Source organism: Scyliorhinus torazame, chromosome 7 (genome assembly GCF_047496885.1).
Source record: "Scyliorhinus torazame isolate Kashiwa2021f chromosome 7, sScyTor2.1, whole genome shotgun sequence".
In the NCBI taxonomy this organism is placed as follows: domain Eukaryota; kingdom Metazoa; phylum Chordata; class Chondrichthyes; order Carcharhiniformes; family Scyliorhinidae; genus Scyliorhinus; species Scyliorhinus torazame.
Genome location: NC_092713.1, coordinates 298,316,345 through 298,388,433, shown reverse-complemented (window position 1 = coordinate 298,388,433; position 72,089 = coordinate 298,316,345).

The following is a 72,089-nucleotide window of genomic DNA, read 5'->3' as shown; positions in this document are numbered from 1 at the left end:
TAAATAACAAGATCATTTATTACAAGTTTTGTTTAAAGGGTCAATGTTGGCCAGAAAATTGAGGAACCTCCTCTGCTCTTCAAATACTACCATGGGATATTTTGGGCAGGATTCTCCATTAGCCGACACCAAAGTCAGGGTGTGCAATTGGGCTGAGAATGTTTCCTGACACTGAAATCTCAGCAGGCACTGGTTTGACGCCGAATCGCGATGCTCCACCTCCTCAATGTGACGCACACCATGCGTACTTTAATCACCATTTACATATCATTCGCAGGCCCATCCGCGATTCTCCGCCGCTGATGGGCCTAGTTCCTAGTGGCATGGTTTATGTGTGCTCTCACAAATCGTGAGCTTGGCGTGGTGGCCGCTGAGAGAGGGCATACGGACAGTTTCCAGTACCGCCATACTTCACCGACAGTCATGCTGCTGACCAGGGGGGCTTCTGCCAGAGCCGGGGGAGTAGTGGGGGGGCCAGGAGGTGGGCTGTGGGGTCGGGCTGGATGGGTATGCAACACCGTTACTGCAGGTGGCAAGGCAGCCATGCGACTGGGCATGCCGCTTTAAACCTTGTGCCCTGGGTCTGTAGGTGACCCCCCCTGGGGCAACCCCCTGGATGCCTTCTGGCCCCAGCCGACCCATCAGCTGTATGGGCACCCTCCAGCACAACCTGTCCTATCTTTTCGGCCCCGATGTGTGTGTGTGTGGGTGGGGGGGGGGGTGTATTGTTTAACCGTGGCTGCAGCTTGTCAGCCCTGCAGGTGTCCATCATGGACATGGAGATTCCTGCATCGTTTTTCGTGGGTTTCTGTGGTGTTCCACGCGGCACCAGTGCTAGACCCTCACTGGTAGCAGAATCGGTGAGGGTTTGGCAGCGTGTTTTCTGACGTGAAAGTCCACAGAATCTCCACTGGCATCAACACTTAGGGCTGGATTTTCCGATTTCGAGGCTATGTCCGGAGGAAGTGTCTAATTCTACGATGAAAAAATCGGTGAGGCCCCAGCACCAACCCTCCGACTGGTGAGGGGCTAGCAACCGCGCCACGTAAGATACACAGTCTCACAAAACAAATGGCTGGAGAATTGCCAGGTCTGTGGCCGCGTGTGCGCACGGCGATGACCTGCCCCTCTGGACCTGCCCTCGCCACCCTTGGGCACCCCTCCACCAGTCTCCCCAGCCCTTGCCGAAGTACCCCCGACCAGCGACACGGCTCCCCCCCCGGCTGTGGCGGCACTGGACACAGTCCGCAGCCACCACGCCGGGTTCCCGAAGGTTGAGAGCACACGTTACCACGCCGTCGTGAACTCGGCCCATCGGGGGCGGAGCATCGGGGAAGGGCCTTCAGGTAACTTCCTGAGACCGTTCCAATGGCGTGCGGTGTACTCCCCGATGATGCCGTTTTATGAAATCGGCAAGCGGAGAATCCCGCCCCTGGACTCAGAAATAGAGAATCCGTCCCTTTATGTCCTAACGAAAGGGAGTATAAAGTCTTTCATTAGAAAGAAGTTAAATCAAATCGAGCATCCACTTTCAGTGCTGCATCAAAGTATTTATAAATGACAAGTTCCCCAATTAAATTGCTGCAATAGGAATTGAACCCTCAACCATTCAACCCATAGGCAAAAGTGGGACCTTTGAACCAAAGCACATGTCCTGAACAAAGAACAAAGAAATGTACAGCACAGGAACAGGCCCTTCGGCCCTCCAAGCCCGTGCCGACCATACTGCCCGACTAAACTACAATCTTCTACACTTCCTGGGTCCGTATCCTTCTATTCCCATCCTATTCATGTATTTGTCAAGATGCCCCTTAAATGTCCCTATCGTCCCTGCTTCCACTACCTCCTCCGGTAGTGAGTTCCAGGCACCCACTACCCTCTGCGTAAAAAACTTGCCTCGTACATCTACTCTAAACTTTGCCCCTCTCACCTTAAACCTATGCCCCCTAGTAATTGACCCCTCTACCCTGGGGAAAAGCCTCTGACTATCCACTCTGTCTATGCCCCTCATAATTTTGTATACCTCTATCAGGTCGCCCCTCAACCTCCTTCGTTCCAGTGAGGTTGAAGGAGGAGTTAACCTCACAGTTCATCACCAGTGCCCTTCGCATGAGGACCTGGATCAAATATTTGGGGTGAATAATCCTGGTGCTAGTCGATATCTAGAGCTACCCTCTGTAGATTATTAAACCCATGAAATCTAAATCCATTTGTTTAATTCTCAAATTTTAACTTCTCATTGTTTCTGATCCCTTCCTACACTTGCCCCTCCATGTGGTGTTCTTTGTGTTGCTAAATTCAGGATGGTTGGCGTAGTGTCCACAAAGACCACAAAATAGCTTGAACTTAAACAAAGCTCTAAATTTATCAACACTACTAATTTGGATTCAACACGTAATCCTAAAAAATACACAGTTGATTAATAACATTTATCTACACTTATCTACAGCTAATCATAATACTGATATAAACTATGATCTGCTCTCACTTACACTATTTGTACTTCTGACTCTTTCGAGCTAACTCCTGCACACACTCTCCCCACAAGGCTTAGCAACACTACCTTATATAGTTATAACTATAGCTCCCTCTAGTGGCTACTCTAGACGCTTCCTTAACCCTTGCAGTTCTTACAGTTATGATAATGCCACACTCCCTTTATCTCTGGACCCTCCTCCAGCCCTCTGAGATCTCTGCATTCCTCCAAATCTGGCCTCCCATGCATCCCTGATTTTCATTACTTAACTACAGCATTACAAACACCGGGCCTGACTAATGGATGCATGTGCGAAAAGGAAAATGATGCAGGTTATGAGAAAAACAGTGGGCGTGTTGGTTGACTGAAATAGGACAGGGATGCTTCCATTCCAGAATACCTTTCGTGAGTTCAGGGTATTCCAGAGCACTTTAAAACCAAAGAAGTATTTTATCTGAAGTGCCGTTACGGTTGTAATTAAGAAAGGTGAGAACCAATTTGTGCATATCAAGCTTCCACAAACAACATTATAACTTTCCGAACTTTAAATATTAATTGAAAATTATAAATTAATTACTTGCATTATTAGACTCATTTGATTATTGAGCTACTGTTTAATTTTTAAAAATATTTTGCATTTGTTTCTTGCCGAAGATCCAATCTACTTTTTGGATAGGACTGGCGATTTCATATTAAATGGGTCAGATAATCCTGGAAATGGCCCTGTCATCTGGGAATGGAAACCACATTCTGGGCAACACACCACAAAGCAGTTGGGTACTTTCCACAAAGAAGATTCAGGGTGGAAGGCACAATGGAGCAAGGAGCACGATGAGACACAAAGCATTTACAGCAAGATCGATCAGGTCAATGATACCCTTCACCTGAGGATTACAAGACCTGGATTTGATTTAGCAGGATTGTATAGCTTCCGGCAAACACAGCCCAGTACCACAATTCTGAAACAGTATGAAATGTTTGGCATTAAAGGTAAGAATAACAAGCATACAGGTAAATTATAATAGGTGTTTAAAAGATGAAATATTCAACAGCTGTATCATCCAAAGCGCTGCTTTCATTAAAATCAGCCAATGGCGTAGCCCTGTGTGCACAGCAACTTATTGTCTGTAAAATAGAATTGGATTCTGTTGGTTCATCAATAATTCCAATATTTTTCTTGAACAATATCTATCTGTATATTAATGTTTCTGAAGTAACAGTGTGATCTTATTCTGGATATAGACAGAAAGAAACACTTCTCATGACCTTGGGATGTCTCAAACATTTTGCTGACAATGGAGTACTTTTGAAGTGTAGTCACTATTGTAATTTTGGTAACCAGGTAACAAATGTGTGCACAGAATGGCTTCACAAACAGCAATTTGAGAAAGATCAGATACTTTGTGTTTGTATTGTTGATTAATGGATAAGTATGACCTAGGGCTCTTCTTGAAAATAGTTCACTCAAGCAGGCAAATGGGGCTCAGCTTAATGTCTCCTGAAAGATAATGCCTCCAACATTGCAACACTCCCTCAGCACTACACTGGAGAGTCAGTTTTAACTTTTGTGCTCAAACGTTGCAGCGGGACTTTTGTTTTATTCATTCATGGGATGTGGGTCCACTGGCTACGCCAGCATTTATTGCCCATCTCTAACTGCCCTTGAGAAAGTGGTGGTGAGCTGCCTTCTTGAACTGCTGTAGTCTATGTGGTAAGGGTACACCCACTGTGTTGTTAGGATTGGAGTTTAAGGATTTTGACCCAATGACAGTGAAGGAATGGTGATATGTTTCCAAGTCTGGTGTGTATGTGCCTTCGAGTAGAAGTTCCAGATGGACGTGTTCCCTTGTGTCTGCTGCCATTGTCCTTCTAGATGGTAATGGTTGTGAGTTTGGAAGATGCTGTCTAAGGCCTAGAACCATGTGACTCAGAGGTGGGGTGCTAACAACTGAGCCAGGCTGACACACATGCCCATTGTTGTCCATTCCTCGTGACACTTGATTTCTTTATGAGGACCTTTTCCATAATTTACTCCCACATATTCTAAACTATGGGGTATTCTTTCTACTGTTGACCATCTATCGGACATTTCAGTCGACACGGAGGCTTCCTTTAACATGTCCACTTGCATCAATCCCAATGCACTTCCCTGTCTATGGTTACAGAGACAAATAGGGAAATAGCTATGTCGTGGAAATCATAATAAAGACAAATTCCTCGAGGTTCGATTGAATGAAATTTATTTTCACAAATATATTTGCGGAGAGAGAGTGTTTCAGCTGCAAAGCCAAGGCACTGCACTCTGAGATTCGATTGAAGAATGCATATTTTATAGTCTGAAAAAATGCTTGAAGTAAACAGGCATGTTTATATTAAATAGACCTTGGAAAGTACGTAAGATGAAATACGTAGTATGTATGTTCTTGCCCTTGGATAAACAATTCGAGTACACATTTTTTAATCTTTCGGAGGACAATTGTTTTCATAATAAGACCGACAGCAGAATATTAAGCAGTATTTTGACCTATTTATTTTAGTCCAAAAGCATGCTTGAATTATAGTCAAGCATTTCCCAGTATGCTTCTAAATTGGCAACTCATTAATTTCCCTTCCACAATTCCCTCCTTGTTGATCTTTTGATCAATACCTTTTAGTAAATTATCATGTCCTCCGTAGAGAAGGGTGGTTTATAATGTAAGGGGAACGGACGTATGACAGTTCCCTGTGTGTTATGAGCCTCGTAGCAAGGAGGCAAGGCGGCTAGGGCTGTTCTCCCGTGTTAGTACAATAAAAATATCTTGCGCAACCTTAAAACAATAACCATACGACAATCAAGATTACAATGGCGATTATAATCCAGAACACAATCCTCTGTCCTAACGATCCTAACATCCAAAGCTAAAGTCCCATTCCTCATTTTCATGTAATCTCTACGAGTGTGATCCACCAGATTATCAATTTTCTCTGAGGGATGTATGTGCAACAGTCACTTCCAATCAGGGCACAAGTGCCTCCCTTTTCAGCTAACAAGAAATCAAGAGCCATTGTTTCTGCAGGGCAACCGTTCTCATAGCAACCATCTCAGTTTCCATCTGAAATGAAATGAAAATCGCTTATTGTCACAAGTAGGCTTCAAATGAAGTAACTGTGAAAAGCCCCTAGTCGCCACATTCCAGCGCCTGTTCGGGGAGGCTGGTACAGGAATTGAACCGCGCTGCTGGCCTGCCTTGGTCTGCTTTCAAAGCCAGCGATTTAACCCTGTGCTAAACAGCCCACTGGTTAACAGCTTCTGCAGTGTCATTAGTTACCTGCTCAAGGATGTCTCGTAGTTCGCGTAGTTCGTATGCATTAGTGGCTATTCCTAACGGTGGCATCATTATTCCCAGCATTTGTGCCCATGTCATAATACTTTGTGACGTCCTGATGGGGATGGTCCTGCAATTGCTGAATGTAATGCACATAAGGGACTACGTATCCCAAATAGCAGGAGACTTCCCAATTTTCTGGTGTTGCCACAGATAAAATGCGTGCTGTTATATGCGCTCAGGTTTCTTTTACTATCAGTCATCATTAGTCTAATCGATCCCCTTCCCAGGAGCCTCCCCTAGTTTGATTTTCAACTCCTGACCAATCAAAGATGAATAGTCCTTTAGCTGTAAGGTGGAACATAGGGTGTTGCCAATTCAAGGTCTGATCACACTGACTCGTGCCTACTGAGTGGGTCCCATATGTTTTATGATTCTTAAAGCATATACTTCCTTTTGGGACTCCAATATAATTGGGAAGGATCAACCAGGGCGGTTGACATGTTACATTAAACCTAGGCCACCACCATTCCTCAAACCTATTCATATCGTATCCAGCTAATCTCCAATCGAACATATTCTGTGTATCTTCACCACGTCCTGTACTATTTTGTCTTGGAGCCCATTCTGCTATCTCTTTACTGGGAAATGGGATAGGTTGCACAGGGAAGTCCTCCCTCAAGCATCTGGGAATTTGTGTACAAACCCAGCAACTGGATTCATTTACCCTCTCTGTGTATATGTAGGACATGTACATCAAGATGTTGGTGTTCAGTTTACCCTCTACATGATGTTGGATTAATATGATAATATAAAAACATCAACGCCGTCATTCTCTTCAGGTCAGCGTTTCGCTAGTACTCTCAAAGTTCCGTATGATGTAGTTTACACAAGTTACGCGGATCCCATCTGGCTTTTCTTTTACTTTAACGGCTGTTCGGGTTGTTAGCAGCACTTGGTAGGGTCCACCTAGGAGAAAAAGAACCTTTGTTTAGTGCTGTAGCCATCTGGGATGGCCATGTCCCGATTACAAAATGGACACTTGCAAAGAATGCAGGGAAAATTGGACAATACTAAGAAACGAGCAGGTGCAAGGTCTGTCTGTTGATTAGAACCTTAAGCTCTCAGACAGGACAGAAACTGCTAAGCAATCTACATACTAATGAGCCATCTCTGGGGACAAAAGGGAAACATTTAGATACACAATGTTAAGGCAGACACCCCGGCACCTGAAGAGACTAAAACAAAGCAGACCAACAGTCACCTAGGACACGCCCAGCAATCAGGGAACCACCCCTCTATTGGAGGAAGATTGATACGAATGATTGGGAAAGACCCAATTAATTGAGGCCAAGTTCAAGGCCCGCCCAAAAGCGCGCGAAGCCCCTTTTAGTATAAAAGGTATTCCCCAAGGGAGAATCTTTCTTCTTTAGCTTTGGCTCTCAGCGAAGAGAGAGACCAGCCTAGCAGCTACATCAGACCAAGTAAGTTCCAAGTCAACGCACGCTACGAGATAGACGCTCCTAGTTGCTACCCTGTAAACAGCTCAATCCAGCAGCCTCAGAACCGAGCAACGGCCATTGTTCCTCTGACTGAGTGGGCACCCAAAGCTAAGTATAGGCTTTAGTAATAGTGGTAGTTTAGTTTGTAGAGTTTATGCATGAGTAGATTTGACTGTGTGTAAATAAATGAGCATTGCTTTTGAACTTACTAACTGGTGTATCGAGTCATTGATCAGTATTCGGTTCTAAACCTTGTGGCAGTGTCGAAAAATACCTGCCGACCCTTGAGCAAACGTAATTAAACAGAGCTAAATTAAGAAACACAGCCAAAGTTAGCAACAGTGCTTTCACATACACGTGATCTCCAGGTTTAAAGGGTTTGTATTCCCTCTTTTGGAGGCATCTGAGCCTGTCGCACCTTTTCATGTTTTTTTTTCAGCGGGTTCACACATGGCCTGGGCATGTTTTAGTAATGCCTCATCTACCCATATTAAGGCTACTGCCACTGGAATCATTGGGGTTTAGTTCCAGTTGCATTGAAAATGAAATGAAAATTGCTTATTGTCACAAGTAGGCTTCAAATGAAGTTACTGTGAAAAGCCACATTCTGGCGCCTGTTCGGGGAGGCTGGTACGGGAACAGGCATACCTCTCAACCTGTTGCACCTTTTCATGTTTTATTTTTATTTATTTATTTTTCAGCGGTTTCACACATGTAATCTAAAAACCTGGACAAATTTCTTGAGGTTCGATTTAATGAAATTTATTGACACAAATATATTTGCAGAGAGAGAGTGTTTCAGCTGCAAAGCCAAGGCACTGCACTCTGAGATTCGATTGAAGAATGCATATTTTATAGTCTGAAAAAATGCTTGAAGTAAACAGGCATGTTTATATTCAATAGACCTTGGAAAGTACGTCAGATGAAATACGTAGTATGTATGTTCTTGCCCTTGGATAAACAATTCGAGTACACATTTTGTTATCTTTTGGAGGACAATTGTTTTCATAATAAGGCCGAGAGCAGAATATTAAGCAGTGTTTTGTTTATGTTACCTGACCAAAATTATAGTCAAGATTTCCCAGCATGCTTCTAAATTGGCAACTCATTAATTTCCCTTCCACAAGGTAAGATTGCAAAAGTGAAAAGAGAAGAGACAAAACGGAAAGTTAAAGAAAGACACAGAGTAATGGATGGAGAGACGTAAATGAAAATTTGGTAACAAAGAAAAGAAGAAAAAGTGAAGAATGTGTATACAAAAGAGTAGAACAAGAGAAATAAATAAAGAAATCCTGTGTGGTTCTTCGGAAGGACTCTGCAATGAATGTGCAGTGCACAGCTATGTGGCCGGCTTGCTCAGTCTGTAAAATATAAGGCTCTTGATCTCAGGAATGTGGATTCAATCCCCACGTTGGGCATTGTTATTTTGGGCGCGGGTTAGCTCAGTGGTTTCGACAATTAGTTCATGATGCAGGGCAAGGCCAGCAGGCCAGCAGCGTGTGTTCAATTCCTGTATCAGTCTGAGGTTATTCCTGAAGTCCCGCCGTCTCAACCTTGTCCCTCGCCTGAGGTGTGGTGATTTTCAGATTAAACCACCAACACTCAGCTCTCCCCCTCAAAGAGGAAAGTAGCTTATGGTCATCTGGGACCATGGTGGCTTGACTACATTTTTTACAGTACTCAGTTATTCAACAAGCTGTTGTGGGGTACATGTGGGAGAGTTGAAGTAGGAGGATGTTTCGGTATGAGACTGTAAAAGCAAAGGAATTCTTTTGGGTTGTGCGTGTAAGTACAGTAAGTACAGCTGTGAGAGGGGCATAGTGCAGGATAACAGAATAAAGTGTGAATGTTTAATTGTGTAACTGTGACTAAGCAAGTGAAGTGTGTGCCAGAGTCTAAAGTGAGCAAGGAAGTGGCAAAGACGATAGCCTTACCAGTGCTTTTCCGAGGGGTGAGGGAGTTGGCGCTCACTATAAGCACATTTGAGTGTTTCAGATGTAACAACACCGAGGAATCTGTGCTTCCAGCTTTGATTTCAATCTTTGGAATTCTCTACCCAAAGGGTATTTGATGCTCAGTCATTGAATCTATTCAAGACTGAGATTGATACATTTCTGGGCACGAACAATTACTGGAAAAGAGGATTAGGCTAGAAGGTGGAGAAGATTCTTTGCTGTAATTATTTTACGGGATGTGGGTGTCACTGGTTAGACCAGCATTTATTGTCCATTCCTAGTTGCCCTTTAGAAGATGGCGGTGAGCTGCCTTCTTGAACTACTGTAGTCCATGTAGGTACACCAACAGTGCTGTTAGGGAGAGAGTTCCAGGATTTTGACCCAACAACAGTGAAGGAACAGCGATATATTTGTAGGTTGGGTGGTGAGTGACTTGGAGGTGAACCTCCAGGTGGTGGGCTTCCCAGGTATTGTCCTTCTAAATGGTAGTGGTCGTGGGTTTAGACGGTGCTGCCTAAGGAACCTTGGTGAGTTACTGCAGTGCATCTTGTAGATAGTACACATGGCTTCCATTATTTGTCAGTGGTGGAGTGAGTGAATGTTTGCGGAAAGGGTAGCAATCAAGCGGGCTGCTTTCTCCTGGATGGTGTTGAGGTTCTTGAGTGTTGTTGGAGCTGCACTCATCCAGGCAAGTGGAGAGTATTCCATTACATTCCTCATTTGTGCCTTGTTGATGATTGACATGCTTTGGTGTTCAGGAGGTGAGTTACTCGCTGTAGGATTTCTAGCCTTTGACCCGCCATGGTGGCCACAGTATTAATATGGCTAGTCCAGTTCAGTTTCTGATCAATGGTAACCCACAGGATGTTGGTTGTGGGGGTTTCAGCGATGGTAATGCCATTGAATGTCAAGGGGCAATGGTTAGATCTTCTCTTGGACGAGATGGTCATTGCCTGGCACTTGTGTGGCGTGAATGTAACTTGCCACTTGTTAACCCAAGTCTGGATATAGCCCAGGTCTTGCTGCACATGGGCATGGAATGCTTCATTATCTGAGGAATCGGGAATGGTGCTGAACATTGTGCAGCCATCTGTGAATAACCCACTTCTGACCTGATGATGGAAGGAAGGTAATTGATGAAGCAGCTGAAGATGGTTAGGCCTAGGACACTACCCTGAGTGAGGTGTTCTTTGTGATTCTTGTTCTCAGGATGTAGTCTTCACAAAGACCACAGAAACTAAGTTTATTAACAAAGTTAACATTTATTTACACTACTTATTAAAGCTCGACCACTTACTCCTGCAGTGAACAATAATCGAGTAATCTACAATCTACACTCAACTAACACTATTCTCTACACCCTATCTATAACTGTACTCTGATCTCTCTCACTGCTCCTATGCTCTCCTCTCCACCCTTCTCCCAGACATCTGTGAGTCACTGCTTTATACAGTTCTGCATTTAGCTCCATCTAGTGGTTAATTATGATATGACATTAACCCTTTGTGTTCTGAACATTTACCATAATGTCACACTGAGGAACTCCTGCAGTGATGTCCTGGAGTTGAGATAGTTGACCTCTGACCACCACAACCATCTTCCTTTGTGTCAGGATGTTTCCAACCAGTGGAGAGTTTTCCCCTGATTCCCATTGACTCCAGTTTTGCTAGGGTGCCTTGATGTCATATTCAGTCAAATGCTGCTTTGATGCCAAGGGTAATCACTCTCACCTCACCTCTGATATTCACCTCTTTTGTCCATGCTCGAGCCAAGACTATAATAAGGTCAGGAGCTGAGTGACCCTGGCGGAACCCAAACTGAGTGTCCGTGAGAAGGTTACTGCTGAGTAAGTGCCGTTCGATACCATTGTTGATGACTCCTTCCATAACTTTGCTGATGATGGAGAGTAGATGAATAGAGCAGTAATTGGCTGGGTTGGATTTTCTGTTTCCTCTGCACAGGACACACCTAGGCAATTTTCCATATTGCTTGGTATATGCCAGCGTTGTAGCTGTTCTGAAACAGCTGGTGTGGCAAGTTCTGGAGCACAAGTCTTCAGTATTATTGCCGGAATATTGTCAGGTCCCATAGTCTTTGCAGTATCGAGTGCCTTCAGCTGTTTCTTGACATCACGTGGAATGAATTGTATTGGCTGAAGACTGACATCTGTGATCTGTGACGAGACCAAGATGGATCATCCACTCAGCACTTCTGGCTGAAGATTGATGCGAGTGCTTCAGACTTGTCTTTTACGGATGTACTGGACTCCTGCATTATTGGAGGATGGGATATTTGTTGAGCCTCTTCCTCCACGGAGTTGTCTAATAGTCCACCACCATTCACGGCTGGATGTGGCAGGACTGCAGAGCTTAGATCTGAGGCATTTGTTGTGGCTTAGTTCTGTCTATTACTTGCTGCTTAAGCTGTCCGGCACACAAGTAGCCCTGTGTTGTAGCTTCACCAGGTCAACACCTAATTTTTCAGTATGCCTGGTGTTGCTCCTGGCACGCTCTCCTGAACTCTTCATTGAACCAGGATTGATCCCTGGGCTTGGTGGTAATGGTAGAGTGGGGGATATGCCAGGCCTCGAGGTTGTAGATTGTGTTTGATTACAATGCTGATGGCCCACAGCATCTCATGGATGCCCAGTGTTGTGTTGCCAGATCCGTTCAAAGTCGATCCCATTTGTTGGTTGTGGCACGCAACATGATAGAGGGTATCCTCAATGTGAAGATGGGACTTTGTTTCCACAAGGACAGTGAGGTTGTCACTTTTACCGATATTGTCATGGACTGATGCATCTGCAACAGGCAGGTTGGTGAGGATGAGGTCAAGTATGTTTTTCCCTCTTGTTGGTTCCCTCACCACCTGCTGCAGTCCCAGTCGAGCAGCTATGTCCTTTAGGACCCGGCCAGCTCAATCTGTGGTGGTACTACCAATCCACTCTTGTTGATGGACATTGACTTCCCCCCACCCAGAGTATATTCTGCGCCCTTGCCACAGTCAGTGTTTCCTCCAAGTGGTGTTCAACATGGAGGAGTACTGATTCATCAGCTGATGCTGGATGGTACATGGTAATCAGCAGAAGGGTTCCTTGCCCATGTTTAACCTGAAGCCATAAGACTTCATGGGGTCCAGAGTCAATGCTGAGTACCCCCAGGGCAACTCCCTCTCGACTGTATACCACTGTACCACAAACCATATTTACAATGACAACAGTGGGTCCACAATCTATCATGAATTCTCTATAGCTTCTGAAGGGCACCAGCTATTTCTGATAGGTAAAAGGGTCATTGATTTAGCCATCTTGATGTAAATACTAAAGCCCAGTTTGAAATCCATTTTAAAATGGATTTCAGCATAAGGCTTCAAGCATAACCTTAGATTACAAAAACACACAGCTTGCAGTAACAAAAGCACAGAATTTGAAACACCCACAGGCTAGCCATAAACAAATGCAACATTCCTACTGAAAAGTTATATTGACATTATAAACTGTCCATTGTTCTAATGAATAGAATTGCAGAAGTTCAAATTAGTTTCATTAAACGTATTAAACAGTACCACAATCTGATCAAGGTCAAAATAAGTACCATGACAACATGAATCCACCATTGTTCAGAATATGAATAGTATAGCAGTTAGCAGAAAAACCAGTAGGAACCAGAGCTGATTAAAAGTGTAGATCATATTCCAACACACACAAACATCTAAAAATGCAACATATTCATAGCAGTGTTGCATATTAATGATTTACAACTAACCATCCAACCAAATGCATTTGAGACTCATCCAAGCCAATCAGCACATTATAGGGGTAGGGACAGATGGAGCCAGACTGATAACATTTTCCTTAAACATAGAGGTCCGTGCAGCCAATATTGCAAGGTTGACAGAACTAGGTTTACTGGCCCAATGCCGGGTGGTTTGCTGGACCAATGTCGTTTTCGTAGCAGTTGAATACAACTGAGTGGCTTGCTGGGCCATTGCAGAGGGCATTTAAGAATCAACCACATTGCTGTGGGTTTGGAGTCACATGTAGGTCACACCAGTTAAGGATGGCAGAATTCCTTCCCGAAAGGGCATTAGTGAACCAGATGGGTTTCTATGACATTTGACAATGGTTTCATGGTCATCATTAGACTTTTAATTCCAGATATTTTATTGAGTTTAAATTCAAACCCAGGTCTCCAGATCATTACCCTGGGTCTCTGGATTATTCGTTCAGTGACAATATCACTATCTCTCCATGACATCATTCAGCCACGATCGTGTTGAGTGGTGAATTTGGTTCGAGAGTTTCTATGGCCTACTCCTGTTCTGATTTTACTCAATTGTTTCCCTCATAATTTCCTCGCACTGAACAATCTACACTGTATTAAAAAATTCAAAATATTTCCAAAAATGCTCTATTTTCTGAACTCTGCTAAATCTTCATTTCTCTGTTTTTACAGTTGGGACTGATTCCCAGAGGCCTGTAGTGGGCAGTGACGTCACCCTCAGTTGTACCATCTCCAGACTCTCAGATACAGTCAGTCTTCACTGGAAACAGAGAGACTCATCTCAGCTCAACAGGAGGAAGAACACTGATGAGATCCATCTGAATAACACAGTCTATCTGATTGTCAGTGCAGTAGGGTATACAGATAGGGAAGTGCAGGAAAATGGCATCACTGTCATTACTGCGGACAGAAACATGCATGTGCATAAGTCTAAATCTATACTGGAGCGGGTATTAAAATAAAGAACTGGCCTGTTATAGTTACCAGGACATCAGGATGAACCAATGGAGCTACAGAGAATTAATTAAAGATTGTGGACCCACTGTTCTCATTGTAAATATGGTTTGTGAAGTGAACTATAGATTTCAATAAATCCTGAAAGATACGGAACATGAATGAAATAAAACACGCTTGTGAATAGGGTGGCACAATGGTGCAGTGGTTAGCACAGCTGCCTCATTGCAGAATGAGGGTGATCTGTCTGTGATCGGGGAGAGTGAGGGTAATCTGTCTGTGATCAGGGGGAGTGAGGGTGATCTGTCTGTGATTGGGGAGAGTGAGGGTGATCAGGGGTAGTGAAGATGACCAGGGAGAGTGAGAGTGATCTGTCTGTGATTGGGGGGGGGGGGGAGTGAGGGTGATCTGTCTGTGATCAGGGGGAGTGAGGGTGATTTGTCTGTGATCGGGGGTGGGGTGGGGTGGGAGGGTGGAGTGAGGGTGATCTGTCTGTGATCGGGGGAGTGAGGGTGATCTGTCTGTGATCAGGGGGAGCGAGGGTTGTGGTGTTGGGTGCTCTGAGGTACAGACGAACCAACACGGTTGCGATTGGTACAACGCAGTTTTATTCCAACTAGTTATTTACACATGTCTTGGTACTCAGCATGTGGTGACGGTGTGAGTGTCTTGTTAATGAGGTCCTGGCCTTGTCCTGTCTCCAGATCGACTGCCCAGGAGGTGTCGTGTTTCTTGTCTTATACTGTGTCTGCTCTTGTCTGTGATTGGCTGTCGTGTTATGTGTGCTAATTGGTCTGTTGGTCTGTATATCATGATGTGTGTGTTGTGATGTGTGGTTGAATATCATGACATCCCCCCTTTTTTACAAGATTATGTGCCTACGTGGTTATAAATATAAATGTGTCCTGAGTGCAGCTAAAGGTGTGTGTGCGTGATATTTAAAGAATGTACATGTGGCGTAACTATATACAAGGGGCGATGTCAGGTGTGACATGCTAACGAGGTTGTACCATAACAAAAGAAGAAGAATGTTGAAATTTGGACCGATCAAACGAGGCCTGGAACGATAAAACAGTGACATGTTACAATACAGTAGTTGCTAAAATTTGACGTGTGAACAGTCTCATAAGTCCAGTCTAGTAGGTGGGCGACTAATTTGGGTTGACCGCCTCAAGGGTGGGTCAAGAACCACCGGCTGAGGTGCGAGCCTGGCCACGGGCGGCGACAGAAGGGGCATGGTATATGGCAGCTCCACGAAGTCGCTATCAGGAACCAGTGGAGGACACGGCGTCTGTGTATGGTTCCGTTGCGAGCGTGGAAGTAGGTGAAGGGCTCGGCGATTGCGCCTACGCACGGATCCATCCGGCATGCGTACCAGGAACGAACGGGGAGCCACGCGTCGGAGAACTTTGGCAGGTGCTGACCAGCCACCGTCTGGTAGGTGAATGCGGACGTTGTCTCCAGGGGCCAGGGAGGGAAGATCAGTTGCCCTTGTGTCGTACGATCTCTTCTGACGATCGCGCTGCAGTTGCATCCTATGCAGTACCGGAGCATGGTCTATTGTTGGTGCCAGGATGGAAGGCACAGTGGTCTGAGGGCGCGACCCATCAGCAGCTGTGCTGGCGAGAGACCCGTGGCTAGTGAGGCCGAGCGATAGGCCAGCAGGGCGAGGTAGAAGTCCGATCCGGCAGCAGCAGCCTTGCAGAGGAGCCGCTTGGCAATGTGAACGCCCTTCTCCGCCTTTCCATTGGACTAGGGATGCAGAGGGCTGGACGTCACGTGTGTGAAGCTATACGAGGCGGCAAAGGACGACCATTCATGGCTGGCAAAACAGGGCCCATTGTCCGACATGACAGTCATCGGAATGCCGTGGCGAGCAAAGGTGTCTTTGCAGGCCCTGATGACAGCAGACGACGTCAAATCGTGCAGGCGTATGACTTCTGGGTAATTGGAGAAGTAGTCCACTATGATAACATAGTCCATGCCAAGCGCGTGAAATAGGTCGACACCCACCTTCGCCCAGGGGGACGTCACCAGCTCATGGGGCAGAAGCGTCTCAGGAGGTTGCGCCGGCTGAAACCTTTGGCAGGTTGTACAGTTGATCACCATGTTGGCAATATCGTCACTGATGCCCGGCCAGTATACCACCTCTCGGGCCCTCCGTCTGCACTTCTCGACCCCCAAGTGGCCTTTGTGTATTTGATCGAGAACCAGCTGGCACATACTGTGCGGAATCACAATCCGGTCCAGCTTCAGAAGGATCCCATCAATGATGGCTAGGTCGTCTCGTACATTATAGAACTGCGGGCACTGCCCTTTGAGCCATCCTCCCGTCATGTGGCGCATCACTCGCTGTAAAAGGGGGTCGGCCGCTGTCTCTCGGCGGATGCAGGCCAGACTGGAGTCGTCAGCCGGCAGATTTGCCGCTGTCAAGGCCACCTGTGCCTCGACCTGACATACGAACCCCTCCGCATCTGGCGGCGTGCTCACTGCTCTGGATAGGGCATCCGCCACGATGAGGTCCTTCCCTGGAGTGTAGACCAGTTGGAAGTCGTACCTCCTGAGTTTAAGTAGGATGCGCTGGAGGCGAGGTGTCATCTCGTTCAGGTCCTTGTTTATTATGCTGACCAGGGGGCAGTGGTCAGTTTCGACCGTGAACCGTGGAAGACCATAGACGTAATCGTGGAACTTGTCTAAACCGGTTAGCAAGCCCAGGCATTCTTTTTCGATTTGCGTGTAGCGCTGCTCTGTGGGGGTCATGGCCCGCAATGCATAGGCAACCGGGGCCCATGACGACGTGTCATCCCTCTGCAGGAGCACTGCTCCAATGCCGGATTGGCTGGCATCAGTTGAGATTTTGGTGGGACGAGACGTGTCGAAGAACGCCAACACTGGTGCCGTGGTGAGTTTGCGTTTGAGCTCCTCCCATTCCAGCTGGTGTGTGTGTTGCCACTGGAACTCTGTAGATTTTTTGACGAGGTGGCGCAGAGTCGTTGTGTGTGAGGCAAGGTTGGGAATGAATTTCCCTAGGAAGTTGACCATGCCAAGGAAGCGTAGGACAGCCTTCTTGTCGGCCGGCTGCGGCGTGGCTGTGATGGCGCTCACCTTGTCTGCATCCGGATGGACCCCTGACCGGGAGATATGGTCCCCCAGGAACTTCAATTCGGTCTGGCCAAAGGCGCACTTGGCTCGGTTGAGGCGCAGGCCGTTTTCCCGTATGCGGGCAAAAACGCGTTGGAGACGATGTATGTGCTCCTGCGGTGTGGTGGACCAGATGATGACATTGTCCACTTATACGCGCACCCCTTCGATGCATTCCATCATCTGCTCCATGATTCTGTGGAAGACCTCGGATGCCGAGATGATGCCAAATGGCATCCGGTTGTAGCAGAATCTGCCGAAAGGGGTGTTGAAGGTACATAGCTTTCGGCTGGACGGGTCCAGTTGGATCTGCCAAAATCCTTTAGAAGCATCCAGTTTTGTGAATATCTTCGCTTGGGCCATTTCACTGGTGATCTCCTCCCGTTTGGGTATGGGATAATGTTCCCGCATAATGTTATTATTGAGGTCTTTGGGGTCTATACAGATGCGGAGCTCGCCAGAGGGCTTCTTGACCCACACCATGGAGCTGACCCATGGCGTGGGCTCCATGACCCTGGATAGGACCCCTTGGTCCTGGAGATCCTGCAGCTGCAGCTTGAGGCGGTCTTTAAGTGGTGCAGGAACCCTGCGAGGTGCGTGAACGACCGGGATGGCATCCGGTTTGAGGCGAATTCGGTAAGTGTATGGCAGTGTTCCCATGCCTTCGAATGCCTCCTGGTTGTGGGCGAGGAGCGATTGGAGCTGTGCGTTGAACTCTGCATCCGGGAAGTCAGACGTGCCACCTGGAGAGAGAGAGAGAATTTGTTGCACAAGGTGGAGAGTCTTACATGCCTGTGCGCCCAGCAGCAAGTCCTTCGATGAGCCAACTATCTCGAACGAGAGTGTGGCCATGTGTGTTTTGTGTATCACCTGCAGCTGGCAGGATCCCATGGTCGGGATAACGTTCCCGTTGTAGTCGACCATCTTGCACCGGGATGGCTGGATTGATGGTTTGACCTTCATGGCATAGAATGCTGACCATGCTATGAGGTTGGCGGAGGCGCCAGTGTCCAGGCGGCACGTGATCGGCGATCGGTTGACCGCCAGGGTGGCACTCCATTCATCGGCCGGATTGATGGTGTTGACCCGGTTCACATCAATGACCGCAACCCGGAACGCGTCTTGGTCATCTGCGTCGTCGGTTTGGATGTCGTGATGTGGAGGCTGGATGGTCCGCACGTGTCTGTGAGGTTGTCGGAGATGTGGAAGATCCACAGGTTGAGCCGCTCGACAGTAGGCAGCGTAGTGGCCCATCTTGCCACAGCGTAGGCATTGTCGGGTTTTTGCAGGACATTGCCCTTTTAAATGTGCGGCTCCACAGTTGCCGCACGTCATGACGTCATGGCGTTCGTTACGCCACTGCGCATGCGCAGTCCGGTCTTGCGTCGGGCGCGCCTGCGCAGCACGTCCCTCATTGTTGCCCTAGGTTTTGCCGTGCACAAACGCGGGAGGCCTCAAAAAGCGCGTGAAACAGCCGCCCTCGTCCGGGCCGCGGGCCGGGAGAAACTCGATTGCCTGGATGTGTTTGGCCTCGTGGGCAGCCTGGCTTGCCGATTCGATCGCTTGGGACCCCCTCCGTGCCGATTCGGTCGCCTGAAATTGGGCATAGCGGCTGGTCGCATTTTCATGCAGGACACAGGCTTCAACTGCAGATGCTAAGGTCATGCCTTTAATTTTTAGAAGCTGCTGGCGTAGGCCACTGGAGGCAACGCCAAAAACGATCTGGTCCCGGATCATGGACTCTGAGGTAGTGCCGTAACCGCAAGACTGCGCGAGTATGCGGAGGTGCGTCAGGAAGGACTGAAAGAGCTCATCCTTACCTTGTAGGCGCTGCTGAAAGATATACCTCTCAAAGCTTTCATTGACCTCAACGTTGAAGTGCTGGTCGAGCTTGAGGAGGACCGTGTCATATTTAGATTTGTTCTCGCCTTCCGCGAACACCAAGGAGTTGTATACATCGATGGCATGCTGACCTGCGGTAGTGAGGAGCATGGTAATCTTTGTTTCGTCCGAGGAGCCCTGTTTTTCGTTGGCTCGCATGAACAGTTCGAATCGCTGCTTGAAGAGCTTCCAATTGGTGCCCAGGTTCCCAGCGACTTGCAACGGCTGCGGTTTGTTGTGGGTGTCCATGGCTCAGGATGGCAGATTTGCCGGTAAGTATCGATTCACTCACTGGTACCATGTGGTGTTGGGTGCTCTGAGGTAAAGACGAACCAACACGGTTGCGATTGGTGCAACGCAGTTTTATTCCAACTAGTTATTTACACATCTGTCTTGGTACTCAGGACGTGGTGACTGTGTGAGCGTCTTGTTAATGAGGTCCTGGCCTTGTCCTGGCTCCAGATCGACTGCCCAGGAGGTGTTGTGTTTCTTGTCTTATACTGTGTCTGCTCTTGTCTGTGATTGGCTGTCGTATTATGTGTGCTAATTGGTCTGTTGGTCTGTCTATCATGATGTGTGTGTTGTGATGTGTGTTTGAATATCATGACAAGGGTGATCTGTCTGTGATCAGGGTGGAGTGAGGGTGATCTGTCTGTGATCGGGGAGAGTGAGGGTGATCAGGGGTAGTGAGGGTGTCCAGGGAGAGTGAGGGTGATCTGTCTGTGATCGGGGGGGAGTGAGGGTGATCTCTCTGTGATCAGGGGGAGTGAGGGTGATCTGTGTGATCAGGGGGAGTGAGGGTGATCAGGGGGAGTGAGGGTGATCAGGGGGAGTGAGGGTGATCTGTCTGTGATCAGGGAGAGTGAGGGTGATCTGTCTGTGATCAGGGGGAGTGAGGGTGATCAGGGGGAGTGAGGGTGATCAGGGGGAGTGAGGGTGATCAGGGGGAGTGAGGGTGATCTGTCTGTGATCAGGGGGAGTGAGGGTGAACTGTCTGTGATCAGGGAGAGTGAGGGTGATCAGGGGGAGTGAGGGTGATCTGTCTGTGATCAGGGGGAGTGAGGGAGATCTGTCTGTGATCGGGGGGAGTGAGGGTGATCTGTCTGTGATCGGGGGGGAGTGAGGGTGTTCTGTCTGTGATCGGGGGGAGTGAGGGTGATCTCTCTGTGATCGGGGGGAGTGAGGGTGATCAGGGGGAGTGAGGGTGATCGGGGGAGTAGAGTGAGGGAGATCTGTCTGTGATCGGGGGAAGTGAGGGTGATCGGTCTGTGATCGGGTGGAGTGAGCGTGATCTGTCTGTGATCGGGGGAGTTAGGGTGATCTGTCTGTGATCGGGTGGAGTGAGGGTGATCTGTCTGTGATCAGCAGGAGTGAGGGTGATCTGTCTGTGATCGAGGGGAGTGAGGGTGATCAGGGGGAGTGAGGGTGATCGGGGGAGTGAGGGTGATCAGGGGGAGTGAGGGTGATCAGGGGGAGTGAGGGTGATCAGGGGGAGTGAGGGTGATCTGTCTGTGATCAGGGGGAGTGAGGGTGAACTGTCTGTGATCAGGGAGAGTGAGGGTGATCAGGGGGAGTGAGGGTGATCTGTCTGTGATCAGGGGGAGTGAGGGAGATCTGTCTGTGATCGGGGGGAGTGAGGGTGATCTGTCTGTGATCGGGGGGGAGTGAGGGTGTTCTGTCTGTGATCGGGGGGAGTGAGGGTGATCTCTCTGTGATCGGGGGGAGTGAGGGTGATCAGGGGGAGTGAGGGTGATCGGGGGAGTAGAGTGAGGGAGATCTGTCTGTGATCGGGGGAAGTGAGGGTGATCGGTCTGTGATCGGGTGGAGTGAGCGTGATCTGTCTGTGATCGGGGGAGTTAGGGTGATCTGTCTGTGATCGGGTGGAGTGAGGGTGATCTGTCTGTGATCAGCAGGAGTGAGGGTGATCTGTCTGTGATCGAGGGGAGTGAGGGTGATCAGGGGGAGTGAGGGTGATCGGGGGAGTGAGGGTGATCAGGGGGAGTGAGGGTGATCAGGGGGAGTGAGGCTGATCTGTCTGTGACGAGGGGGGAGTGAGGGTGTTATGTCTGTGATCGAAGGGAGTGAGGGTGATCTCTCTGTGATCGGGGGGAGTGAGGGTGATCAGGGGGAGTGAGGGTGATCGGGGGAGTGTTATCAGACAGCGGCTCCTAGAAGGGGCCACGCGTGACCTCGCAGAGACTAAAACACTGGCGCTTTCCATGACGGTCGCCCTGCGCAATGTCCAGTCCTATGCCCCCAACCGCGCAGCCCACTCCTCCTACGCTTCGTGGGCCCCACACACAGCTGCCCCAGCGGGGGCGCTACCCACCCAATACGCCTGCGCTACGCGCCAGCCAGTGATCTCTGGGGGGCCCCGATGCTATTTTTGCGGCCAACAAAACCCCCCCCCCCCCGTCAATGCTGCCCGGCACGCGCGGCCCTTTGTAAAATGGACAACCTCACACTTTTCAGGGTTAAACTACATCTGCCACTTCTCAGCCCAGCTCTGCATCCTATCTATGTCTCTTTGCAGCCGACAACAGCCCTCCTCACTATCCACAACTCCACCAACCTTCGTATCGTCTGCAAATTTACTGACCCACCCTTCAACTCCCTCATCCAAGTCAGTAATGAAAATCACAAACAGCAGAGGACCCAGAACTCATCCCTGCGGTACGCCACTGGTAACTGGGATCCAGGCTGAATATTTGCCATCCACCACCACTCTCTGACTTCTATCGGTTAGCCAGTTTGTTATCCAACTGGCCAAATTTCCCACTATCCCATGCCTCCTTACTTTCTGCAGAAGCCTACCATGGGGAACCTTAGCAAATGCCTTACTAAAATCCATGTACACTACATCCACTGCTTTACCTTCATCCACATGCTTGGTCACCTTCTCAAAGAATTCAATAAGACTTGTAAGGCAAGACCTACCCCTCACAAATCCGTGCTGACTATCCCTAATCAAGCAGTGTCTTTCCAGATGCTCAGAAATCCTATCCTTCAGTACCCTTTCCATGACTTTGCCTACCACCAAAGTAAGACTAACTAGGCCTGTAATTCCCAGGGTTATCCCTAGTCCCTTTTTAGAACAGGGGCACGAGATTCGCCACTCTCCAATCCCCTGGTACCACCCCTGTTGACAGTGGGGACGAAAAGATCATTGCCAACGGCTCTGCAATTTCATCTCTTGCTTCCCATAGAATCCTTGGATATATCCCATCAGGCCCGGGGGACTTGTCTATCCTCAGGTTTTTCAAAATGCCCAACACATCTTCCTTCCTAACAAGTATTTCCTCGAGCTTACCAGTCTGTTTCACACTGTCCTCTCCAAAAATATGGCCCCTCTCATTTGTAAATACAGAAGAAAAGTACTCGTTCAAGACCTCTCCTATCTCTTCAGACTCAATACACAATCTCCCGCTACTGTCCTTGATCGACCTACCCTCGCTCTAGTCATTCTCATATTTCTCACATATGTGTAAAAGGCCTTGGGGTTTTCCTTGATCCTATCCGCCAAAAACATTTCCACTCAATGTTTGGGAAGTTAAAGTCAGCCATGACTACTACCCTGTGACTTCTGCACCTTTCCAAAATCTGTTTCCCAATCTGTTCCTCCACATCTCTGCTACTATTGGGGGGCCTATAGAAAACTCCTAACAAGGTGACTGCTCCTTTCCTATTTCTGACTTCAACCCATACTACCTCAGTAGGCTGATACTCCTCAAACTGCCTTTCTGCAGCTGTTATACTATCTCTAATGAACAATGCCCCCCCCCAACTCTTTTAGCACCCTCCCTAATCTTATTGAAACATCTATAACCAGGGACCTCCAACAACCATTTCTGCCCCTCTTCCATCCAAGTTTCCGTGATGGCCACCACATCGTGGTCCCAAGTACCGATCCGTGCCTTAAGTTCACCCACCTTATTCCTGATGCTTCTTGCGCTGAAGTATACACACTTCAGCCCATCTCCGTGCCTGCAAGTACTCTCCTTTGTCAGTGTTCCCTTCCCCACTGCCTCATTACACGCTTTGGCATCCTGAATATCGGCTACCTTAGTTGCTGGACTACAAATCCGGTTACCATTCCCCAGCCAAATTAGTTTAAACCCTCCCGAAGAGTACTAGAAAACCTCCCTCCCAGGATATTGGTGCCCCTCTAGTTCAGATGCAACCCGCCCTGCTTGTACAGGTCCCACCATCCCCAGAATGCGCTCCAATTACCCAAATACCTGAAGCCCTCCCTCCTACACCATTCCTGCAGCCACGTGTTCAGCTGCACTCTCTCCCTATTCCTAGCCTCGCTATCACGTGGCACCGGCAACAAACCAGAGATGACATCTCTGTCTGTCCTGGCTTTTAACTTCCAGCCTAACTCCCTAAACTCATTTATTACCTCCACACCCCTTTTCCTACCTACGTCGTTGGTACGAATGTGCACCACGACTTCTGGCTGCTCTCCCTCCCCTTAAGGATCCTGAAGACACGATCCGAGACATCCCTGGCCCTGGTACCCGGGAGGCAACATACCTTCCGGGAGTCTCGCTCGCGACCACAGAATCTCCTATCTATTCCCCTAACCATTGAATCTCCCACAACTATTGCTTTTCTATTCAACCCCCTTCTCTTCTGAGCCTCAGAGCCAGACTCAGTGCCAGAGACCTGGCCGCTAGGGCCTTCCCCGGGTAGGTCATCCCTCCCAACAGCATCCAAAATGGTATACATGTTTTGAAGGGGATCGGCCACGAGGGATCCCTGCACTGTCTGCCTGTTTTTTTTTTTCCCCCTGACTGTAACCCAGCTATTCTTGTCCTGTACCTTGTCCTGTAACTCTTCTCTATCACCCCCTCTGCCTCCCGGAAGATCCGAAGTTCATCCAGCTTCAGCTCCAGTCAACTGGCCTAATCCAATTAACTAATTAACAAGCTCCAGCTGCAAGTGCCTACAAGTAGAAGCTTTGTTTAAAGCTGATTGAAAATTCACCTTCTTCTAAGCCAAACAGTAACTTTTAAGTTAATTGACTAAATAAAAGAAAGACAAGACTTTAGATAAAAATGAAGCCTTATACTCCCTCAAGTCACCAAACTCTCACTATAGCACTCAAATGAACCAAATTGCGGGCCATGTTTCCGTACTTAGACAAAGTGACCATCTGCGGCCATGAACAGCAGGACCACGACACCAACCTCGCTAAATTTCTCTGCACTGCCACTCTCCTCAACCTCACGTATAACAAGGAGAAGTGTGTGTTCTGCACAAACCGCTTAGCCATCCTCGGCTGCGTGGTCCAGAACAGAGTTCTGGGGCCCGATCCCGACCGCATGCGCCCCCTCATGGAGCTCCCCCTCCCCACTGCCCCAAAGCCCTCAAACGCTGCCTGGGGTTCTTCTCATATTACGCGCAGTGGGTCCCAAACTATGCGGACAAGGCCCGCCCACTCATACAGTCCACTCATTTCCCCCTGGCGGCCAAGGCCCAACAGGCTTTCGCACAGATCAGAGCTGATATTGTCAAAGCTGGAATGCTGTAGACGAAACACTTCCTTTCCAAGTAGAAAGCGACACATCGGACGTCGCCCTTGCCGCCACCCTCAGCCGGGCAGGCAGGGCCGTGGAATCCCGCACCCTCCAGCCTCGGAAATTCGGCACTCATCCGTCGAAAAAGAGGTCCAGACTATCGTTGAGGCTGTGCGACATTGGAGGCAATACCTGGCCGGCAGGAGATTCACTCTCCTCACTGACCAACGATTGGTAGCCTTCATGTTCAACAACTCACAGCGGGGCAAGATCAAAAATGATAAAATCTTGCGGTGTAGAATCGAGCTCTCCACTTATAATTACGAGATTAAGTATCACCCTGGCAAACTCAACGAGCCCCCAGATGCCCTATCCTGAGGTACATGGGCCAGCGCACAAGTAGATCGACTCCGGACCCTGCACGACAGCCTTTGTCACCCAGGGGTCACTCGGTTGTAACATTTCATTAAGGCACAAAATTAGCCCTACTCCGTCGAGGAAGTTAGGACAATCACCAAGGACTGCCAGGTCTGTGCGGAGTGCAAGCCGCACTTCTACCGGCCGGGCCGCGTGCGCCTGGTGAAGGCCTCCCGCCCCTTTGAACGCCTCAGCGTGGATTTCAAAGACCCCCTCCCCTCCTCCGATCAACACACATATTTCCTCAGTGTGATTGATGAAGACTCCCGGTTTCCCTTCGCCATCCCACGCCCTGACATGACGTCTGGCTCCGTCATTAAAGCCCTTAATTCTATCTTCACTCTGTTCGGCTTCCGCGCCTACATCCACAGTGATAGGGGATCCTCATTCATGAGTGATGAGCTACGTCAGTTCCTGCTCAGCAAGGGTCTCGCCTCCAGCAGAACGACGAGCTACAACCCCCAGGGAAACGGACAGGTAGAAAGGGAGAATGGGACGGTATGGAGGGCCATCCAGCTGGCCCTGCGGTCCAGAAATCTCCCGGCCTCCCGCTGGCAAGAGGTCCTCCCTGATGCACTATATTCCATTCGCTCATTACTCTGCACTGCTATTAACAGTACACCAAAATGGTGGCGCCCATCGAACGCACGTTGCGGGGGTGGAGAAAGATGGCGGCGCCCATGAAACGCACGTGTTGTGCAGGGGAGAAGATGGCAGCGCCCATTGCTCGCACAAGGCCTGGGAGGAGGGGAGGATAGCGGCGCCCATTGTCCGTGACCTGGGGGAGTGGGGCGACTGCTGCTGCTGAGTGGGCCTGACACACTGCTGCATAGTGGCCCTTCTTCCCGCAGGCCTTACAGAGGGCAGTGCGGGCTGGGCAGCATTGGCGGGGGTGTCTTTGTTGGCCGCAAAAATAGCATCGGGGCCCCCTGGAGATCTCTGCCTGGCGCGTAACGCAGGCATATTGAGTGGGTAGCGCCCCCGGTGGGGCGGCTGCCTGTGGGGCCCACGAAGCGTAGGAGGAGTGGGCTGCGCGGTTGGGGGCATAGGACTGGACATTGCGCAGGGCGACCGTCATGGAAAGCGCCAGTGTTTTAGTCTCTGCGAGGTCACACGTGGCCCCTTCTAGGAGCCGCTGTCTGATAACATTGGACCCAATCCCAGTTACAAAAGCGTTCCTCATAAGGAGATCTGAGTGCTCATTAGCAGTAACGTCCTGGCAGTCACAGTCCCGAACTAGTGGGATCAGGGCCCTCCAGAAGTCCTCGATTGACTCACCAGGTAGTTGAATACGCGTTGCGAGCGCGTGTCTGGCGAAGAGCGTGTTCATCTTCTGCTCATAACTCTCTTTGAGTCGAGTCATAGCCTCAGCGTAATTGGGCGCATCCTGGATCAGCGGGAAGATTTTAGAGGTGAGTCTGGAGTACAAGATTTGAATCTTCTGAGCCTCTGGAACAGGAGTCGGTGCCGCGTTGATATACGCTTCAAAACAAGCTAGCCAGTGCTGGAAGTCCTTTCTGGCGTCGCTTGCGTGTGGATCCAGCTGCAGTCGATCTGGTTCAATCCGGAGGTCCATCTTCTGAATCAGATACTAATAAATTGAGGCACGATCAATTTGGCTGGAGACGAAGTTGAATTCAAACTGAGGCTTTGTTAGAATCTGAAGTGTGGCCTCCTACAGCAGCTGACGAAATGGCTGCGAGCTGAAGGCCACGCATATTTATAACCCGGCTCCTGGGCGGAGCTAGCATGCAGGTGCCCAGGTGAACCTGTAGTGCAGGTTCTACCGTACAACCCTTAATATAGGAACACAGTGGTTTACCACAATTGTGTAATCTGATTGCCCATTTCAGATATGCGTGGGAGAGGGTACGCGTCGTATACCTGTTGATGGTCTGGCTGTAGTCTATGACCATCCTGTGCTTCTCCCCGGTCTTTGCAACCACCACTTGGGCTCTCCAGGAGCTGTTGCTGGCCTCCTTCAGTAACCGTTGCACTTCTGACCTAATGAAGGTCCGATCCTGGGCACTGTACCGTCTGCTCCTGGTGGCGGGGGTGAGGTTTTCAAACAGGGAAGGCGGGTCGACCTTGAGGATCGCGAGGCCGCAGACAGTGAGGGGGGTATAGTGCCGCCAAATTTGAAAGTTAAACTTTGCAGGTTACATTGGGGGTCCAATCCCAGGAATGTGGCAGCGCAGAGATGAGGGAGGACGTAGAGTTGGAAGTATTGAACTCCACATCCTGGACCGTGAGGTTGGCTATGCAGTACCCCCAGATCTCCACCGTGTGGGACCCAGAGGCCAGGGAGATCTTTTGTTTAATCGGGTGTATAGGGAGGGAGCAGCGCCTTACCGTATCAGGGTGGATAAAGCTCTCCGTGCCCTCAGAGTCGACCAAGCAGGATGTCTTTTGCCCGTTGATGAGTACAGATGTCGTGGCGGTCGAAAGCATTCGGGTCCGAGACTGGTCCAGTGTCACTGAGGCGAGTTGTGGCATAAGCTAGGAGATCTCGTCGGGCGATCCGCGGTCATCCAAATCGGGGTCTTGAGTCGTCAACCAAGATGGCAGCTCCCATGTATCGCACGTGGCCGTGGATAAACAAGATGGCGGCGCCCATGAATCGCACGTGGCCTGCGAGGTCCAAGATGGCGGCGCCCACGGGCCGCACGTGGCCCGTGAGGAGGGGAATGGCAGCGAGACCGATTCGCCTATGGCGACAGCGATGGCCGACCGGGCCTGGCATACTACCATGAGATGCCCCTTCTTCCCGCAGCCGCAAATTGCGGATCGGGCCAGGCAGTGTATCCTGGGGTGCCTGGTCTGCCCGCAAAAATAGCATTGGGGCCGCCCCCCCGGGATTTCCTGGCTGCCACACTGCACAAGCTTGTGGGGAATTTGGGGATGCATCGGAATCGGCTGCGGTCCACCCAGTCCATGGGCGTACCGCATGGTCGGGTGCGTACGCCTGGGCGTTGCAGGAGGCTACATCTAAGGAGTGTGCAAGTTTCCGTGCCTCTTTGAGGCCCAGCGTGTCGTTTTCCAACAGGCGCTGGCGGCTCTTTGAGTACATCAAGCCGCAACAAAGGCGTCCCGGATTAAGAGTTCGGTGTGGGCGCTGGCTGAAACATGTGGACAGTTACAGTTTCTACCTAACACTAACAAAGAGCGGTAAAAATCGTCCAGTGATTCCCCCGGGGTCTGCCGTCTGGTAGCTAAAAGATGTCGGGCGTATACCTAGTTTACTGTGCGGGCATAGTGCCCTTTTAACAGAGTCATCGCATCCTCGAAGCCGTTCGGGTCTTCGATGAGCATGTAGATTTCTGGGCTCACCCTTGAGTGGAGAACTTGTAACTCCTGTCCCTCCAAAGGAGTAGACTGGGCCGTCTCGATGTACCCGTTGAAACACGCAAGCCAGCGTTTAAAAGTTGTTGCCGCGTTAGCTGCGTGGGGGTTGATTTGTAGGCACTCTGGCTTGATGCGGAACACCATTCTTCAATTCTAGTTCAATAAATTGATGCACGATCAATCACTCCTGAAGTGAGATTGTAGAACAATTGACGGCTTTATTGAACTAGATGTTTCCCCAGCAGCGCATGGTACAGAATGGCTGCAGTTAGGGAACACAGACTCTTATACTCCGCCTTTCTGGGCGGAACCAGCAGGCAGGCTCTACCAATGATCCCATAGTATCAGATACATCCAATCTAGGTACCGCAATACCCCTAATAGAGACTACCACAGAGAGAGAGAAAGCAGCAACAGAGAGCGAGAGAGAGAGAGAAAGCAGCAGAGCGAGAGAGGGAGAGAGAGAGAAAGCAGCAGCAGCAACAAAGAGCGAGAGAGAGAGAGAAAGCAGCAGAGCGAGAGAGGGAGAGAGAGAGAAAGCAGCAGCAGAGAGAGAGAGAGAAAAATCAGCAGCAGAGAGAGAAAGCAGCCGCAGAGAGAGAAGAGAGAGAGAGAAAACCAGCAGAGAGAGAGAGGGAGAGAGAGAAAGCAGCAGCAGAGAGATAGAGAGAAAAAGCAGCAGCAGAGAGAGGGAGAGAGAGAGAAAGCAGCAGAGAGAGAGAGAGAGAGAAAGCAGCAACAGAGAGAGAGAAAGCAGCAGCACAGAGAAAGAGGGAGAGAGAAAGCAGCAGCAGAGAGAGAAGAGAGAGAGAGTGTGGTGGTATGTATTAAGGGTAATACGGTACACCATGAATGCCGAGGAGCCATTGGAGGACTGATGCTGGATCCCGATTGGATCCGCCGCCTACTGGGCTCCACCCAGATAGGCGGGGTATAAGAACCTGGGTTAATCCCCGCAGCTGCATTCTGTGACTGAGCTGCTGGGGAATGAGTCTGAACAAGTCTGCTCAATAAAGCCTCGATTGAAGTTCTTTACGTCTCACCTCGTGTGTGATCGATGGTGCTACAATTTATTGAGCAGACTTAAAAAGGAATATGGAGCTCCGGATCGCCCTGGAGTGCCTGCGAATCGGCCCCCAAGCAGCTAATGCAACGTCGGTGTTTAAGCACTGGCTGGCATGCTTTGAGGGATACCTCCGAACGGCCCCCAGCAGACCAACAGAAGACCAGAAGATGCAGGTCCTGCATTCCAGGGTGAGTCCCGAAATCGACTCACTCATCGAGGACGCGGAAGAATTCCCAGCGGCGCTCAACTTGCTGAAGGAGATCTACATTAAGCCCGTCAACCAGGTCTACGCACGCTACCAGCTCGCAACGAGACACGGTAAGACGCTGTTCCCTTGTAATTCGGCCAAGCACCCAAAAAATGTTCCTGGCGGCGGGGTCCCACTCCGTTGAAATCAAAGGGTTCTGCATCGCAAGCCTAACGGTGCAGGGGAGAGAGTTCTGAAATTACCGGCTGTATGTCCTTCTCCACCTCTGCGCTCCCACTCTCCTGGGGTTGGACTTCCAATGCAACCTCCAGAGCTTAATATTCAAATTTGGCGGCCCTATACCCCCACTGACTATCTGCAGCCTCACGACATTCAAGGTCGAACCACCCTCCCTGTTTGCGAACCTCACCCCCCGATTGCAAACCCGTCGCCACTAGGAGCAGACGGTACAGCACCCAGGACCGGACGTTTATCAGGTCCGAAGTCCAGCGGCTGCTGAAGGAAGGCATAATCCAGGCCTGCAATAGTCCCTGGAGAGCCCAGGTGGTAGTAGTGAAGACAGGGGAGAAGCAAAGGATGGTCGTAGACTACAGTCAGACCATCAACAGGTACACGAAGCTAGATGCGTACCCTCTTCCCTGCATATCCGACATGGTCAATCGGATTGCACAGTACAAGGTCTTCTCCACCGTGGACCTTAAGTCCACCTACCACCAGCTCCCCATTCGCCCTGGTGACCGCAGGTACACTGCCTTCGAAGCAGACGGGCGGCTATACCACTTCTTAAGGGTTCCATTCGGCGTCACGAACGGAGTCTCGGTCTTCCAACGGGAGATGGACCGAATGGTCGACCAGCACGGTTTACGGGCTACATTCCCGTACCTCGACAACGTCACCATCTGTGGCCACGACCAGCAGGACCACGACGCCAACCTCCACAAATTCCTCCAGACCGCTAACGCCCTCAACCTCACCTACAACGAGGAAAAATGCGTGTTTAGCACCGACCATCTAGCCATCCTTGGCTACGTAGTGCGTAATGGAGTGATAGGCCCCGACCCCGAACGCATGCGCCCCCTCATGGAGTTCCCTCTTCCCCACTGTGTCAAAGTCCTGAAACGCTGCCTGGGCTTCTTTTCTTATTACACCCAGTGGGTCCCCCAGTATGCAGACAAGGCCCACCCACTAATCCAGTCCACTACTTTTCCCCTGTCGCCAGAGGCCCGCCAGGCCTTCAGCCGCATCAAAGTGGATATCGCAAAGGCCACGATGCACGCCATCGACGAGTCCCTCCCCTTCCAAGTTGAGAGTGACGCGTCCGACGTAGCTCTGGCGGCCACGCTCAACCAAGTGGGCAGACTCGTGGCCTTCTTCTCCTGGACCCTACACGCTTCAGAAATTCGCCACTCCTCAGTAGAAAAGGAGGCCCAGGCCATAGTGGAAGCTGTGCGACATTGGAGGCATTACCTGGCCGGTAGGAGATTCACTCTCCTCACTGACCAACGGTCGGTAGCCTTCATGTTCGATAGTGCACAGCGGGGCAAGATAAAAAACGCCAAGATCCTGCGGTGGAGGATCGAACTCTCCACCTACAATTATGAGATCTTGTACCGTCCCGGAAAGCTGAACAAGCCGTCCGATGCCCTATCTCACAGCACTTGTGCCAATGTACAAGTGGACCGTCTCCAAGCCCTCCACGAGGACCTCTGTCACCCGGGGGTCACTCGTTTCTACCACTTCATAAAGGCCCGCAACCTCCCTTACTCCGTCGAGGACGTCCGAACAGTCACCAGGAAGTGCCAAATCTGCGCAGAATGCAAACCTAATTTTTTCAGGCCAGATAGAGCGCACCTGATAAAGGCTTCCCGTCCCTTTGAACGCCTCAGTTTGGACTTCAAAGGCCCCCTCCCCTCCACCGATCGCAACACGTACTTTCTTAACGTCGTTGACGAATACTCCCGCTTCCCCTTCGCCATCCCCTGCCCCGACATGACCATGGCCACGGTCATTAAAGCCCTCGGCACCATCTTTACCCTGTTCAGTTTCCCCGCCTACATCCATAGCGACAGGGGGTCCTCCTTCATGAGTGACGAGCTGCGTCAATTCCTGCTCAGTAAGGGCATAGCCTCGAGCAGGACGACCAGCTACAACCCCCGGGGGAACGGGCAGGTAGAGAGGGAGAACGGAACGGTCTGGAAGACCGTCCTCCTGGCCCTACGGTCTAGGAGTCTCCCAACTTCCCGCTGGCAGGAAGTACTCCCGGATGCCCTTCATTCTATCCGGTCTCTGCTGTGTACCACCACTAACTAAACGCCTCACGAGCGCCTCCTTGTCTTCTCTAGGAGGTCCGCTACTGGAACGTTACTTCCGACCTGGCTGGCAGCCCCGGGACCCATCCTGCTCCGGAAACATGTGCGGGCGCACAAATCAGACCCACTGGTGGAAAAGGTACATCTACTCCACGCAAACCCGCAGTACGCCTACGTGGCGTAGCCAGATGGCCGACAGGACACGGTCTCTCTGCGGGACCTGGCACCCGCCGGAGCTCCCCCCCCTCCCCCCCCCCCCCAACACAAATCACCTCCCCCTCACTCCCACCGGTGCACCTCATAGCCACCCCCTTCCCGGGGGGATCAGTTCTCCTCCCAGGCCCATCCAGGGGTAAGGAAACAGAAGGGGACAGCGCAATACTCCCAGAGTCGACCGGACCCGAGCCAGCACCACCACCACCCGGGCTGAGACGATCGGAAAGGGTGACCAGAGCACCATCTCGACTCATCGAATCGACTTAAGATGTATCTAATTCAGTGGCCCAGTAAAGCAGCATTGTTGTAAATAGTTAACGCTGCAAATCGGGTAAAATGTGACTAATTCGGTGGCCCAGTAAAAGCGGCATGATTGTATATAGTTCAATGGTTAAGGTACCGACCCTGTAAACCCCGACCACCATACCACCCACCACCCAGCAGGGTTCGTTTTTAACAAGGGGAGAATGTGGTGGTATGTATTAAGGGTAATACGGTACACCATGAATGCCGAGGAGCCATTGGAGGACTGATGCTGGATCCCGATTGGATCCGCTGCCTACTGGGCTTCACCCAGATAGGCGGGGTATAAGAACCTGTGTTAATCCCCGCAGCTGCATTCTGTGACTGAGCTGCTGGGGAATGAGTCTGAACAAGTCTGCTCAATAAAGCCTCGATTGAAGTTCTTTACGTCTCGCCTCGTGTGTGATCGATGGTTCTGCAGAGAGAAAACCAGCAGAGAGAGAGAGAAAGCAGCAGAGAGAGAAAGCAGCAGCAGCAGCAGAGTGAGAGAGAGAGAGAGAGAAAGCAGCAGAGAGAGAGAGAGAGAAAGCAGCAGAGAGAGAGAGAGAGAAAGCAGCAGCAGAGAGAGAGAGAAAGCAGCAGCAGAGAGAGAAGAGAGAGAGAGAAAACCAGCAGAGAGAGAGAGGGAGAGAGAGAGAAAGCAGCAGCAGAGAGAGAGAGAGAGAGAGAGAAAGCAGCAGAGAGAGAGGGAGAGAGAGAGAAAGCAGCAGCAGAGAGAGAGAGAAAGCAGCAGCAGCAGGGAGAGAGAGAGAGAGGGAGGGAAAGCAGCAGCAGAGAGAGAGAGAGAGAGAAAGCAGCAGAGAGAGAGAGAGAGAGGGAGAGAGAGAGAAAGCAGCAGCAGAGAGAGAGAGAACGCAGCAGCAGCAGAGAGAGAGAGAGAGAGAGAAAGCAGCAGCAGAGAGAGAGAGAGAGAAAACCAGGAGAGAGAGAGAGAAAGCAGCAGAGAGAGAGAGAAAACAGCAGAGAAAGAGAGGGCGAGAAAAAGCAGCAGAGAGAGAGAAAACCAGCAGAGAGAGAGAGAGAGAGAAAGCAGCAGCAGACAGAGAGAGAGAGAGAAAACCAGCAGAGAGAGGAAGAGAGAGAGAAAACCAGCAGAGAGAGAGAGGGAGAGAGAGTGAAAGCAGCAGCAGAGAGAGAGAGAGAGAAAAAGCAGCAGAGAGAGGGAAAGAGAGAGAAAGCAGCAGCAGAGAGAGAGAGAAAGCAGCAGCAGCAGAGAGAGAGAGAGAGAGAAAACCAGCAGAGAGAGAGAGGGTGAGAGAGGGAAAGCAGCAGAGAGAGAGAGAGAGAGAGAGAGAGAAAACCAGCAGAGAGAGAGAGGGTGGAGAGGGAAAGCAGCAGCAGAGAGAGAGAGAGAGAGAGAAAACCAGCAGAGAGAGAGAGGGTGAGAGAGAGAAAGCAGCAGCAGAGAGAGAGAAGAGAGAGAAAGCAGCAGAGAGAGAGAGAGAGAGAGAGAAAGCAGCAGCAGAGAGAGGAGAGAGAGAGAGAAAACCAGCAGAGAGAGAGAGGGCGAGAGAGGGAAAGCAGCAGCAGAGAGAGAGAAAACCAGCAGAGAGAGAGAGGGTGAGAGAGAGAAAGCAGCAGCAGAGAGAGAGAGAGAGAGAAAGCAGCAGCAGAGAGAGGGAGAGGGAGAGAAAGCAGCAGAGAGAGAGAGAGAGAGAAAGCAGCAGCAGCACAGTGTGGTGATACACCACTGTACTTCCCTAGCATTGTACATAGTTATATAATAGTTGTGTGTAACGTGGCCCTGAAATCCTGTGTATTGTACTGTGTATTGTACTGTAGCTCTGTAGAGGTTCGGTCACCTGTATGTAACCGGACCTGGCCACGGAGAGCTCCGCCTTGGCCACTCCCCCGGGAGTTAGGTATAAGACCCAGCTTCTGAGACCTGACCCATTTTGTCTGGGGTCGTCTGTGTCGGGTAAGCTTCCTATGTAGTGTATTAAAGCCTTGGTTAAATCTATCAGTTTTGCCTTATAACCCTGTTAGTTACGCATGCATATACACACTTCCGAATTGTGAATTATTAACCAGAACCGCTTGAACACTTGTGGTTTTTTTTTTTTTGTTTCCGATTGGATTCTAATTCAAAATGTTGGGGTTCTCCCGGAGTGGTTTTCCACTTCTATGTCGGGTCCCGTCAGGATGTCGCCAATTATGTTTCCCTTTTTAACCTTAGTCTATTGGCTCTGATTACGTCACCTTTGCTCACGAGTCGCCAGGTATCTTTATGATATCGCCACGTGGTTCAAGTTCAGGTTATGATTAATAATACAGCACACCGCTTAGTAAGGATTAAAACAACGGTCATTTATTATATACAACAAGCAATATTAATACCCTAATACTACTATTTATATAATAAACCTATCACTACTGGCCAATACTTAACTTAGGAAGAGCCCACCAGGTCAGGGAAACGAATGGCTTGTCCAATCAGATCTGGCCCGCTGGATTCAAAAGGCTGCTACAGGTCGGTGGCTAGGTGTCTCTACCGGATAGCGATCGCTGGATTCAAACTTACTGTTGCCGGTTGCTGTTCTTGCGAAGGTCTCGAGCAGGCGAAGAGGAGAGAGAGAGAGATCTGAACTTGGACCCTCACTTTTATAGGGCCCAGGGGCTTCCCGCCTCCCGGGGCGGCCCTTGACCCTGAGTCCCAAGTGGTTGGATCTGTCCCCAATCTCTGGGGTCGATGTGTCCAATGGTGAGGCGATTCCTCGATCGGGGGGTGGTTGCTCACCTGTCATTGTTTCGGCCACTGCAGGCGCCGACAGGTCTGGCCCGGTATTCAATTGCTAATATGTTGCAATTGTTCCCGGGGATAGCCGATTTAACTGCAGATGTCTGGATAGATGGGCTGCAAACAGTCCTGAATGCAACTGCAAATACCTGGGTTGATGGGCTGTTGATAGCCCTGAGTATCGATCTGGGCTAACTTCCCAGAGCCGAATGCAATACTGTCTGCAACTGCCTGCTTGTGTCTTCTTAGCTGCTTTTCCCAGCAGTCTTTCGGGTTAGCCATTTTAAACTGGGTTTTGGCCAGATTAATCGGAACGCAGCCATTTTACGTGGCTACAGTAGTGCAGTGTGATGTTGCAGTGTGATATTGCAGTGTGATTTTGCAGTGTGGTAGCGCAGTGTGATATTGCAGTGTGAATGTGCAGTGTGATATTGCAGTGCGGTAGTGCAGTGTGATATTGCATGTGATATTGCAGTGTGGTAGTGCAGTGTGATATTGCAGTGTGATATTGCAGTGTAGTAGTGCAGTGTGATATTGCATGTGATATTGCAGTGTGGTAGTGCAGTGTGATATTGCATGTGATATTGCAGTGTGGTAGTGCAGTGTGATATTGCAATGTGATTTTGCAGTGTGATAGTGCAGTGTGATATTGCTGTGTGCAATGCAAAAAATAGCACCATTTACTAGTGGAAGAAATAATGGTGTGCGGAATTTGGGGGTTGGGGGAGCTCTCATGAGAAAGTTCAGAGTAACGGAAGTCGGAAACCACTTGAAAAAGGTGAAATCATCAACTAATACAACAAGCCTGGTGCAAAGAATATTTCTCCAACCGTGAATGAAATATGTTGCAGCCAGCATCGAAAGGTGGAGACTGGGTCCAATCTAACCAAATGGGAACAGAGTCCCGGCGCTCGCGGTGGTGAGAAACGCCCCGCTGTCTAACGCCCATCCTGTTAGATACGGGGATTCAGTGGGGAACTCGCGCCCGAGGCTGCACTCAGCCTGTTTTCTGTGCTGAGGAGCTCCGCTCACCTGGACTCCTCAATGCAGCGAGAGATCAGGACGCTATTTTTAAATTGAGCTCCCGACGTGACCCCTGAATCCTCCAAAGCCCGAACTCAATATAAGGGGGTCCCCCAACGTCGACACCTCCACATCCTTGTATTTCTAGATGGTAGAGGTCACCGGTTTGAAAAGTGTTGTCGAAGTGCATCTTCTGGATGGTATCCATTACTGCCACTTTGCATGGAGGGATTTAATGTCTAAGTTGGTGGATGGAGTGTCAATAAACTGGGCTGCTTTCTCCCGGATGGTGTAGGGCTTCTCGCGTTTTATTGGAGCTGGACTCACACAAGCAGCGGGGAGTATTCCTTCACACTCCTGACTTGTCCCTTGTAGATGGTGGACAAGCTTTTGGGAGTCCGGAGGTGAGTTATTTGCCACAGAATTCCCAGTTTCCTTGCTTTTGTAGCCACAGTATTTATATGACTGGTTCTATTCACTTCCTGGTTAATGTTAACTTCCATGATTTTGACAGTGGGAAATTTAACAATAGTAATACCGTTAATTGTCAAGGGGAGGCAGTATCCCTCATTGGAGATGGGCATTGTCTGATACTGTTACATATTAATTTTCATCCCAAGCCTGAATGCTGTCCAGGTCTTGTTCATATGAACACAGACTGCTTCTGAAGATGAGTGAATCGTACTGAATATTGTGCAATCAGCAGTGAGCTTCCCTGTTTCTGACCTTATGATGGAGGGAAGATCACTGATGCAGCAGCTGAGAATAGTTGGGGACAATAGGAGTCGGCCCCGAGAAACTCCTGCAAAGATAGCCTGTGACTGAGATGATTTACCTCCAACAACTGCAAACATCTTCCTTTGTGCCAGACATGGGGCGGGATTCTGTGCTCCTGAGGCTAAACGTTGACGCCGTCGGAAACGCCGTCGTGTTTCTCGACGGCGTCAACACGGCCTCAGGATCAGCAATTCTGGCCCCTACAGGGGCCAGCACGGCACTGGAGTGGTTCACACCGCTTCAGCTGCTGATCCTGGCGTCAACTGGGCATCTCGGGGTCCGTGCATGTACAGTGGCACCGGCGCCAACACGCGCATGCACCATGGCAACGGCACCAACGCACGCTTGCGCAGTGGCTCCCTTCAACGCGCCTGCCTCGACGCAACATGGCGCAGGGCTACAGGGGCCGGCGCGGAAGAAAGGAGGCCCCCCCAGCCAGAGAGGTCGGCCCGCCAATCGGTGGGCCCTGATCGCGGGCCAGGCCACATTGGAGGCCCCCCCCCCCCCGGGGTGGGAGCCCCCTCCCCACACGCCATAGGCCGCTCCCCGACACTTCCACACCGAGTTCCTGCTGGCTGAAAGCAGTTGTGGATAGCGGCGGTGGGACTCAGCTATTTTACGACGGCCGCTCAGCCCATCCCGGGCCGAGAATCGGGGTAGAGCGGACCCCGACCGGCGCTGCGCCAACCACGCCAGTGCCAATGGCGCCGATTCTCCGTTCTGCGGAGAATCTCGTGCCGGCATCGGGGCAGCATGTCATGATTCACGCCGGTCGCAGGGATTCTGCGGCCCGACCCTGGACTGAGAGAATCCCGCCCATGATTCCAACCAATGGAGAGTTCCCCCCTGATTCCCATTGATTTCAGTTGTGCCAGCTCCTTGATGCCACACTCGGTCAAACATTGCCTTGATGTCAAGAGGAGACACTCACACCTCGCAGGCTGAGCAGCAAAGCTCCCAACATAGAAATATTCAACAGACAGAAGCTCTGAGAACTTGTTCTGCACAAATGAACTGATTCTCTTGTGAAATCACAGAACAGGCAACGCAGACCTGGGAGAAAAATGCGCCAGAAAGAACTACCTGGAGAGCAATTGCCATTTTTCCCTTGGACAGAAAAGAATCCAGGCAGTTATGGACTTATGGACTGGGCAGTCCCAAAATCAGGCAATCCATCCTTATCGACACCGTGGAAAGACATATGGGTCTGCGATGGAGCTCCACAGATGTTATACTACACAACAGGTGACTGACCACACCTGTTAGTCAGATGTTAGCTATGACTACGCCAGTTAGCTATGCACTAAATTGCTGTTGTCGGGAATGAAGGGAAGTGGATTATGACTAGTAGATATAAAATAACAGATCCCAAGAAAGATTCTTTTGCTCCACATCACAAAATGTTTTTGAAGTTGTGAACTTCCCAGTTAGAGCTAATTTTCTATCTAAGCTCCAATGTGCAAAACTGCAATGATATCTGAGCCCGGTACCACGAAGAAAGAGGAAGCTAGTTTGTTCTGTGGTTTCACAGGAGGACACAGCACTGACTTTGTGCAGAGGAAGGACTGAGAGCCTCAGTTTGTTCTGTATCTCTGTGTTAGCAGCATTGCTGCTCAGTCTCTGCACTTAGAACATAGAACAGTACAGCACAGTGCAGGCTCTTCTGCCCACGATGTTTGGCTGACTATTTATCCTAATCTAAGATCAACTTAACCTACAACCCTTCAATTTACTGCTGTCCATGTGCCTATCCAAGAGTCGCTTAAATATCCCTAATAACTCTGACTTCGCCACTTCTGCTGGCAGTGCATTCCACGCACCCATCACTCTCTGTGTAGAGAATCTACCTCTGAGATCTCCCCCATACCTTCCTCCAATCACCTTAAAATTATGTCCCCTCGTGACAGCCATTTCTGCCCTGGGGAAAAGTCTCTGGCTATCGACTCTATCCATGCCTCTCATCACCTTTACTCTCCCTATCTACCTGGCCGCCTCCCTTTTTCTGAGCTGGTGCGCTAACATTCTGCTAGCCTTTTTCCCATACTCATAAATCGCGCCCCTTGCCTTCCTCAGCTGTTCCATCGCTTTCCTGTAGTCAACAGACCAAACTCCGCCTGTAACCTCTGCCGCTCCCTCAGTAGCCCCGGGTCCAGGGTCTCTCAGTATCTCCTGTTCAGCTGGAGTAACCTATCTCCTCAACTAACCTATCCCTCTCAGCCCATTCCGCCTTTTCTCTGTGGGCCCCTATCGAGATTAATGCCCCTCTGACCACTGCGTTCAAAGCTTCCCAAACACTTGCTGCAGAGACCTCCCCCGTATCATTTGTTTCCAGGTAGTTTTGGATGGACTTGTTCACCCACCCACAGATTGCTTCGTCCGCAACAACCCCACATCCAGTCTCCACAGCGGCCATTGTCCTCTCTCCAAACTAACCCGTAGATCCACCCAATGTGGGGCATGATCCGACACTGCGATTGCCGAGTACTCAGTATCCACCACCCCCGGTATTAGAGCCCTGCTCAGAACAAAAACGTTGATGCCCCACCTACTCACATAACTGGTTGGCAGTTAAGTGTCAGTCACTTTAATCTACTTTGATCTAAAAGCAGGTGGGGGAGGGGAGTCAACTCAGGCCAATTTAAAAAGAGCAACTTGTAAACTCACTCCCAGTGAGTTGTCCCAGTGAGCCAGAGAAGATACAATCAAGAGTGAGTTTGGGAATTTGAATCTAGGTGGGAATTCGAAGCTTGGGGGGGAGGAGATGCCTTTTATCCCTGGTAAGTGACTAGTAAGTAGTTTTTATTTTCATTGTCTAATTTATTTATTTTTTCTTTCGTTTTTTGGAATTGTAGTTGTATAAGCTTACCTAAGGTTTAAGACATGGCAGGAGATCCCAGACCCGTGTCATGCTCCTCGTGTGCGATGTGGGAGCTCAGAGACATGTCCACTGTCCCTGGCTCCTTCACGTGCAAGAAGTGTGTCCAGTTGCAGCTCCTGTTAGACCGCTTGACGGCTCTGGAGCTGCGGATGGACTCACTTTGGAGCGTCCGCGATGCTGAGGACATAGTGGATAGCATGTTTAGCGAGTTGGTCACACCGCAGGTGAAAGTTACTGAGGGAGATAAAAAATGGGTGACCAAAAGACAGAGCAAGAGTAGGAAGGCAGTGCAGGTGTCCCCTGCGGTCATCTCCCTGCAAAACAGATATACCGCTTTGGACACTGTTGAGGGAGATGGCTCACCAGGGGAAGGCAGCAGCAGCCAGGTTCATGGCACCCTGGCTGGCTCTGCTGCGCAGCTGGGCAGGAAGAAGAATGGCAGGGCTATAGTGATAGGGGACTCAATCATAAGGGGAATAGACAGGCGGTTCTGCGGACGCAATCGAGGCTCCAGGATGGTAAGTTGCCTCCCTGGTGCAAGGGTCAAGATGTCTCGGAGCGGCTGCAGGCCATTCTGGGGGGGAAGGGTGAACAGCCAGCTGTCGTGGTGCACATAGGCACCAACGATATAGGTAAAAAACGGGACAAGGTCCAACAAGCTGAATTCAGGGAGTTAGGAGTTAAACTAAATTGTAGGACCTCAAAGGTAGTAATCTCAGGATTGCTACCAGTGCCCGAGCTAGTCAGCGTAGGAATGTCAGGATAGATAGGATGAATGCCTGGCTCGAGAGATGGTGCAAGAGGGAGGGATTCAAATTCTTGGGGCATTGGAACCGGTTCTGGGGGATGTGGGACCAGTACAAACAGGATGGTCTGCACCTGGGCAGGACTGGAACCGATGTCCTGGGGGGGGGGGGGGCGGGGTTTGCTAGAGCTGTTGGGGAGAGTTTAAACTAATGTGGCAAGGGGATGGGAACCGATGCAGGAAGTTGGAAGGTAGTAAAACAGGGACAGAAACAAAAGGCAGTAAGGGAGAAAGTGGGCAGAGAAGCCATAGTCAAAAATCAAAAAGGGTGACAGTACAAGTACAGTGACTGAGGGGAGCTCAGTGAATAGGCCCAGTAATACTAAAAGGAATAAAACAGGAAGTAAAATCATTAATGGTAAGCAGGTTGTTACATGGAAACATGGGTTCAACGACAAGGAAAATTAAGAGAAAAGCTAAGAGGAAATATAACTTAGGAGAGGTTACTGATCGAGGTGTTAAGATTCAAAACAGAGGGAATAAAGCCAACATAAGTGTACTTTACCTGAATGCTCGTAGTATTCGGAATAAGGTAAATGAGTTGATGGCGCAAATCATCGTGAATGACTGTGATTTAGTGGCCATTACTGAAACATGATCACGACTGGGAGTTAAATATCCGAGGGGATCAAACTATTCGGAAGGTCAGAGTGGATGATAAGGGAGGTGGTGTAGCTCTGTTATATAAGGGTGACATCCGGGCAATAGTAAGGGATGACATCGGTGCTATGGAGGATAAGGTTGAATCCATTTGGGTGGAAATCAGGAATAGTAAGGCAAAAAAGTCACTGAAAGGAGTAGTCTATAGGCCACCAAATAGTAACATTATGGTGGGGCAGGCAATAAACAAAGAAATAACGGATGCATGTAGAAATGGTACAGCAGTTATCATGGGGGATTTTAATCTACATGTCAATTGGTTTAACCAGGTCGGTCAAGGCAGCCTTGAGGAGCAGTTTATAGAATGTATCCACGATAGTTTCCTAGAACAGTATGTAATGGAACCTATGAGGGAACAAGCGGTCCTAGATCTGGTCCTGTGTAATGAGACAGGATTGATTCATGATCTCATAGTTAGGGATCCTCTCGGAAGGAGCGATCACAATATGGTGGAATTTAAAATACAGATGGAGGGTGGGAAGGTAAAATCAAACACTAGTGTTTTGTGCTTAAACAAAGGAGATTACAATGCAATGAGAGAAGAACTAGCTAAGGTAGACTGGGAGCAAAGACTTTATGGTGAAACAGTTGAGGAACAGTGGAGAACCTTCCAAGTGATTTTTCACAGTGCTCAGCAAAGGTTTATACCAACAAAAAGGAAGGACGGTAGAAAGAGGGAAAATCGACCATGGATATCGAAGGAAATAAGAGAGAGTATCAAATTGAAGGAAAAAGCATACAAAGTGGCAAAAAGTAGTGGGAGACTAGAGGATTGGGAAATCTACAGGGGGCAACAGAAAGCTACTAAAAAAGCTATAAAGAAGAGTAAGATAGATTATGAGAGTAAACTTGCTCAGAATATAGAAACAGATAGTAAAAGTTTCTCCAAATATATAAAACAAAAAAGAGTGGCTAAGGTAAATATTGGTCCTTTCGAGGATGAGAAGGGAGATCTAATAATGGGAGATGAGGAAATGGCTGAGGAACTGAACAGGTTTATTGGGTCCGTCTTCACAGTGGAAGACACAAATAACATGCCAGTGAATGACAGAAGTGAGGCTATGACAGGTGAGGACCTTGAGAGGATTGTTATCACTAAGAAGGTAGTGATGGACAAGCTACTGGGGCTAAAGGTAGACAAGTCGCCTGGCCTGATGGGATGCATCCCAGAGCGCTAAAAGAGATGGCTAGGGAAATTGCAAATGCACTAGTGATAATTTACCAAAATTCACTAAATTCTGGGGTGGTCCCGGCGGATTGGAAATTAGCAAACGTGACGCCACTGTTTAAAAAAGGAGGTAGGCAGAAAGCGGGCAATTATAGGCTAGTGAGCTTAACTTCAGTAGTAGGGAAGATGCTGGAATCTATCATCAAGAAAGAAATAGCGAGGCATCTGGATGGAAATTGTCCCATTGGGCAGACGCAGCATGGGTTCATAAAGGGCAGGTCGTGCCTAACTAATTTAGTGGAATTTTTTGTGGACATTACCAGTGCGGTAGATAACGTGGTTCCAATGGTTGTGGTATATCTGGATTTCCAGAAAGCCTTTGACAAGGTGCCACACAAAAGGTTGCTGCATAAGATAAAGATGCATGGCATTAAGGGTAAAGTAGTAACATGGATAGAGGATTGGTTAATTAATAGAAAGCAAAGAGTGGGGATTAATGGGTGTTGCTCTGGTTGGCAATCAGTAGCTAGTGGTGTCCCTCAGGGATCAGTGTTGGGCCCAGAATTGTTCACAATTTACAGAGATGATTTGGAGTTGGGGACCAAGGGCAATGTGTCCAAGTTTGCAGACGACACTAAGATAAGTGGTAAAGCAAAAAGTGCAGAGGATACTGGAAGTCTGCAGAGGGATTTGGATAGGCTAAGTGAATGGGCTAGGGTCTGGCTGATGGAATACAATGTTGACAAATGTGAGGTTATCCATTTTGGTAGGAATAGCAGCAAAAGGGATTATTATTTAAATGATAAAATATTAAAACATGCTGCTGTGCAGAGAGACCTGGGTGTGCTAGTGCATGAGTCGCAAAAAAGTTGGTTTACAGGTGGAACAGGTGATTAAGCAGGCGAATGGAATTTTGTCCTTCATTGCTAGAGGGATGGAGTTTAAGACTAGGGAGGTTCTGCTGCAATTGTATAAGGCGTTAGTGAGGCCACACCTGGAGTATTGCGTTCAGTCTTGGTCTCCTTACTTGAGAAAGGACGTATTGGCACGGGAGGGTGTGCAGAGGAGGTTCACTAGGTTAATCCCAGAGCTGAAGGGGTTGGATTACGAGAGAGGTTGAGTAGACTGAGACTGTACTCGTTGGAATTTAGAAGGATGAGGGGGGATCTTATAGAAACATATAAAATTATGAAGGGAATAGATAGGATAGATGCGGGCAGGTTGTTTCCACTGGCGGGTGAAAGCAGAACTAGGGGGCATAGCCTCAAAATAAGGGGAAGTAGATTTAGGACTGAGTTTAGGAGGAACATCTTCACCCAAAGGGTTGTGAATCTATTGAATTCCTTGCCCAGTGAAGCAGTAGAGGCTCCTTCATTAAATGTTTTTAAGATAAAGATAGATAGTTTTTTGAAGAATAAAGGGATTAAGGGTTATGGTGTTCGGGCCAGAAAATGGAACTGAGTCCACAAAGGATCAGCCATTATCTCATTGAATGGCGGTGCAGGCTCGAGGGGCCAGGTGGCCTACTCCTGCTCTTAGTTCTTATGTTCTTATATTCTTATGATGCGAGAGTATGATGCGATGAGGCAAGACTTAGGATACATCGGTGGAGAGGAAAACTGCAGGGGATGGGCACAATGGAAATGTGGAGCTTGTTCAAGGAACAGCTACTGCATGTCCTTGATAAGTATGTACCTGTCAGGCAGGGAGGAAGTGGTCGAGCAAGGGAACCGTGGTTTACTAAAGCAGTCAAAACCCTTGTCAAGAGGAAGAAGGAGGCTTATGTAAAGATGAGACATGAAGGTTCAGTTAGGGTGTTCGAGAGTTACAAGTTAGCTAGGAAGGACCTAAAGAGAGAGCTAAGAAGAGCCAGGAGGGGACATGAGAAGTCTTTGGCAGGTAGGATCAAGGATAACCCTAAAGCTTTCTATAGATATGTCAGGAATAAAAGAATGACTAGGGTAAGAGGAGGGCCAGTCAAGGACAGTAGTGGGAAGTTGTGCTTGGAGTCCGAGGAGATATGAAAGGTGCTAAATGAATATTTTTCATCAGTATTCACACAGGAAAAAGACTATGTTGTCATGGAGAATACTGAGATTCAGGCTACTAGACTAGAAGGGCTTGAGGTTCATAAGGAGGAGGTGTTAGCTATTCTGGAAAGTGTGAAAATAGATAAGTCCCCTGGGCCGGATGGGATTTATCCTAGGATTCTCTGGGAAGCTAGGGAGGAGATTGCTGAGCCTTTGGCTTTGATCTTTAAGTCATCTTTGTCTACAGGAATAGTGCCAGAAGACTGGAGGATAGCAAATGTTGTCCCCTTGTTCAAGAAGGGGAGTAGAGACAACCCCGGTAGCTATAGGCCAGTGAGCCTTACTTCTGTTGTGGGCAAAATCTTGGAAATGTTTATAAGAGATAGGATGTATAATCATCTGGAAAGGAATAATTTGATTAGAGATAGTCAACACGGTTTTGTGAAGGGTAGGTCATGCCTCACAAACCTTATTGAGTTCTTTGAGAAGGTGACCAAACAGGTGGATAAGGGTAAAGCAGTTGATGTGGTGCATATGGATTTCAGTAAAGCGTTTGATAAGGTTCCCCATGATAGGCGACTGCAGAAAATACAGAGGCATGGGATTCAGGGTGATTTTGCAGTTTGGATCAGAAATTGGCTAGCTGGAAGAAGACAAAGGGTGGTGGTTGATGGGAAATGTTCAGACTGGAGTCCAGTTACTAGTGGTGTACCACAAGGATCTGTTTTGGGGCCACTGCTGCTTGTCATTTTTATAAATGACCTGGAGGAGGGCGTAGAAGGATGGGTGAGTAAATTTGCAGATGACACAAAAGTCGGTGGAGTTGTGGACAGTGCGGAAGGATGTTCCAAGTTACAGAGGGACATAGATAAGCTGCAGCGCTGGGCTGAGACGTGGCAAATGGAGTTTAATGCAGAAAGGTGTGAGGTGATTCATTCGGGAAGGAATAACAGGAAGACAGAATACTGGGCTAATGGTAAGATTCTTGGCAGTGTGGATGAGCAGAAAAACCTCGGTGTCCATGTACATAGATCCCTGAAAGTTGCCACCCAGGTTGAGAGGGTTGTTAAGAAGGCGTACGGTGTGTTAGCTTTTATTGGTAGAGGGATTGAGTTTCGGAGCCATGAGGTCATGTTGCAGCTGTACAAAACTCTGGTGCGGCCGCATTTGGAGTATTGTGTGCAATTCTGGTCGCCGCATTATAGGAAGGATGTGGAAACATTGGAAAGGGTGCAGAGGAGAGTTACCAGAATGTTGCCTGGTATGGAGGGAAGATCTTATGAGGTCAGGCTGAGGGACTTGAGGCTGTTTTCGTTAGAGAGAAGAAGGTTAAGAGGTGACTTAATTGAGGCATACAAGGTGATCAGAGAATTGGATAGGGTGGACAGTGAGAGCCTTTTTCCTCGGATGGTGATGTCTAGCACGAGGGGACATAGCTTTAAATTGAGGGGAGATAGATATAAGACAGATGTCAGAGGTAGGTTCTTTACTCAGAGAGTAGTAAGGGCGTGGAATACCCTGCCTGGAACAGTAGTGGACTCGCCAACACTAAGGGCATTCAAATGGTCATTGGATAGACATGTGGACGATAAGGGAATAGTGTAGATGGGCTTTAGAGTGGTTTCACAGGTCGGCGCAACATCGAGGGCCAAAGGGCCTGTACTGCGCTGTAATGTTCTATGTTCTATGTTCTATACCTTGTGAACATGGGAGAAAAAAGAAAACTCCTTCGACCTTGGCCGTACAAACCTCCATGGGTCTACTCCCCACCCCCCCCATCTGTTCCATAAAGCCCTTCAATTCCTTTGCCGCGGCTGGCACCCGCCCTGCCCTGGATTTTGACCGGTCCAATTCCGGATAAATGACTGTATTAAAATCTCCTCTCATGACTCAAAGTCTTACCTAACACCCGCCTCATAAATTCCACGTCGTCCTAATTCGGAGCAAATATGTTCACGAGTACCACCCGCACCCCCTCCAGCTTCCCACTCACCATTATGTACCTACCCTCCATGTCTGACACGATTCTCTCTGCCTCGAATGCCAGACGTTTATTGATCAAGATCGCTACCCCACTGGTCCCTGAGTCCAGCCCTGAGTGGAATACTTGGCCAACCCACCCCTTTGCCAATCTAGTCTGGTCTATAGCCTTTAGGTGTGTCTCTTGTAGCATTGCCACGTCCACCTTCAGGCCCCTCAAATGCGCAAACACGCAAGCCCTCTTGACCGGCTTTTCAACCCTCTAATGTTCCATATAATCAGCCTGATCGGGAGGCTTCCCGCCCCACCCACCCTGCCGACTAGCCATCACCCTTTTTAGGCCAGCCTCCAGCTCGCGCATGCGGCCTCCTCGAGCCCCCCCCTCGGGCATTCGCCGTCCCTGATTTCCCATTTGACCCCTCGTAACAGTTCCTCCCGTGTCAGCAAAACAGCTCCCCCCCGCCCTCCCTGCTCCCTCCACCATGGTAACTGCACTAGAAACTCAACCACCCATATCAAGCTCCAGATTAACACCTGCTCGCCCCCCCACTGTGCTTCCGTGAGTCAGCTGACCCAAGCTGACTTGATAGCTCCCATCCATGGCACCAAACAGTCTGTCTCCCCATTGTTCTCTCCCCTCTCCCCCCACTTGGACAAACATATTCAAAGCATCACATTCCCCAGTAAACAAACATCAGAAAAAACAGTGGAAAAGCAGCCACAGAAAAAACAACCACAGAAACCACCCCCCTCAACCAGCTCCCAATTAGACAAAGTTAACTTTAGCCATCGAAACAGCCCCTTATTGCACATACCACTACTTATTCAAACCAGCACAAAAGTGATTTTCAACAAATCAGCACTACAATACTCTCCATGGATTCAGTGTCTTTAATTCACGTCCAGTCTTTTTTCCTTGATGAAAGTCCATACATCGTCTGGTGTTTCGAAGTAAAAATCCTGTTCCTCATATGTGATCCACAGACAGGCTGGGTACAACACCCCGAACTTCACCCCCTTCTTAAAGAGGGCCGTTTTTGCCCGATTAAACCCTCCTCTTGGCCAAATCCGCGCCCAGGTCTTGATAAATGCGCAGCTCACAATTCTTCCACTTGCTGCTCCGTTCTTTCTTGGCCCACCGCAGAACGTGATCCTTGTCCAGGAAGCGATGCAAACGTACCACCATCGCCCTCGGCGGCTCATTCGCTTGGGGCTTCTTCGCGCGAGGGCTCTGAGGGAACTCCTCAGCCCCCCATCAATTTCTCCAGCATGTTTGTCACATAGGTCCTCGCATCTGATCCCTCACTGCCTTTAGGGAGGCTGAAGATTCTCAGATTCTGCCTCCTGGGCCTGTTCTCCAGGTCCTTCAGCTTCTCCTGCATTTTTTTCTGGCGGTCATTCATCATCTCCATCTTGGTCTCCAGCACGGTTAGGTATTCCTCGTGCTCTGACACCTTTTACTCCAGCTCCTGGATTGCACGTCCGTGGGTTTCTTGATTCTGCCACCTGATTGATCAAAGCCTTGATCGGGTCCAGCGTGTCCTTCTTAAGCTTGGCGAAGCAATCTTCAAAAAACTTCACCAGCTGCTCCGTCGACCGCTGTGCCGTCTCCCCGCGGCCCTGCTGCTCTGCCATGCTTTCCCGCGTTGCCAGCTCTGCTTGCGTCTTCCTTGTAGAACTTTGTCTTCTCACATGGCTACTTGTGGTCCAATTCTCCATACACTGGAGGGGTATTTCTCCTCACTGTCTCACTCTTCACTGCTTTATCCAATAAATCCAGAAAAAGGGGGCTGGTTTAGCGCAGGGCTAAATCTCTGGCTTTGAAAGCAGACCAAGGCAGGCCAGCAACACGGTTCAATTCCCGTACCAGCCTCCCCGAACAGGCGCCGGAATGTGGCGACTAGGGGCTTTTCACAGTAACTTCATTTGACGCCTACTTGTGACAATAAGCGAGTTTTCATTTCAACAAACAGGGGAAAAAGGTCCAAACGTCCGTCACAGGCGGGACCTATCAAATGTGCGACCTACTCCTCCATGGCCGCCACCAGATGTCGGGATGCCCTTTTTAAATGGTGCCACGATCTCAAAGTTAGATTTAAGGCCCCATGGAGATTGTGAGCCCCCCTAAGAATCAAAGTCCGTGTCGTGTGAGGAAGTGAGCCCCAGTTGAGTTGCAGTTCCCCATGACACGTGTGACACACACGCCTGAAACCACCCCAACACCATCCTCACCCTCACAACACTCAGCGGCACTCCTGAGCTTAGCCCAGCCACAGCAGGCCATGGCTGAGCGCGTCGGGGCATTGCCCAGCTGGCTGACGTGGCACAGACACAGAGGGAGGTGGCTCAGTCCCAGAGGGAGATGGTGCAGTCACTGGCTGATGAGATTCAGACCCAGAAGATAGTGGCACAGTCAATTGGTGATGTGGCGCAGTCCCAAATGGAGATAGTCCACCCCCTGTGAGGGCCGTGAGCATGCAGATCCTGGTCGAGACCAGTGCGGTCTCTAGGACTGGCAGTGCCAGGGGGTGGGGGAGCCTCAGGGGATAGCTCCGCTGGCACCCCTATGCCATGGAGTAACCCATCGTCATTGGGCATTATTGTATTCTATTCAGAGATTGAATGTTCCAATCGCAGTCCAGGGACTCGATCACAACATCTTGGCTGACACTTCAGTGCAGCACTGAGGCACTGAGTGCTTCCCGATGTTCTGGCCAACATTTATCCTGCATCCAATTTCAATAAAAACATATTATTCACTCCTTATTACATTGCAAACAATGGGATCTTGCTTTGCATGAATTGATTGGTGCGTTTCCCACATTACAATCGTGACAATGCCAAGGTTCTACAGCCACTCCCGCCAGCGGGATCTTCTGTTCCACCGATGGCGACCCCCAGCGCGGGTTCCCGGGTGGCAGAGCGTGCAAACAATTGGAAAACCCATTGACAGCGGCGGGCCTGGAAAATCCCACCGCCGGCCAATGGCGAGCCACCACTGCCGCTACAGAACCCGCTGCACGGGGTGGGGCAGATAATCCTGCTGTGTGTTTCCGCTGTGAAACCACAGAGCTGTAATCCACTTCGGGACTCTGGAGGTCAAGATTGGTGTGTTATAAATGTAACTCTCGACAAGCTGTAATTCTTCTGAAACGTGTGTAAAATGCTCTGTTTATTGATGTGCACTGTTATTCTGATTGTTGTGGATTGGTGGCACTAGAGATCTGCAGTCGTGTTCGAGCTGAGGATGGATTTTGTAGTCAGCAGGGAAATGGCCCTCAAAGAAATCTAGTTCCAAATATCCAGTAAAGTCTGTGGCTCAGACTTCCCCTTTCCTGGGGATAGTTTAAATCTGCTGCTGTACCAGGGGATTCTCAGGCAGCAGCGGCAGTGATATCAACGAGCTGGTAAGCAGCAAATCACATTGAGGAATTGTCTGAAACAGCCGACGAGGAAATCAAGAGCAATTTATTCATCATTCTGAGTGTAACATTCAAAAAATCTTAGGTTAAGTGAGGCGGGATTTTTCCCGGTCCCCACGGTGTGTTTGGTGACAGTGGAGGAGCCCATCATTGGCCAGCAGCAAGACCGGAATGTCCCGTCGCTGTCAATGGAATTTCCCATTGAATTAACCCACCCCATCTCCCCCTGCCAGGGAACCCGCGGCAGGGGTTCACCCTCGGCAGGACTGGAAGATCACGCGCGGAAAGACAGCCGGAATATTCTGGGCTATTTGTGGAGAAGGTTGCAAAATGATCTTTTCAGGGCCATTGAGGGTGTTTAGCAGTAATTTCAATCTAACTGCACTGTTAAAACTGATCGACATCTTATTCAATGAAGTGTAGCTTTTCCTTTGGTTTTTCCAATGATATTAATAGCTTAAAATAGCAATTTTTTGTGAATTGCTTTATTGTTTGGGTTTGCTCTCTGGGGTGATATTAACACTGCACCTTCAAGAGTAGCAATACATCACTGACAGTAATCTCCAGATTTCTGTAATACTCTGAAGATGTGAAGATTCCTGAAATTGCTGTCAGTTTCAGTGGAGTAATTGTGGTGAAAGCTGACAGTTTCATTATCAGCATTGCCACAAAATCCAGGGATATTTCGTCACTTTATGTGAAATTTTTAAAATATAAATTTAGAGCACTCAATTGCTTCTTTCCAATTAAGGGGCAATTTTTAGTGTGGCCATTCCACCTATCCTTCACATCTTTGGGTTGTGGGGTGAGACCCAACTTTACGGGGGGATTTAATGGTCCCCAAGAGGTTAATTTGCATGTGGGCGCACTTGATCGAGTGGGTAAATGTGGTTTGGGGACCCAGCCGCCTTCCCGTCTCCACCCAATTAAGTGCCGGGTTGGAAGGCTCATGGAATTTCTTCCTCCCGGAGTTCTGCAAGATGCCAATTGAGGCCCCGAATTTGGCAATTAATTCCCAATTAAGCGTCTCATTCTGTCACTACTGGTGTTCAAACAGCTATGAGTTGCCACTCGGGGAGCCCGAAAATCAAACTCTGTTGGGTTTCCTTGCACAATCTGGGAAGGTGGTGGGGGCAGTCTCTCGTTTAAAGTCATAAAGAACCGAATGTTGCAATATGCCTTTAAGGGACTGAAGCATGACCTCACTGGAAGTGAAGTTTGTCATGAGATCAGTTTTCATTTCACTTTTGCCCATGATCATAACATAGCATAACTCTGATATCTTCAATCATGTATATCTGTTCTCATGTGCCACTTCATGAGCAGATGCAGAGAAAATGGAATGTGTTGTGATGCAACTACAATGGACCGTGCACGGATCCAAACAGACTGTACACATTGGATACCTTCAATCAATAAGAATGCCCATCCAGTATCCCATCAGAAACATCTCCACAAGTGACAGACAAACCAAAACATGATGACAATGTGCACAATGAGACAAAGACGGGGGACGACAATGCCGTAGACTATATGGAGGGCATCACTCACTCACACAGACATAGAGGCAGTCTATTGCCTCGGTATTGTTAATAACATTAAAGTCACCATCAAGAAGTGTGAAGCATGTCAAGATTATTTGCCAAGTCAGCACCAAGCACCATTGATTCCACATGAAGTTCTCACCCACCTTTGGTCCAGAAACGCATTCAATCCTTCAAGTCCATGGCACTGACTTCATGGTCACCGCCATTGCGACACTTTACCAAGCACCCCATTATTCAGCAATTGCACAATACAGCAAGCTTTTTAAAAATAAATTTGGAGCACCCAATTATTTTTTTCAATTTAGGGGCAATTTAGTGTGGCCAATCCACCTAACCTGCACATCTTTGGTTTGTGGGAGGAAACCGGAGCACCCGGAGGAAACCCACGCACACACGGGGAGAATGTGCAGACTGCACACAAGACAGTGACCCAGGCTGGGATTCGAACCCGGATTCTCAGCACCGCAGTCCCAGTGCTAACCACTGCACCACATGCCGCCGCTTACATCAAGCTTAACTGTCCTGCACCCTCTCAGTATTATTTTCAGTTTGTTTGGCGTGCCTGGAGATATCATCACAGATAACAGTCTGCAATTTATTGGTAATCCATTTCAGGATATGTGTGAGAAATGGAATGTTGATCACATTACCTCTTCTCCTCACTACCTTTGATCTAAAATCTTAGCTGAACGAATATTGACAGACAAAACAAGATCAACAATTGCAAAATGACTGGAAGAACACATGTTTGGCATAACAGTATGTACCAATCTACCGACTGTAATCCATTGTACTCTCTTTGAAACTAAAGAGAAACTTTTAAAACTGCAAAAGAAGATGACAGTTGGAACAGTAAGTTCACATCCAGGGTGCCACAGAATGTATGTGACAACCTGTCGAGGTGACAAGGATTTGTTCAGAACCAAGGACCCTGAGACCATTACACAAAAAGATGGAATGATGCGGTGTAACCAAGGACAAATCAAATCCAATCCAGTTTACCAACCATGGTACACTCCTACACTCTCAAAGATAACAGATCCCCAAAACAGCCAGGAACAACATCCAAACATTCCATTAAAGCACTGTGATCAGTTCCAGAATCCTCCAGACAAAGTTGCCATTGGAAGATCTGGACGTATCAGCAGATTACCTTAATTCCTTAGAGACACTTAAATTCATCAGTTTAGACACGTATGCAATGGGAGCCAAACATTTAGATGCTTTGTAAATAGTTTTCTTCTTTGGAAGGGGAGAAGCATCTTTAATAATGAAAGGGGAATGTTGCAACATGCATTTGTGGGATTGCATCATGACCTCACAATAAGGGAAGTATATCATGTGATCCAGTTTTAGTTCACTTTAGCCTGAGAGCAGAACACAGAGCAACTCTGATGTCTTGGATGTGACAGCAAGTCAGGCAGGTAAAGGGAACCAGCAGTCTGGAACTCAGGAGCCTCAGCCCTTGACCCTGTCCAACAGGTATGAGGCACCTGCTCCCTGTGTGGATGGCGAACAGGGCTGCAGGAAGGATGAGTCAGCTGACCAAGGCACCATGGTTCAGCAGGCCATTCAAGGGGAGGGAGTAAATAGGCAAGTTGTAGTTGTAGTGGATTCTATTATCAGGGGGATAGATAGTATCCTTTGTGAGCAGGATAAAGAGTCCCGCATGGTATGTTGCCTGCCCGGTGCTAGGGTGCGGGACATCTCTGACCATCTTGAAAGGATACTGGAGAGGGAGGGGGAGGATCCAGTTGTTGTGGTCCATGTCGGTACCAACAACATAGGCAAGTCTAGAAAAGAGGACCTGTTTAGAAATTATAAAGAGCTAGGATTCAAATTAAAAAACAGGTCCTCAAGGGTCATAATCTCCGGATTACTGCCCGAGCCACGTGCAAATTGGCATAGGGAGGCAAGAATAAGGGAAGTTAACACGTGGCTGAAAGAGTGGTGTGGGAAAGAGGGGTTCCTTTTCATGGGACACTGGCATCAGTTTTGGGACAGGGGGGTTAGGGTTATACCATTGGGATGGTCTCCACCTGAACCGAGCTGGGACCAGTGTTCTGGCGAAAAGAGTAAATAGGGTGGTCAATAGGACTTTAAACTAGAGATTGGGGGGGAAGGGAAAGTCAGGGAACCAAGAGGTGAAGTAATTAGTGGGAAGCGTAGCTGCTTAGGAATACAAAAAAGCACGAAAAGACAAAACTCAGGAGAGGTTACGATAGTCCCAATCCCACAAAATATGACACAGTGTATGGAAAGGCTCAGTAAACCAAGGTCCACCGCACTAAGAAAACAAAAAGGGACGGTCAATAGAGAATTAAAGGTGCTATATTTAAATGCGCGCAGTGTACGGAACAAGGTAGATGAGCTTGTGGCCCAGATTGTGACTGGCAGGTATGATGTGGTAGGCATCACAGAGACATGGTTGCAGGGGGTTCAGGACTGGCATTTAAACATCTAGGGATTCACAACCTATCGAAAAGACAGAGAGGTGGGCAGAGGGGGCGGGGTTGCCTTGTTAATTAGGAATGAAATTAAATCAATAGCACTAAACGACATACGGTCAGATGATGTGGAGTCTGTGTGGGCAGAGTTGAGGAACCACAAAGGCAAAAAACCCATAATGGGAGTTATGTACAGGCCTCCTAACAGTGGTCAGGACCGTGGGCACAAAATGCACCACGAAATAGAAAGTGCATGTCAGAAAGGCAAGGTCTCAGTGATCATGGGGGACTTCAATTTGCAGGTGGACTGGGGAAATAATGCTGCCAGTGGACCCAATGAAAGGGAATTCATTGAATGTTTACAGGAGGGCTTTTTGGAACAGCTTGTGAGGGAGCCCACGAGGGAACAGGCCATTCTGGACTTAGTGTTATGAAATGAGCCAGACTTGATTAAAGATCTTAAAGTAAGGGAACACTTAGGAGGCAGTGATCATAATATGGTAGAATTCAATCTCCAATTTGAAAGAAAGAAGGTAGAATCAGATGTAAAGGTGTTACAGGTAAATAAAGGTAACTACAGGGGCATGAGGGAGGAACTGACGAAAATCGACTGGGAGCAGAGCCTAGTGGGAAAGACAGTAGAACAGCAATGGCAGGAGTTTCTGGGAGTAATTGAGGACAGTACAGAGGTTCATCCCAAAGAAAAGAAAGGTTATCAGAGGGGGGATTAGGCAGCCATGGCTGACAAAGGAAGTTAGGGAATGCATCAAAGCAAAAGAGAAAGCCTATAATGTGGCAAAGAGTAGTGGGAAGTCAGAAGATTGGGAAGTCTACAAAAACAAACAGAGGATAACAAAGAGAGAAATAAGGAAAGAGAGGATCAAATATGAAGGTAGGCTAGCCAGTAACATTAGGAATGATAGTAAAGGTTTCTTTAAATACATTAAAAACAAACGGGAGGCAAAAGTTGACATTGGGCCGCTCCAAAATGACGCTGGTAATCTAGTGATGGGAGACAAGGAAATAGCTGAGGAACTAAATAAGTACTTTGCGTCAGTCTTCACAGTAGAAGACATGAGTAATATCCCAACAATTCAGGATAGTCAGGCGGCAGAGTTGAATATGGTAGCCATCACAAAGGAGAAAGTGCTAGAGAAACTAAGATGTCTAAAAATTGATAAATCTCCGGGCCCAGATGGGCTACATCCTAGAGTTCTAAAGGAGATAGCTGAAGAAATAGTGGAGGCGTTAGTTATGATCTTTCAAAAGTCACTGGAGTCAGGGAAAGTCCCAGAGGATTGGAAAATCGTTGTTGTATCCCCCCTGTTCAAGAAGGGAACAAGGAAAAAGATGGAAAATTATAAGCAATTAGCCTAACCTCGGTTGTTGGCAAGATTCTAGAATCCATTGTTAAGGATGAGATTTCTAAATTCTTGGAAGTGCAGGGTCGGATTAGGACAAGTCAGCATGGATTTAGTAAGGGGAGGTCGTGCCTGACAAACCTGTTAGAGTTCTTTGAAGAGATAACAAATAGGTTAGACCAAGGAGAGCCAATGGATGTTATCTATCTTGACTTCCAAAAGGCCTTTGATAAGGTGCCTCACGGGAGACTGCTGAGTAAAATAAGGGCCCATGGTATTCGAGGCAAGGTACTAACATGGATTGACGATTGGCTGTCACGCAGAAGGCAGAGAGTTGGGATAAAAGGTTCTTTTTCGGAATGGCAACCGGTGATGAGTGGTGTCCCGCAGGGTTCAGTGTTGGGGCCACAGCTGTTCTCTTTATATATTAATGATCTAGATGATGGGACTGGGGGCATTCTGGCTAAGTTTGCCGATGATACAAAGATAGGTGGAGGGGCAGGTAGTATGGAGGAGGTGGGGAGGCTGCAGAAAGATTTAGACAGTTTAGGAGAGTGGTCCAAGAAATGGTTGATGAAATTCAACGCGGGCAAGTGTGAGGTCTTGCACTTTGGAAAAAAGAATAGAGGCATGGACTATTTTCTAAACGGTGACAAAATTCATAATGCTGAAGTGCAAAGGGACTTGGGAGTCCTAGTCCAGGATTCTCTAAAGGTAAACTTGCAGGTTGAGTCCGTAATTAAGAAAGCAAATGCAATGTTGTCATTTATCTCAAGAGGCTTTAAATATAAAAGCAGGGATGTACTCCTGAAGCTTTATAAAGCATTAGTTAGGCCCCATTTAGAATACTGTGAGCAATTTTGGGCCCCACACCTCAGGAAGGACATACTGGCACTGGAGCGGGTCCAGCGGAGATTCACACGGATGATCCCAGGATTGGTAGGCCTAACATACGATGAACGTCTGAGGATCCTGGGATTATATTCATTGGAGTTTAGGAGGTTGAGGGGAGATCTAATAGAAACTTACAAGATAATGAATGGCTTAGATAGGGTAGACGTAGGGAAGTTGTTTCCATTAGCAGGGGAGACTAGGACCCGGGGGCACAGCCTTAGAATAAAAGGGAGTCACTTTAGAACAGAGATGAGGAGAAATTTCTTCAGCCAGAGAGTGGTGGGTCTGTGGAATTCATTGCCACAGAGGGCGGTAGAGGTCGGGACATTGAGTGTCTTTCAGACAGAAGTTGATAAATTCTTGATTTCTCGAGGAATTAAGGGCTATGGAGAGAGAGCGGATAAATGGAGTTGAAATCAGCCACGATTGAATGGTGGAGTGGATTTGATGGGCCGAATGGCCTTACCTCCGCTCCTATGTCTTATGGTCTTATGGTCTTCAAGCTTTCTATCCATGGATATCTGTTCTCATGTGCCTAGTCTTAATAAATGAACCCACAAAGTGTTTTGCCAATCTGTTAGGACAGTTGGGTTTTCCATTTCTCTTTATCTCTGTCACTGCTGTCATAATATACACCAGTGTGTCATGGTGCAGACACACACACTGATGGACATACAGCAAGACCAAGCAACACACACAACACCACAGCCAATCACCAGTTAGAGCACACTCACTATATAGACAGAGGGCATCAGAGTTCCAGCTCATTCGGGATGCAGTTTCTCAGAAGGACAGAGCTTACAGCTTACAGCACAGATCTTCACCATGTGCTGAGTGCATAGACTGGTTAGGACAGGCATAGGTCTTTAGTTTAATCTAACATCGTGTTAACCCACAGTGAAAGTATGTTCAACAGTTTCTAACTTAATAAAATAGTGTTGTACTATTTTAAGTGTTGGTGGCCTGTATGTGTTCCACGGATCCAGAGCACCCAACACATCAACTGCCTCTCCGAAGAGTCAGCCTCTGGTGCTCATAGCCATCGGTGAGTATCTCCCAGTTATCAGTGTCACCCAAAATAATGGATCTTTTTAGATAATAAATCCATTGAGCCCAGCACAGTTTCAGTTCCGGTCATGTCAATATGGCTGAACAAAAGCCGGAGATTGTTCTCAGTGAAATTTGCACTCCTGTGATCTATTTCTTGCTTCCCTAATTGCACCTGGAGCCATACCCCTCGGTTCAGAAAGATTATTTTCTTAAAATGGGAAGAAATATTACAGTGAATGGAAATAAAATCATAAGAGACTCCTTCAACTGAAGTGACATGTGAGTCGACATCTCCGAATCGAACTTCTGAGGATCCCTCGGCATCCGTTGTGTGCTGCAGACTAAGGAGAATTTGTTGAGGATGTGAAACTAAATATCAATCTGTGTGAATGGAGGGTATAACTATATGTTCAAGTGTCAGTGTTACCCACATCCTCAATGATATTTAAAAGTTTCATTTTTAAGTTTGTTATTCCAGGAGCTTTCTCCACAATACGCAGAATCCTCAGAGAAATAGTATTATATTCATAATTCAACAAAAACGATCTACTCACACCTACATTTCCAGTCATTTCCCTCAGGGTTCAGTTGTATGGAGAACAAGAAAATAAAAATTAAAGGAGAAGGTGGGAGTGCAGGTTAATGATGCAGATTAATGATGGGGACTTTCAACTAGTTAAAGGGGCTGAGGGCTCAGGCGAAGTGAATAAAGTTTCGAGAACTCATATTGGAACAGAGAGTGTAAAGCGGCAGGAATCTAACTTCAGGCAGAGCAAAAAAGGGGACAACTATGAAAAGGGGTCGGGGCGGCGGACAATGCAAGACTCAGTGGGTTGCACCTAAATGTGCGCATTATGCGAAACAAGGTAAATGATGCGCGCATTGAAATTGTGGCAGACGACCCTGACCTATACAAGAAATCCAGGTACGACCTCCGCAAAGCCATCAGAGATGCCAAGAGAGAATATCAAACCAAGCTAGAGTCACAGACAGACTCTCGGCGGTTGTGGCAAGGACTAAACAACATAACAGGCTACAAAGCGAAGCCGAACAGTATCTCTGGCAGCAGCGCATCCCTCCCCGATGAACTCAATGCATTCTATGTTCGGTTCGAGCAGGTAACCAACAATCCGCTGTCGAGTGCCCCAGCAGCCCATAATTCACCCATACCCACCATCACAGCTTCCGAAGTCAGATTGGCCTTCCTGAAAGTGAACCCTCGGAAGGCGACGGGCCCAGACGGGATCCCTGGTCGTGCACTCAGAGCCTGCGTGGACCAGCTGGCAGAGGTATTCACGGACATCTTTAACCTGTCCCTACTCCACTCCGAGGTCCCCACCTGCTTCAAGAAGACCACCATCACACCGGTACCAAAGAAGAATCAGGCAACGTGCCTCAATGACTAACGACCAGTGGCCCTGACTTCAGTCGTAATGAAGTGCTTCGAGAGGTTGATCATGAAGCGCATCACCTCCATACTCCTAGAACGCCTTGATCCACTGCAATTCGCATACCGCTGCAACCGGTCCACATCAGACACCATTTCCCTGGCCCTACACTCATCCCTAGAGCATCTCGAAAACAAGGACTCCTACATTAGACTTCTATTTATTGACTACAGCTCCGCCTTCAACACCATAATCCCAGCCAAGCTCATATCAAAGCTCCAAAACCTAGGACTTGGCTCCCCACTCTGCAACTGGATCCTCGATTTTCTGACCAACAGACCACAATCAGTAAGAATGAACAACACCTCTTCCACAATAGTCCTCAACACCAGCGCCCCGCAAGGCTGCGTACTTAGCCCCTTACTCTACTCCCTGTACACACACGACTGCGTGGCAAAACTTGGTTCCAACTCCATCTACAAGTTTGCTGACGATACGACCATAGTGGGCTGGGTCGCGAATAACGACGAGTCCGAATACAGGAGGGAGATAGAGAATCTAGTGGAGTGGTATAGTGACAACAATCTCTCCCTCAATGCCAGCAAAACTAAAGAGCTGGTCATTGACTTCAGGAAGCAAATTACTGTACACACCCCTGTCAGCATCAACGGGGCTGAGGTGGAGATGGTTAGCAGTTTCAAATTCCTAGGGGTGCACATCTCCAAAAATCTGTCCTGGTCCACCCACGTCAACGCTACCACCAAGAAAGCACAACAGCGCCTATACTTCCTCAGGAAACTAAGGAAATTCGGCATGTCCACATTAACCCTTACCAACTTTTACAGATGCACCCTAGAAAGCATCCTATCGGGCTGCATCACAGCCTGGTATGGCAACTGCTCAGCCCAGGACCGCAAGAAACTTCAGAGAGTCGTGAACACCGCCCAGTCTATCACACGAACCTGCCTCCCATCCATTGACTCCATCTACACCTCCCGCTGCCTGGGGAAAGTGAGCAGCATAATCAAAGATCCCTTCCACCCTGCTTACTCACTCTTTCAACTTCTTCCATCGGGCAGGAGATACAGAAGTCTGAGAACATGCACGAACAGACTCAAAAACAGCTTCTTCCCCACTGTCACCAGACTCCTAAATGACCCTCTTATGGACTGACTTCATTAACACTACATCCCTGTATGCTTCATCCGATGCCGGTGCTTATGTAGTTACATTGTATATGTTGTGTTGTCCTATTATGTATTTTCTTTTATTCCCTTTTCTTCTCATGTACCTAATGATCTGTTGAGCTGCTCGCAGAAAAATACTTTTCACTGTACCTCAGTACACGTGGCAATAAACAAATCCAATCCAATCCAATTGGCAGGTACGGTGCTGTGGGTATCACAGAGACGTGACTGCAAGGGGATCAGGGCTGGGATCTAAATAAACAAGGATATGTGTCCGATCAAAATGACAGGCAGATGGGCAGAGGGGGCAGGGTTGCATTGTTAGAAATGAACTTAATTCAAGGGGGAGCTGGAGTTTGTAGAGGAGGTTGGGGTAGGGGTCTGCTGCTGGGGGGAATGGGAAGTGCGGGGGGCACGGGCAAGTGGGTGGCCTAGGAAGGGTTGTGGCTAATCGGTGGGGGTGTGGGGGGGGGTGGGGGATGGGGGGTGGGGGTGGTGGGGGGTGGGGGGGGCAGCCCCCTGATCCGGCTGATAACCTGGAATATAAGAGGCCTGAACGGGCCAGCCAAACGGGCCCGTGTGTTCGCGCACCTGAAGGGGCTGAAGGCAGATGTGGTCATGCTCCAGGAAATGCATCTGCGGGTGGCAGATCAGGTAAGGCTAAGAAAGGGGTGGGTAGGGCAGGTGTTCCATTCGGGGTTGGATGCAAAAAATCGGGGGGGGGGGGGGGGTGGCGATTTTGGTGGGAAAGCGGGTGTCGTTTGAGGCTTTGAGCATCGTGGCAGACAATGGAGGTAGGTACGTGATGGTGAGTGGTAAGCTGCAGGTGGTCTTGGTAAATGTATACGCCCCGAATTGGGACGATGCGGGGTTCATGCGGTGCATGTTGGGCCGGATCCCGGACTTGGAGACAGGGGGCTTGATAATGGGGGGTGGGGGGGACTTCAACAGGCTAGTGGGGGAGATGGTAAGGGTGGATAGGAGGTATTCAGAGGCCCCTGAGGAGGGACTACTCAAGGAGCGACGAAGCCTCCAGGCCGAGTTTGACCTGTTGACCACCAGGTAGGCGGAGGTGCAGTGGAGGAAGGCGCAAGGGGCAGTGTACGAGTATGGCGAGACGGCGAGCCGGATGCTGGCACACCAGCTTCGGAAGCGGGAGGCAGCGACGGAGATCGGGAGAGTTAGGGATGGAGGGGGGAGCACGGTGTGAAGTGCAGCGGGTATTAATGGGGTCTTCAGGGACTTTTACGAGGGACTGTATCGGTCTGAGCCCCCATCGGAGGAGGGGGAGATGGGTCGCTTTCTGGACCAGCTGAGGGTAGAGGAGGGGCAGGTGGCGGGACTGGGGGTGTCGGTTGGGTTGGAGGAACTGGTCAAGGGACTGGGGAGTATGCAGGCAGGGAAGGCACCGGGGCCAGATGGGTTCCCGGTGGAATTCTATAGGAAGTACTTGGACCTGTTGGGCCCGCTGCTGGTAAGGACTTTCAACGAGGCAAGGGAGGGGGGGGGCTTCCCCCGTCGATGTCTAGAGCGCTGATTTCTCTAATTCTGAAGTGGGACAAGGACCCTGTGCAGTGCGGATCGTATAGGCCGATTTCACTCCTTAATGTGGATGCGAAATTGCTAGCAAAGGTATTGGCCATGAGGATTGAGGACTGTGTTCCGGGGGTCATACACGAGGATCAGACGGGTTTTGTGAAAGGGAGGCAGTTGAATACTAACGTACGTAGGCTCCTGAATGTAATTATGATGCCGGCGGTGGAGGGGAGGCGGAGATAGTGGTGGCTATGGACGCGGAGAAGGCCTTTGATAGGGTGGAGTAGGGGTACCTGTGGGAGGTGTTGAGGAGGTTTGGGTTCGGGGAGGGGTTCGTCAGCTGGGTGAGGTTGCTGTACGAGGCCCCGGTGGCGAGTGTGGCCACGAACATGAGGAGGTCGGAATATTTCCGGCTATACTGAGGGACGAGGCAGGGGTGTCCTCTATCTCCCCTGCTCTTTGCGCTGGCGATTGAGCCCCTGGCCATGGTTTTGAGGGAGCCTAGGAACTGGAGGGGGTTGGTGCAGGGGGTGGGGGGGGGGCACCGGGTATCGTTGTATGCGGACGAACTGCTATTGTATGTGGCAGACCCGGTGGGTGGAATGCCGGAGGTGATGCGGATCCTTCTGGAGTTTGGGGATTTCTCCAGGTATAAGCTCAACATGGGGAAGAGCGAGCTGTTCGTGGTGCACCCTGGAGACCAGGAAAGGGGGATTGGTGAGCTTCCGCTAAAAAGGGCAGAAATAAGTTTTAGATACCTGGGGGTTCAGGTGGCTAGGAGCTGGGGGGCCCTGCATAAGCTCAACTTAACGAGGCTGGTGGAGCAAATGGAGGAGGAGTTCAAAAGGTGGGATATGCTGCCGCTCTCCCTGGTGGGTAGGGTGCAGTCGGTTAAAATGACGGTGCTCCCGAGGTTTTTGTTTTTGTTTCAGTGCCTCCCATCCTGATCCCTAAGGCCTTCTTTAAGTGGGTTAACAAGAGTATTATGGGGTTCATATGGGTGAAGAAGACCCAGAGGGTGAGAAGAGTGTTCTTGGAGCGGAGCAGGGACGGGGGGGGGTTAGCATTGCCAAACTTATGTGGGTACTATTGGGCTGCCAACGTGCCGATGATACGTAAGTGGGTAATGGAGGGGGAGGGGGTGCGTGGAAGAGGCTGGTGATGGCGTCTTGTGTGGGCACGAGCCTGGGGGCACTGGTGACGGCACCGCTGCCGCTTCCTCCGACGAGGTACACCACGAGCCCGGTGGTAGAGGCGACCCACAAAATCTGGGGGCAATGAAGGCGCCACAGGGGGGAGGTGGGGGCTTCGGTGTGGTCCCCGATACGGGAGAACCATCGGTTTGTCCTGGGGAAAATGGATGGGGGGCTCCTGAGTTGGCAGGGCAGGTATTAGGAGGATGGGGGACCTGTTCATAGACGGGAAGTTTGCGAGCCTTGGGGAGCTGGAGGAGAAATTCGGGCATCCCCCTGGAAATGCTTTCAGATATATGCAGGTAAGGGCGTTCGTTAGGCGACAGGTGGTGGAGTTTCCGCTGCTGCCGGCGTGCAGGGTCCAGGACAGGGTGCTTTTGGGGGTGTGGGTTGGAGAGGGTAGGATCTCGGCAACTTATCAGGTGATGCAGGAGGAGGAGGAGGCCTCGACGGAAGAATTAAAAGGTAAGTGGGAGGAGGAGCTGGGGGAGGAGATCGACGAGGGTATGTGGGTGGATGCCCTGGGAAGGGTAAACTCTTCCTCTTCTTGTGCGAGGCTCAGCCTGATACAATTTAAGGTGCTGCACAGGGCGCACATGACCGGGGCAAGGCTAAGCCGTTTTTTTGGGAGTGAGGACAGATGTGCGAGGTGTTCGGGGAGCCCAGCAAACCACACCCACATGTTCTGGGCATGTCCAGCGTTGGTGGAGTTCTGGAAGGGCATAGCGAGGACGGTGTCAAGGGTAGTGAATTCCAGGGTTGGGCCTAGCTGGGGGCTCGCAATATTTGGGGTGTCGGATGAGCCGGGAGTGCAGGAGGCGAAAGAGGCCGGTTTTCTGACCTTTGCGTCCCTGGTAGCCTGGAGAAGGATTCTGCTTCAGTGGAAGGATGCGAGGCCCTCAAGCGTGGAATCCTGGATTAACGACATGACAGGGTTTATTAAATTGGAGAAGATGAAATTTGCCTTAAGGGGATCTGTGCAAGGGTTCTTCAGGCGGTAGTAGCCGTTCCTAGACTTCCTGGCGGAGCGTTAGGAGATGGTCAGCAGCAGCAACAACCCGGGGGGGGGTGTAAGTTTGTGTTTAGTAGGGGATGCACTATTTTTTTACTGTTTAACGTTTATTTGTTTATTTATGCACTTGTGTTCTTGTTGTTTTATTATTTGTGTAAAGGGGGGGTTCTATTTTTCTGTTGTGATAATCTGTGAAAAATGTTGAATATAAATTATTTAAAAAAATAGAAATGAACTTAGTTCGATAACAAGAAGCAATATAGGAAGGTGTAGAACTGTGTGGGTGGAGTTGAGGAATCGCAAAGGAAAAAACACCTCGATATGAGTTATGTACAGGCCCCGAGTAGTCGTCAGCATGTGGGGCAGAAAATACATCAGGAGATAGAAAAGGCATGTAAAAAAGGCAATATTAAAATAATCATTGGGGACTTCATGGAAAATCAGATCCCAAGAAAAGGAATTTGTGGAATGTCTACGAGTAGGCTCTTTGGAGCAGCTTGTGGGAGAGCCCACAAGGGAACATGGAAATCTTGGTTTGGTGATGTGTAATGAGGCAGACTTGATTAGGGAACTTAAGGTGAAGGAACCCTTCGAGGACAGTGACCACAATATGATAGAATTTACCCTGCAGTTTGAGAGAGAAGCTGGAATCAGATGTAATGGTGTTACAATTAAGAAAAGGTAACTACAAAGACATGAGGGAGGAGCTGGCCAGAGTTGATTGGAAGGGGAGCCTGGCAGGGAGACAGTGGAACAGCAATGAGAGGAGTTCATAGATTCATAGAATTTACAGTGCAGAAGGAGGCCATTCGGCCCATCGAGTCTACACCGGCTCTTGGAAAGAGCACCCTACCCAAGGTCCGCTCCTCCACCCTATCCTCATAACCCAGCAACCCCACCCAACACTATGGGCAATTTTGGACACTAAGGGCAATTTAGCATGGTCAATCCACCTAACCTGCACATCTTTGGACTGTGGGAGGAAACCGGAGCACCCGTAGGAAACCCACGCACACACGGGGAGGATGTGCAGACTCCGCACAGACAGTGACCCAAGCCGGAATCGAACCTGGGACCCTGGAGCTGTGAAGCAATTGTGCTATCCACAATGCTACCGTGCTGCCCCGAGTTGTGGGAGGCACAACAGAAATTAATCCCACGGAGGAGGAAACATGCTAAGGGGAGGACAAGACAACAAAGACTGACAAGGGAAGTCAAGGACAGCATATAAGCAAAGGAAAAAGCATACAAAGTGGCGAGGGTTAGTGAGAAGCCAGAGGATTGGGAAACCTTTAAAAACAAGCAGAGGACAACTAAAAGAGCAAAAAGGGGGGAGAAGATGAAATATGAGTGGAACTAGCTAGTAATATAAAAGAAGATGACAAGAGTTTTTTTCCCGACATATACAAGGTGAGAGAGAGGCAACGATGGACATTGGACCACTGGAAAATGAGGCTGGAGAAATAGTAATAGGGGAAAAAAATGACAGAGGAACTGAATAGGTACTTTGCATCAGTCTTCACAGTGGAAGACACCAGTGGGATACCAGAACTTCAAGAGAGTCAGAGGGCAGAGGTGCGTGTAGTGGCCATCACTAAGGAGAAGGTGCTGGGGAAATTGAAAGGTCTGAAGGTGGATAAATCACCCGGACCAGATGGACTATACACTCGGGTTCTGAGGAGATTGTGAGGGCATTGGTGGTGATGCTTCAGAAATCACTGGAAGGGTCCCAGAGGACTGGAAAGTGGCCAATGTAATACCCCTTTTTCAAAGGGAGGGAGGCAGAAGATAGGAAATTAAAGGACGGTTAGCCTGACTTTGTTTATCGGTAAGATCTTAGAGTTTATTATTAAGGATGAGATTGTGCAGCACTTAGAAGTGCATGGTAAAATAGGACTGAGTCAGCACAGATTTGTCAAGGGGAGGTCATGCCTGACAAGTCTGTTAGAAATCTTTGGGGAGGTAACGAGGCAGTTAGACAAAGGAGGACCAGTGGACATGATCCATTTGGATTTCCAGAAGGCCTTTGACAAGGAGATGCTAAATAAGATAAGAGCCCATGGTGTTAGGGGAAAGGTACTGGCTTGGATAGAGAATTGGTTGCCTGGCAGAAGGCAGAGAGTTGGGATAAAGGGGTCCTTTTCAGGATGGCAGCCGATGACTAGTGATGTTCCGCAGGGGTCAGTGTTGGGACCACAACTATTCACGATATACATTAACAATCCGGAAGAAGGAACTGATGTGTTGGGTGCTCTGGATCCGTGGAACACATACAGGCCATCAACACTTAAAATAGTGCAACGCTATTTTATTAAGTTAGAAACTGTTGAACATACTTTCACTGTGGGTTAACACGATGTTAGATTAAACTAAAGACCTATGCCTGTCCTAACCAGTCTATGCACTCAGCACATGGTGAAGATCTGTGCTGAAAGCTGTAAGCTCTGTCCTTCTAGGAGGCTGCATCCCAAATGAGTGGGAACTCTGATGCCCCCTGTCTTTATAGTGCATCTGCTCTAACTGGTGATTGGCTGCGGTGTTGTGTGTGTTGATTGGTCTTGCTGTGTGTCTATCAGTGTGTGTGTATCTGCACCATGATATACTGGTGTATATTATGACAGGAACTGAGGGCCTGTTGCTAAGTTTACAGATGATAGAAAGATATGTCGAGGGACAGGTTATGTTGAGGAAGCAGGGAGGCTGTAGGAGTACTTGAACAAAGTGGGCAAAGATGTGGCAGATGGAATACAATGTGGAAAAGCGTGAAGTTAGGCAAGTTGGTAGGAAGAATAGAGGCGTAGAGTATTTTCTAAATAGGAAAAGGCTTCACAAATCAGAAGCACAAAGGGACTTAGGAGTCCTAGCTTAAGATTCTCTTAAGGTTAACATAGGTTCAGGTGGCAGTTAGGAAGGCAAATGCAATGTTCGCATTTGTGTCACAAGGGCTAGAATATAAGACCAGGGATGTACTTCCGAGGCTGTATAAGGCTCTGGTCAGACCCCATTTGGAGTATTGTGAGCAATTTTGGTCACTTAGAATCCTCTCCAGTAATTTACCCATTACAGATGTCAGGCTTACCGGTCTATAATTCCCAGATTTTTCTTTGCAGCCCTTCTTAAATGAGGGCACACCATTTGCTACCCTCCAGTCTTCTGGTACCTCATCCGTGGTTAACAATGATGCATATATCTCAGCCAGGGCTCCCACAATTTCTTTTCTAGCCTCAATCAGTGTTCTTGGATATACCTGGTCAGGGCCACGAGATTTATCCACCTTCAGACATTTTGATACGTCCTTCACCTCCTCTATTGTAATGCAAACTGTCCCCAATATATCGCCACTAACCTTCCCAGGTTCCCAAGTCTTCATGTTTTTCTCCACGGTAAACACTGGGGACAAATATTCATTGAGAACCTCACCCATCTCCTGCGGTGAGGGGCTGGTTTAGCACACTGGGCTAAATCGCTGGCTTTTAAAGCAGACCAAGGCAGGCCAGCAGCACAGTTCAATTCCCAAACCAGCCTCCCCGAACAGGCGCCGGAATGTGGCGACTAGGGGCTTTTCGCAGTAACTTCATTGAAGCCTACTTGTGACAATAAACGATTTTCAATTTCATTATGTGTTCACTTTGGTCCTTGAGGGGTCTTATTCTCTCTCTAGTTATTCTTTTTCCTTTAATATACTTAAAGAATCCCTTTGGATTCATCTTAATCCTCTCAGCCAAAGGTACCTCATGCCCCTTTTTTGCCCTCCTAATTTCCTTCTTGAATATATTCCTGTATCCCCTTTACATCTCCAGTGAATCCCTTGATTCCAGCCGCTTGTACCTGAGCCATGCCTCCTTCTTTTTTCTGGCCAAAACCTCAATATGTTTTGTCGTCCAGAGTTTCCTATCCTGCCAGCCTTGCCCTTCACTCTAACAGGAACATATAGATGCTGAACTTTAGCTATTTAACTTTTAAAGCCCTTCCACTTGCCGGAGGACCCTTTGCCCTCAAACAAGCTACTCCAATCAAACCTTGCAAGCTCCTGTTGAATTCCATCAAACTCGCCTTGCCCCAATTTATAACGTGCACCTGTGGACCAGTTTTGTCCCTTTCCATAAGTATTTAAAAATTAATAGAACTATGGTCGCTGGTCCCAAAATGGTCCGCCATTATCACCTCAGTCACTTGCCCTGCCCTATTTCCCAAGTGCAGGTCAGGTTTTGCCCTTTCTTGAGTAGGACCCTCCACATATTGCCTGAGGAAACTTTCCTGAACACACTTCACAAATTCCACCCATTTAAGCCCTTAACACTAAGGGCCCTCAAGGTCCTGCTTCTTAACCTTTTTCCCAGCTCTTTATAATCACTCCTCAGGACCTCATCCCTATTTCTATTTAGGCCATTTGTGTCAACAACCTCTGACTGCTCCCCCTCTCCCTTGAGAATGTTCTGCAGCCGTTTCGAGATATCCTTGACCTTGGCACCCACGAGGCAACACACCATCCTGGACTTACATTTGCAGCCACAGAATCTCCTGTCTGTCACCCTAACTATCGAGTCTCCTATTACTACTGTCCTGTTTGCCTTTACCCTTTCCTGCTGTGCCCCAAAGTCAGTCATAGCACCACAGATCTGGCTACTGCTGCTTTCACCTGAACGCTCATCCCCCCCAACAGTATCCAAAATGGTATACATGTTTATGAGGGGAATGGCCACAGGGGACCCCTGCACTCTCTGCCTGCTCCCTTTGCCTTTCTGATGGTCACCCAGCTACTCTCTGCCTGCACCTGAGGTGTGACCGCCTTGCTAAAACTCTTATCAATAAAGTGCTCAGCATCCCGGATGATCCTGAGTGCACCCAGCTCCAGCTCCCTAACTCAGTCTCCCAGGAGCTTCAGCCGGGTGCACTTCCCACAGGTGTAGTCATCAGGGACAACTGAATTCTCCCTGAGCTCCCACATCCTGCAGGAGGAGCATATCACTGCCCTCATTGCCATCTCATTGCACCAAGACTAAAGAGAAAAGTTAAGAGGACGTTACCTGAGATTACCTGTACTCTGCTGAGACACCATTCACCGAAGCCTTTCAAGTCAAAGCCTCACCACTCAAACACTCTGCTGCAAATTTTCTCTTAGGACACCTCTGTAATAAACGTGTAAAGGTGTTGGTAAAGTGTAACATCTCTTATAGTCTTCTGCATGTAGTACAGGAACCAACGTCTCTTGTATTTTCTGAAGGTGGGACGAAGATCCCCGGTCCCTTATAATATGCAAATAGTTATAACTTGGCGAACAAATTATTTAATAGTCTATCTGGGAAAGGCTCTGGGTGCCAACCTGGCACTGTCAAGGTGGCAAGGTGGCACTGTCAGCTGTTATGGGCACTGCCATTGTTATTTTGCTCTGCCTTCCAAAGTGGTTGGGCTCTGGGGTGCCCTGCACGGCTGCGGTGTGAAGGGGCCCGAGGACCCTCTTATTGGTGAGTTGGGGCCTTGGAGGGGTTTGGGGGTCGCATCAGGGGATCGAGAGATCAGGATGTTGTTTAAAAATGGCATCACAATCTCTCCCTGAGCTGAGGAGATCCGGCGAGCAGTGCTCCTCAGTGCAGGAAACAGGACTAAGTGCGCCTTGGCAGGTAGTTCCCCACTGAGGCCTCGAATTCAAACAGAGTCCAGGTAGATAGCATGGTGATTCTCGGCACTGTGAGCACTGGGCAACACCCGGCCAAACGTGCCCGTCACAGCACTCTGTTCCGAATTGGTTAGATCACGCTCCATATCTCTGTACATTGGCTTTCGCTTGGGGGAGACGTGGTTCATTTTTTCAGACCCAAATTAAGTATGTGTGTGAAGTTGTTGCCTTGAACTCAGGTGTGAATGATTGTTGAGAGAATGAGTGCTCCCGATCTAAGTTATATTTGGAGCTCGAATTATAATCGATTTCATACTGGCCATGACTTCCCAAAATTCCATAGATCCTGAAATGGTACCAGCAAAGTGAAAGATAGCAAAAGTGACACAGCAATTCAAAAAAAGGAGCAAGAAAGATAACAGGGAAGTACAGGCCTAGTTGGATTGACGCAACGCATTGGGAAAGTATCCAAGTATGGGAATTTGAAATGAAGGAAGTTTCATCAGTGCATTTAGAAATAAAAATAGTGTGAACTGAAGTCAACATGTTTTATGAAAAAGAAATTTGCATGTTTGTAAATCCCTGTTTGCTAAATTTATCAGAGCTTATTGAGGGTGTAGGGTAGATAAAGGGAAACAGGTAGATGTAGTGTACTTGGTTATCAAAAAGCATTTGATAAGGTGCACATTGGTAAGGTTTACAACAGGCTTTGCAAAACGTGAACCAGGCAAAGGAATCTGTTGGAGTCATGCAGTTTTGTGTAGCTCCCAGGGAGCGAGTGATATTCCCGGGCAGTACCCTGGCACTGCCCCAACACCCTAGCACTGCCCACTAACCCCTTACAGAATGTCACTGCCCCCTGGGTGCCAGAGGGAAATTTCAAAGGGGTCCTTCTGGGGGGCTCCATTTGGGGGACACTTATCCATTTCCCTTTTGTCTGTTGGGTGTTTCCACCATGACCTTGGGCAAGGGTGGGGTTCCCCATGTCTGTGGAGGAGATCCCCACGCCTATGGGAGGTAGTTCCCTAGTGTGTGTGAGGCAGAGGGAGGGTGGTGGTGGTGGGGGGGGGCTTCTGTATACATGGGGGGTGGCGAGATCTTTGTTCCTCATTGGAAATCAGGGTGCCCTTTAAAAGCGGTGACCGATCTTGGGATTCCCAGCATTGCAAGCTTATTGCAGGTCACCCTGGCAGTTTGGACCAAGCCTGCAGAATTATTTTGCACAGTGGACTGCACAATGTGGTGAGAGAAGCTGGCTGTGTGGTCAGCAAGCTGCACGCAGGTTTTCTCATCTCAGCCAGCACTCTGCAAGATATGGAAAATTCCACCCTGTGTGTTGGTGAAGGAGGAAGGAAATGTTTAAGATGATTGATAGGGTGACAATCAAGTGGCTGCTTTGTTTTGGACGATGTTCAGTTTCTTGAGTAGGTTTGGCCTGCACTCATTTCGCCAAGTACCACGAGAATCAGTGCTGGAGCCTGATTTATTTACAATTCATACTGATGGCTGCGATCAAAAGACAGAGATTAATGTACAAAGTCTGCTGACAATACAAGGTTTGATGGGAATGCAAGCTGAGAGGAGGACACAAGACGCTGCAAAGAGATACAGACAGTGAATGAGTAATAAGGTGGCAGATGGAGGGAACTCCAGGAATTTGCCCCTGTGGCAACATTAGAAAGATATGTACAAACTGCAATGATGTCTGATCGTGGAACCATGAAGAGGAAGCTGATCTGTTCTGTGGTTTCACAGGAAGACACAGCAATGACTTTGTCATGCAAATTTCTTCTTCATAAAACATGTTGACTTGTTCTGTTCACACTATTGTTTTTTCTAAATGCATTACAAATTCCCATACTTTCATACTTGCCCATTGACTGGTGCCAATCCAACTCGGCCTGTAGTTCCCTGTTTTCTTTCTCACTTCTTTTTTTGAATTGCTGTGCCACTTTTGCGATCTTTCACTGCTGGGACCATTTAAGAGCCTCAGTTTGTTGGGTATCTCTGTGTTAGCAGTATTGCTGCTCAGCCTCCAGACTTCTTCAAGAGATTCTCCCCACAAGGTAGGACATCTTACTGAAAACCTGCTTCTTTTCAAGCATTTGCTTCAGGGTGGTTTAAGTTATTGAGTTATTTGAACACATTGTTCAAAGATCTTTTACTTTCTCAACTTTTACTCTTTCAATCCAGTTCTTCTCCTAAACCCTGTTCTTCATGAGACTAAACAAGGACATCAAGTCCATTTGTACAGTTTTATCTTTATTTTCAAACTATAGGAAGGGGGGTTCTTAAAATCAAATGACTGTTGTCTGTTAGTTTACATATTTTATTCTTTCCTGCTTGTTGTTTGGTGTTATAACTTGCTGGAGACCAACGGAGGTAGAGCAATTAATCTCCCTGTGAGCCTTGTGCCAGTTGCAGAGGGGGCACAGGTGAGAGGACGGAGGGAATCCGGGTAAGTGCTAATCTGGGCTGCGGGGGAGGGTTCAGTCTTGGCATCTTAGTGGGGTAGGGGCGCTCGCATGTCTTCGCGCCCTTTCATGGCTGTGAGCCTCTAGGTTTAAAGGGGTAAGTGTCTGGCGCATTCCTCATGTCGTCCTTGCTGGGCTTGTGACAGTATCACTACTGAGGGATTGCCCTTCCAGAGTGGCAGCTGGAAAGTGGGTGGGAGCAGGTCAATCAGAGGATCTGCATTGGAGGTAATGGTGAGGCTCTTGGGTGGGGTCCTATGAGAGGTCAGGCTACATGGGCAAAGTGAGGGACTCTGGCAAGAGGTATTATCCAACCTCATGTGGCCTGAAATCCCTCACAAAGTGGGGACTATGGCTGCAGTGAGAATGAATCCCTGCACTCAGGTAGATGTGTGAAGACAGATGGCATGAGCTGTATGGAAGTTCAAGGCCATTGGTTATGGAGGCCTGGCTGTCAGGGTATAGTGTCTTGGTGGCTGGCTGTTCCAGTTGGAAGATTTGTTTAATCTGCAGCCCATGGG